This window comes from Vitis vinifera, chromosome 8 (assembly GCF_030704535.1).
Source record: "Vitis vinifera cultivar Pinot Noir 40024 chromosome 8, ASM3070453v1".
Classification (NCBI taxonomy): domain Eukaryota; kingdom Viridiplantae; phylum Streptophyta; class Magnoliopsida; order Vitales; family Vitaceae; genus Vitis; species Vitis vinifera.
Genome location: NC_081812.1, coordinates 10,860,314 through 10,932,402, shown reverse-complemented (window position 1 = coordinate 10,932,402; position 72,089 = coordinate 10,860,314). Strand labels below are relative to the sequence as shown.

At 33.9% G+C, this 72,089-nt stretch overlaps 5 protein-coding genes across 14 annotated transcripts; 2 read left to right on the top strand and 3 right to left on the bottom strand.

Moving 5' to 3' along the window:
- Positions 1–3,432: 3,432 nt before the first annotated feature.
- On the bottom strand, positions 3,433–6,003 carry LOC100241498 (aldose reductase). The gene is made up of 8 exons (XM_002264624.4): positions 5,804–6,003; positions 5,407–5,457; positions 5,105–5,178; positions 4,907–4,994; positions 4,604–4,810; positions 4,433–4,504; positions 3,939–4,181; positions 3,433–3,840 (listed from the first exon to the last, which is right to left on the bottom strand). The coding sequence occupies exons 1-8, from the start codon at positions 5,945–5,947 to the stop codon at positions 3,751–3,753; spliced, it is 969 nt and encodes a 322-aa protein (XP_002264660.1). The 5' UTR covers positions 5,948–6,003; the 3' UTR covers positions 3,433–3,750.
- A 2,467-nt stretch (positions 6,004–8,470) lies between these two features.
- On the bottom strand, positions 8,471–10,894 carry LOC100246625 (patellin-6). 2 transcript variants are annotated; one of them, XM_010655075.3, is made up of 5 exons: positions 10,639–10,894; positions 9,779–10,513; positions 9,554–9,678; positions 9,094–9,235; positions 8,471–8,941 (listed from the first exon to the last, which is right to left on the bottom strand). In XM_010655075.3, exons 2-5 carry the CDS (start codon positions 10,502–10,504, stop codon positions 8,681–8,683), a joined length of 1,254 nt encoding a protein of 417 aa, XP_010653377.1. In that variant the 5' UTR covers positions 10,505–10,513; positions 10,639–10,894; the 3' UTR covers positions 8,471–8,680. The 2 variants fall into 2 exon arrangements, with proteins under 2 accessions (XP_010653377.1, XP_002264479.1); XM_002264443.5 differs by having other exon boundaries at positions 9,779–10,535; positions 10,639–10,893.
- Positions 10,895–32,573: 21,679 nt separating this feature from the next.
- On the top strand, positions 32,574–40,396 carry LOC100267149 (uncharacterized). 8 transcript variants are annotated; one of them, XM_010655078.3, is made up of 12 exons: positions 32,719–32,918; positions 33,678–33,838; positions 34,253–34,434; positions 34,559–34,799; positions 34,926–35,158; positions 35,266–35,337; positions 36,125–36,449; positions 36,534–36,733; positions 38,037–38,113; positions 39,113–39,214; positions 39,769–39,955; positions 40,069–40,396. In XM_010655078.3, coding segments are annotated over exons 1-12 (1,872 nt in total). In that variant the 5' UTR covers positions 32,719–32,916; the 3' UTR covers positions 40,159–40,396. The 8 variants fall into 8 exon arrangements, 7 of the variants coding, with proteins under 7 accessions (XP_002264808.1, XP_010653378.1, XP_010653380.1 ...); XM_059738945.1 differs by lacking the exon at positions 32,719–32,918 and adding an exon at positions 33,019–33,062; XM_002264772.4 differs by lacking the exon at positions 32,719–32,918 and adding an exon at positions 32,574–32,703 and having other exon boundaries at positions 34,559–35,158.
- Positions 40,397–42,452: 2,056 nt separating this feature from the next.
- LOC100249976 (protein SIEL) lies at positions 42,453–50,402 on the bottom strand. 2 transcript variants are annotated; one of them, XM_010655082.3, is made up of 9 exons: positions 49,632–50,402; positions 48,582–48,662; positions 47,620–47,883; positions 47,055–47,246; positions 46,375–46,515; positions 45,927–46,016; positions 44,489–45,003; positions 43,402–43,955; positions 42,453–43,319 (listed from the first exon to the last, which is right to left on the bottom strand). In XM_010655082.3, the coding sequence occupies exons 1-9, from the start codon at positions 50,298–50,300 to the stop codon at positions 43,300–43,302; spliced, it is 2,526 nt and encodes an 841-aa protein (XP_010653384.1). In that variant the 5' UTR covers positions 50,301–50,402; the 3' UTR covers positions 42,453–43,299. The 2 variants fall into 2 exon arrangements, with proteins under 2 accessions (XP_010653384.1, XP_010653383.1); XM_010655081.3 differs by having other exon boundaries at positions 42,453–43,955.
- A 2,460-nt stretch (positions 50,403–52,862) lies between these two features.
- Positions 52,863–64,035, top strand: LOC104880025 (protein FAR1-RELATED SEQUENCE 5-like). Its single transcript, XM_059739351.1, has 2 exons — positions 52,863–54,521; positions 63,763–64,035. The coding sequence occupies exons 1-2, from the start codon at positions 52,863–52,865 to the stop codon at positions 64,033–64,035; spliced, it is 1,932 nt and encodes a 643-aa protein (XP_059595334.1).
- Positions 64,036–72,089: the final 8,054 nt, after the last annotated feature.

Below are 72,089 nucleotides of genomic sequence, written 5' to 3'. Positions count from 1 at the left end.
CCATTGAGTTCTTACCCTCTTCTTTTCATGTGAAGGATCTGCACACGGGGGCAATTCTTTTGCAGGGTCGAACTAAGGATGGTGTGTATGAATGGCCACTCTCCACTACCCAGTCACGTCCTCTAATTGCGTTTTCTAGTGTCAAGACCACTTTGTCCGAGTGGCATCATAGGCTCGGTCATCCTTCTTTGTCAATCTTCAAAAATATCATGTCTTCATTTCATTTAGATGTCTCTCATCCGTCCAATTTCAATTTTAATTGTAATTCGTGTCAATGCAATAAAAGTCATAAATTACCATTTTCTACTTCTACTCTCTCTACCTCTTCCCCTCTTGAAGTTATATTTACTGATATATGGACATCACCAGTCTACTCTACTGATAACTTTAAATACTATGTCATCTTTGTCGACCATTTTACAAAATATATCTGGCTTTATCCCCTCAAACGCAAATCCGACACGCATGATGTCTTTGTGCGCTTTAAGGCCCTAGTCGAAAAATTCTTTAACCGTCCAATTATAACTCTCTACTCTGACAATGGGGGGGAATATCAAGCTCTCTCCTCATTCTTAACAATCAACGGGGTCTCACACCTTACTTCTCCACCTCACACTCCTGAACACAATGGGTACTCTGAACGTCGTCATCGTCACATTGTCGAAACGGGTCTTTCTCTACTTACCCATGCATCCATGCCTCTATCATATTGGCCTTTTGCCTTTTCTACTGCCGTCTACCTCATCAATCGTCTTCCTACACCGACTCTAAACCACCTCTCACCATATTTCAAACTCTTTGGCACATTCCCTAACTACTCCAAACTTCGAAGCTTTGGATGTCTCTGCTATCCTTGGCTTCGCCCATACACATCCCACAAACTCGAGTCTCGCTCCTCCCCTTGCGTCTTTGTTGGGTACTCTCCCACTCAAAGTGCCTATCTATGTCTTGACACATCCACCGCTCGTCTATACACTTCCCGTCATGTCCGCTTTGTTGAGTCAATCTTTCCCTTTGTCACTTCTCATACTTCTCTTCCTCGCGCCACTTCATCCACCATCTCTGAATGGTGCTCTATCACTTTACCAATCGTGGCCACACCATCCGTGAATGTCGGCTCTGCTCCTCCATCAAGTCTGCTCACTCCTACTGCACCAAGCCAATCCCAAGACCCAAGCCAAAATAATACCACCTGTGCCACACCTACACCAGAGCCTGACAGCCATTCCAGTGTGCCCGTACCAGAAACCAAGTGCGACTGTGCCAATAACCCACCCCTCCCGCCTACTCAAAATGACCCTAATCACCCACCCGACCTCTCACCCTCACCTCATGTCATAGTCACTCGCTCCAAACATAACATCCATAAACCAATTCAAAAGCTTAACCTCACAGCCCAACTCCAACAACCTACCCTTGAACCCACCACTGTTACCCAAGCCCTCAAGGACCCTAAGTGGCGACAAGCTATGTCTGCAGAGTTTGATGCTTTACTACGTAATGGGACATGGGACCTAGTGCAATCTCATCCCACTCAAAATTTGGTTGGTTGTAAGTGGATCTTTCGCACTAAATATTTACCTAATGGCTCCATAGACAGGTACAAAGCTCGATTGGTTGCTAAAGGCTTCCACCAACGCCCTGGCATTGACTACTCTGAAACCTTCAGTCCCGTCATCAAACCTACCACTGTCCGCCTTGTTCTCAGCCTTGCGGTCAGCCAGGGTTGGTCACTAAGACAACTTGATGTCAACAATGCCTTTCTTCAGGGCACTCTCACTGAGGATGTGTTTATGTCTCAACCATCGGGCTTCATTGATCGTGATCATCCTCATCATGTCTGCAAGCTACGCAAGGCTATCTATGGCCTCAAACAAGCCCCACGTGCCTGGTATCATGAGTTGCGCCAATTTCTTCTCCAATTTGGCTTCATCAATTCCATTGCTGATACCTCCTTGTTCATCTTCAATAACCATGGCACCATTCTTTATCTGTTAGTCTATGTCGACGATATCATTATCACTGGGAATAATGTTGAAGCAGCGCAGACTTTCATTCAACAACTTTCTCAGCGTTTCTCTCTCAAGGACCTTGGCCCCCTGACATACTTCCTTGGAGTGGAAGTTACCTCCCACACCAATGGTCTTTTCCTCAGTCAACGCAAATACATTGCCGATCTACTTAATAGAACTCACATGACTGAAGCCAAGCCTGCTCCTACACCACTAGCAACTAGTCCAATTCTCACTTTACAATCAGGAACCCCACTATCTGACCCGACCGAGTATCGAACAGTGGTTGGTAGCCTCCAGTATCTCTCCCTCACTCGGCCGGACATTGCCTATACGGTGAACAAACTCTCTCAGTTTATGCATCAACCAACAAGTGACCACTGGAATGCAGTCAAGCGTCTGCTGCGGTATCTCTGTGGCACCTTAGACCACGGCATCACACTTCGTCGGACCTCCCCACTAGCACTTCATGCCTTTTCTGACTCTGATTGGGCAGGTAACAAAGATGATTTCACCTCCACCAGTGCATACATAATCTATTTGGGTCACAACCCTATTTCTTGGAGCTCTAAGAAACAGCGAACTCTGGCTCGCTCTTCCACTGAGGCTGAATACCGATCGGTGGCCTCTACTGCTGCAGAAATTCGTTGGATTTGCTCTCTCCTCACCGAACTCGGTGTCACTCTTCCCCAACAACCAGTTATTTATTGTGATAATGTTGGTGCAACAAATCTCTGTTCCAATCCGGTCTTTCACTCGCGCATGAAACATGTTGCCCTCGACTATCACTTTATCCGAGAACAAGTTCAAAATGGTTTGCTACGAGTGTCCCACATCTCTGCCTCTGATCAACTCGTCGATGCTCTTACCAAACCTCTTGCTCGTCCTCAGTTTGACTCACTCAAGGCCAAGATTGGACTTGCTCCACGGTCGTCCATCTTGCGGGGACATGATAAGGATATACAATCAAGTTGAGAAAATCAAGGAGAAAATCAAGGGATTTCCAAGTTTGAATATTTTGGAATATTTGTAGTTATACCATTTATTTGTATAGTTACTCAATTTATTTTGTTTCCTATTTCTTTGTAATCAGTTTCCTATTTTCGTGCTCATGCAATCTGTATATATACTAACCATATCAATGAGAATCACAAACAATAATTCTTCAATTTCTCTCTTCCAAAAATCCTTTACATAGCACATTGAAATAGACTATCACATAATTCGAGAAAAACTGCAAGTTAAAATGATTAGCCCTTCATATGTACCTACTCACTTTCGGTTGATAGATGTATTTACAAAAGCTTTGGAAAAGGATCAATTTATAATACTACATAACAAGTCTGGACGTCATGATATTCTCTCCAACTTGAGAGAGAGTATTAAGAATATATATATAAAGAACAAGAACAAAAAAATGTTCAGCCAACTCCCTGGTATTCATTACTTAAGCTCACTGTTTATCTTTTACAATACACGACCCATGACCCTACGTCAAAACGTGTTTTGACTCTACATACAGGCCACAGACCACCAGAATTTCCCATGAAGATAAGGAGTTTCCACTGGTCCGTCGCATGGACCAAGCTACGCATTGACAACCTAGAAAATTTTCCATAATTGCTAAAATTTATTATAGAAGGCTGGGTAGACATTATTCTACATACATCCAAGTTCTATGACCAACGATACAAGTTACAAACATAACACAGCTGATTAACAAAGATCCGAAAAGAATCTAGATTTCATTGTCCCATAGCTCTGTCACACTTCTGAAAGGCCCTTCTTCCTTATTCACAAACAGCTCTTCACCGTCCAAAACTCTCCCCTGCGCCAACATCAACAGATGAGCTTTTGATAAGAATTAAAGAAACATAGTACCATAAATGATCGTCAAATAAGAAACATGGTCCCAATAAGAGTTACCTGATCTGGGATGGAGCAGAGAGCGTGGAAATCTTCATCTGGCATATCCCAACCAAAGACCTGTATGTTCTCTTTGATCCTCTCAGGGTTGCTTGATTTGGGAATGACGCTAGTCCCTCTTTTTAGTGCCCACTTCACCAGCACCTGCCCTGGACTCTTGTTCAGTTTTCTTGCTATACTTCCAACTACTGGATCATGGATAAGGTCTCTTCCACCCTCGGATGAACCCAGTGGTGAGTATGCCTTCAAAATTCATCCAAAATGATCATAAACATTAATGCAGGCTAGGAAAATTGAAAGTAGGAAAAATTCCTCGTCAGATCATGTGACCATTCAAGAGGCCACTAACTACCACCATTTTCCACGTATTTTTCTTGAGAAAAACAATTTGCATCATACCCCCCCTTATACTGTGACTGCCTACGTTAACTAAACGGTAGAAATTGACCCACTAAATCACTGAAAGATCAATAAATTGAACGTGCTCATCTTACAGTGACATGAATGCCATTCTTCTTGCAAGCCTCCAACATTTTATCATTCTTCCATCCAGGATGCATCTCCATCTGAAAGCAAAGCGTAAGATGATTGAATATTCCGCTTGCTTTGCATAAGTAATGTGTTCTTCCCAGCCATTTTTCCTAGTATTAATATAGGTGTCTTACCTGACACACAGAGGGCATTGTTTGAGCAAAACCCAACAGCTTATTGAGCTTCTTCAGTGTAAAATTGCAAACACCGATGTCTCTGACGAGGCCTTCCTTGACAAGCTTCTCCATTTCTCTCCAAACTCCTTCCATGTCGAACTCCAAAATATCTGTAGCCTTGGGTGGTCTGCTGGGTCCATCTTTCAGCCGAAATGGCCAGTGGATCTACCCCAGATCAATTGATCACACAACATAGTTATGCTCAGGATATAGAGCATAAACTAATTGTTATGACAGAATACAAGAGCAAGCTTAAATTACCAGATAGAGGTCAAGGTAGTCAAGTTGTAGTTCTTGAAGGGTTTTGCTTAAAGCACTTCGAACTCTTCCTGGCTCCAACTCAGTACACCTACATTCACCCTCACAAATACCTAAAATGAGATTCTGATTCACATTCCAAACTACACCTGTGTCTCGTAAAGACAGTGGCGTCTTCAGGAGCTGTATCTATTACCATACCATAACTTAGATGTAACGAATAGATCCCTTCTCTCCATCCCTGCATGCATAGCCGCCTTAAGAGCCTGTCCTACCTGAAACAGAGTATTGAATTCATTATTTTATGCTAATATATCAAACAGCAGTTGATGTTCCATATCTACTCAACATCAATCAATATCGTGCAAGTTTTGTTGATTGAGCATACTAAGCCCTCAAGATATGCTGCCAATGCAGCATGGTCTACACTCAGAAGATACTGCTTGATGTCTCCCCCTCAAGGACAGGGGAAGACAAAAAAGACAAAAAGAAAGAAAAACAACCTCTGCTTGAACTCCATACTCCCAAGCCGTATCTATATGCCTGTAACCAGCCTGCAGCCAAGGTTGGAAAAAACTGGTCAAAAGCAGTACGGTGGACAAATGCAATGAGATGTTCAAATATAAACACCAGAAGCCAGTATACAAGAAGTTTAATAAAAACGACCTTGAGAGGTTTGTACCATAGCTCGAGGCTAACCAGACAAGCCTATTTAGTATGATTTGCTTTAATTTGGGTTGCCCCAAGTGAGGCAAAATGTAAGGAAAGATGCGCATGACCTCCATGATTTCTATTTTCAAGCATAAACACATACCTTTTAAGTTAATCTTACCCTATCTGGTGGTGGGATGTGACACAGATACACAGGGCCTAAGAGATGAGTGGGAAGTATAAGAGTACCTCAACGATTGCGGTGAAGACAGCGTTGCTGGCCTGGGAACCGGCTCTCCAAGTGCCCAACCCCACCGCAGGTATTGAGTGGCCGCTTATCAGCTTGCAGGATTGGACCTGTTCTCCAGTCTGAGCAAAGGTTGCATGAGCCATGCTGCCGCTCTTCTTCTCCACTTCAACAATCACTATCAAGTTATCACTAATCAACGACGGCTGTATGACAAACCGAAGGCGTCTGTATTTATAGGGTTGGTGAATAGAGATAAGGTCTTGCATGTTTCACACGTTGAAAGCTCTCGAGGCATTCGTGTCACAATCCAAGCCACCCTCTCACACGTCTTCCCACCAATATTTGGAAGATGAAGATTAGTCCTGGCCCGGCTCTTGGATCCATCTAAGAGTTGGGATTGGGCTATGTTTGGATTCAAACTTTGGCCCATAATTTGGTATATTTTAAATAAAATTCCATATAATTAGTTACTAAATTTCCAGCCCAGTCCAAGCCTGAAACCCAAAGTAGCCCAATTCAATCCCAAGACAAGGTGAAAGTGGGACCTGAATATTTAAAAATCAAGTAGGAAACTTTTGTCCTGTTTAAAGTTGTTCTTAATTTTTTTTTTTCATTTAGTTAAAAAATTTTAAATTCAAGAAAATTTAGAATAAAAAAAATAATATATGCACGAAGATTTTTTTAAATTGGTACTTCTTATCAGTATGGTCAGCAACCTCCTCAAAGTCAATTGGACTCCAGCCACCTACCACTAAAAAGACGTGTACTAAAATACACCTCTACCACCTTACGCCAATGTGAAAACTACTAGAAATTTCAAAATTGAGCCTCAAGGGAATCCAAAGCTTCGGATTGGATTTATCGATAGCTTTCAAAAAACCAAAAAAAAAAAAATTCATTCTCTCCGTATATATTCTTATTCTATATATATATATATATATATATATATATATATATATATATATATATATATATATATATATATATATAATTTTTATTTATTTTTAGCTTCTTTTATGTTGGAGTTTGGTGAGTGTCCAAGTCATCTGACCCAATATGATGCAATCAAATAAAAGATAGTAGTCTCTAAGAGTTGGAATTATTAGAAACCACATAAGTAAAAAATAAATAATAATTCTCTCTATCTTTTATTTTTTACTTTTCTTAAAAAAAAAGGTTTTTGAGAAAAGAAAGTAATAAATTTTTATGTTGTGAAACGAAGTGCTTCTTCATTTTAGTATGATTTCATTCAACAAAGAATTAAACAGTAAAACAAATATTTTTTTTCAGATCTTGGATATTTTAGAAAGGTAATATGAAGTTTTCCATTTCATTTCATTTATTTATACTTAATTATATTTATTTGTATAATTACTTTCATATGAAGACTTAAATTTTATAATATTTCTAAAAAAAAAATTTAAAAAAAGAATATTAAAGGAAATTTTTTATATTTTATGCTTTGAATTTTGGTATAAGATCTTGAAAGTGAAAAGTAAAAACAAGTGAGGAAATATGATTTTTAAAATTGTTTTAAAATTTTTAAACAAAGGCAGAACCAAAAATATCATTATCTAAAAAGTTAAGAATTTTCAAAGAAATGGATTTAGAAAAAATGTAAAAGAATTCAACTTTGTTTTTTCTTCTTTTTTTCTCCCTAAAATTTTCAAAATCTAGATAGAGCTTTAGGTTGTATTTGATTCATATAAAGTATTATTGAAAAAATTAAGGAAAATAATTTTCTATGATTTTACTAGGAAAAATATATAAAAAAAATTAAATACAAATAAAAAACATTTGTATATTAAAAAAAAAAAAAGAGTGGTTTAATTTACTTATTACCTTAACTTGGCAAACAGCTTTTGTGTACATTACATTTATGTAGTGTAAACCCTTTATGTTATATTATAACACTGGCTGTGCAAAAGTACAATGCAAGAAAATATAATTGGTGTTATTCATGATGTTGTGTCCCAACTCCCAACTCCCAACTCCCAAAAGCAATTACGAGAGTTCACACTTGAGACAGTTTCCAACCATCCATACTATATGCTTCGTCCGTCACATCCCCCAGTCTTCAAATGGAAGGTGATTCCCTCTGGCAATTCAAATTCGAATGAAGCATGGAGCCAAAAAGGAAGATGTGAAGAAAAGCTGAAATATAAAAAGAAAGGAAGGAAGAAAACAGGTAAATCCAACCAAAGAAATGAATTAATAAAAAGGGGCATGGTATTCGTACAGGGAGGCAGGACTCAGGAGTCAAAGTAATGAAATAAATCACCACAGCTCCTCTTTCACACTCCACACGTAACCGCCCGTGATCCCATCCCACTCTCTCCGCCTTTGCTATTCTCATCCAAAACACCACCCCCCACAATCAAGCTCCAGAGACCAGTCAATTTTTCCTCCCCTTTCTTTCTTCTTCTTTTTCGATTTTCCCAACACCCCCAAAAGAGGCCAAAGCTCACTGCATTATTATGGGCACAAGTGGAAGATGGGCCTCTGTGAAAATCTCTCTCTTCCTTTCACTTTATTTGCTTGAATCTTTTTCTATTTCAAATAAGCAACAAAGAGAATTAATAATGTGCTTAAATGGATAATTTTGCTATTCAGAAAAAATGCATAGGGAGAAATCCAAGTTCCAAAACTAGTGAGAAGGTGAAATATGTACTTGAATTGGCAACGTTGATATGCTTTTTCTTCTATATATTAAGCCATATAATGCCCACCATTTTATACACCACGGTGATACACTACTACAAAGTACAAACTGCTATCAAGATGACACAAGGTTCACAAGCATTGCTCAAACTCCCCAAAAGAACAAAGAAAAAGGGTAATAATCAAAATGCACTTAGATTTATTATGATTTGAAGCTAGACTACGGTGGATTTGCGGACGACGTATCGGTAAGCAGCCACCTTCTTTCTCCGGGAGGCGGTGTTGTCGACCGAGAGCACTAATCTGCCAGCCTCTCGCGACATGAAGGAGTTGTGCACAGCTTCTTCGGAGGGGGCCATCTTCCTCGGCTTCTCCACAGCAATGGTGTAGCTGCCTTCAGCGTTGGGCACGAACTCTGCGCTGTATTCCAAGTCCCACCCTCCCACCACTATGTCCCATGTTATTGTGGCGCCGGCCTAATCCATCCCCCACACAAGAAAGCACAACTCTTTATTAGGTTAATTCAGAACAAATTTTAAAGAAAATCGAAAGATTTAATTGGGATTAAACTGGATAATGGAATAATGGTAAAATAAGAAACAACCCAACATAATAAAACAAAATAAACCTCAATGCCCTCAATTTGAATGTTCACTTTCTCCCCTCCTTTCACGGTAAACTCGGAGGCTGGTTTTGGCGGGCCATTCTGCAAGTCGCTGGGTCTACTCAGCCCGCCGTACTGCACCGGCACATCCTCCGGCCTTATGAACCTGATCAGATACCAAAGCCCACTTCAGAAACCCTCTTAAAACACAAACAGATGCATGAAGGGAAAAAAGAAACCTAACATAAGAAAAACAAGTTGGATCTTCAGAAAATTGATACGATCAGAACAAATTGGGAAAAGTCGACAGAAATCAAAACTCATCTGGAAAACTTTACCCGATTCACACAAAATGTTGAAACATATTTGTTTTGAAAAAGAAAAAAACAAATAAACCCATCACAGATTCTGCGTCAAATTACTAATTAAAAATGGGTATCAAAGCAGGGAGCAGTGTTGAAAACAGAAGCAGGCAGAGACTCACTTGTAAAGGGTTTCTGCAACATTTCCTTCCTTAGAGATCACAAACTTGCTCTTGGTTCGTTGGGTCAGGAATGGACTGAACATTGAATACAAAATGCTGAAGTACCAGGGGACGTTGATGAAAATCTGAACTCCAAAAAAAACAAGATAAAACAAAACAATACCAGTGAGAAACTTGGATTCAAGTAATTATTCAAAAAATGAAGTTTCAGTAGAGTTATTTCACCTTCCGGGCAACCATTTCTGGATAATTATCTTGGAAGAGAGAGAGAATCTGGTTAGAAGCGACCCTGAGCTCTCTTTTGGGCATGTCTTTGAGATCAGTCACCTGAATGATGGAGTTAACACCACCGGGCTTGAAATGCAGAAGTTTGATGCCTCTCTCGAGGACTTGAACTCTCCACCTCAGGAACTTCTTGAGCTTCTCTTCGTCCCCGAAGATTCTCTCGTACATGTCCTTGTCTCTGAAAACCCCATAGGCGTTGTAGCAAACTGGATGTTCTTCTCTGTCGTACCCGTGCATGTAAGCCACGACACCTTCGAGCTCCTTAAACCCCAGGTCCTCCTCAGCGACGTCGTCCGCTCCGAACTCTTTTCTCCAAGCCAAGCACTTCTCCAGCATGTTAAAGGAGTCGGCGACCCTGAAGTCTCTGGCTCGCAGAAACTTCAGTAGTATGACATCGGCTCTCTCGTCTCCACCCAAGAGAGGAATGCCCCACATGGAGTCAGACCCATGAGAGGCCACTAGCTTGTCTTTGAACTCCTGCAGTGCCTTCTTCTCTGAAGACTTGAGGCGGGACACGAAGTAGGTGTCCTCCTTGAAGGAAGGGGAGCGAAGGGTAGCGGCCTCCATCAACGAGGTCACAAATCTTTTCCTGAAAGGCTTGGGGGATGCCTCCGGCTGGTCTTTCTGAGGAGTTTGTTGCATTGAGATGGGTGAGGAAGCTTCCATGAATGGATTCTGAGCAAGACCCAGATGGAATCTATGAGAAGAAGAAGAAATATAAGAAATGCAGATTGCAGAGAAACAGAAAGAGATGAAAAATGTGGTGGTCACTTGTGCGAGTGCAGAAACTATACACTAACCTTATGGGGGAGGAAGCACTGCTTTCTATTCTCTGAAGCAAGCAGAGGTTTCCCCAATTCCACTTCAATGGCAACAGGTAAAAGAGAAAGCAACCGTCACTGAGACCAAACAGGGATAAGATTGACAAACTGTAGAGAAAGACAGAGAGAGAATGAGACCCCCCAAAACCAGATTTGCTCTCATAAATTATTGCCGTCCCACCCTAAATATCATCACTCTCTTCCCCCTCCCCTCTTCGCTTTCAAGTTTCAACTTTTCAAAGCCCCTTTCAAACTGCCCAATGCTTACTTGCTTGCTAGTTGTCAACTACTAAAACTACTGCCTCTTTTTGTTTCCTAAACCCATAAAATAAATTATTTAAAAAATATATTTTTTTTCTTAAAATAAAAAAAAAAATCAAGTAAACAGTTGGGTTCCACAAATAATTTTGAAAAAATCAGATTTCAAAAATGAAATACGCGCAAGTGATGAAACAATCTCTGGCCTACTCCTTCCTATGCAGGAGGAAATTGAAATTCAAATCGATGTGGGGAGTGAGGACACGCGCCCCGACAGATCGTGGGGAAAAGGATAGAGTGAGCCGAGCCATGGGCAGCCGATGGGAGATCGTACGGTGGAGAGGAGAGCGGTGGAGTGAAGAAGAAGGTTATAATAATTGATTCAAGGGGCACGGGCTTGTCTGTGTGCGCCTTTACAGTGGGGCCTCACCTTACGCATGAGTTTCTCCTTTTTCCTCTCTTTAGTGGGTCCCACTTCTGTATTGCACGACTCCCCAGTTTGAAATTTTCCAGTAAGGGCTTGACTCATATACACAGGGCCCCTTCCCCTTACCCCTCCACACTCCACACATTTTGTTTTCTCAGCGTCTGAGCCGGATGGTGTTTTTTTATTAAAGCACTCTGCCCTGAAAATCTAATTGTAAAACCAATTTTTAATATCTTAGTACAAAATTTCAAATTTTGTACAATAAAAAAATATAAATTTAACTTATATTTTTAAAATTTAAGATAATAAATATTTTTTAGTTATTATTATTTTGTAATATTAAAAAACAAAAAACAAAAGATTTATCAAAACCGAGGATATATTGGGAAATTTTCACAAAGGAATTGGGTATATAACATGGTGGGCTTCTTCCCTTATAAAGGCCTGACCCATTCACATATTCAGTGGGTAAAAAAGAAGTCCACTTTTGGTGGCAAGATAATGATCCATCGAGCAGTCATTATTTGTGGTTTTTATCTTTAAAGTGATGGTTAATATATCTTGGGACGTACCATATTTTCATAGTACCGTACCGACAAATTTTTAAAAAGCTGATAGAAAAAAGTTTATCTTATTGATAATTAAAATTTTAATTATGAAATATTTTATCGGTATTACTATTTTGATATGTTATATCAAATAAAATAAAAGAAAAAGTTTTTGATGTTATATAAGTATAAAATCTTTTTAATTTTATAAATGTGTTTTAAAATCATATAATATCTCATATCGGGTAAGGAGATAATTTTTAATTTTATATATGCATAAACTCTTTTTAATTTTATAATTAACTAAAATCATATGGTATTCCACATTGGATACAAAGAGAGCTTCTAATACTATATATGTATGAATTCATTTTAATATTTTAGATGAGATATTACTTTCTAACACTATATAAGCATGAACTCTTATTGATCTTATAAATACATTTTAAAGTCGATTATTTATGTCGATTTATCTTAACATATAGAAGACGCATTTACCATTGGATTCATAAACAATATACTCAAGATGTGTGAGATAGTCTTGGTGGCAAAATTATCTTACGTCTTGTGACTGAAACTTGTATGGGTTTGATTGTTTGTCTAAACATTCATTCATTTCATCCTTTCTTGCTCAAGAATTCCAAGGGACAACGTGGACTATCACTGAATGATTTATGGGTAAAATTCTAATACAATAACTAATAATCACAAATCCAGACAGCCTCCGAAACCTTTGGGCATTTTTTCGGAAATGTCGCCTTTGTTTCAGTTTCCTCATCAATGATGTACTGAATCATCTATTTTCAGCCTCCCTCAACCCACCCATATCCCATGTGTAACAAGTTTTCTAAAATCTTTGATCTCAAGGTTTGAGTTTTTGTACCTATGCCCTTGTAGATAGTGAAGAGACAACCTTTTTAACACACATTTAACATCTTTGCAAGTTTTTGGGTGTGAAAATGTGGACAAGGGGCCGCTAAAAGACCACCTTTCGGCCCCACCTTTGGAGGGATACCCGGAATATTTGCATTGGATGCCAAAAAAGAAAGGAAAGAATTGGAATTGAGGTGTAGAATTTTTGGGGATCTGATTATTTAAAGGAAGCCCCATTAATCCTTTTACCCACCTGACCTAAGTAGCTTTCTACTCTCCAATTCAAAAATTGGGCCTAGCAGTAAGGTGAAGTGTAAGCTTCCTATCTGAAACATCTGCTTTTGTCTCTTTTGGCCCCCTTTGAAAAGGCACATACACATATGTATAGACAAAAATAATTTGAAGAAAAAAATAATCCACTAAAGTACTATGATGATCAGGTGGGTTTAATCCACATAAGCATGGGAATTCGTGAAAAGTGATGGGTTTAATTCAAAACCATCAAAGTAATCCTTTCTTCCTTTACTTTTTAACAACCGTATCACTTTTGACTTGTTCACTAACTTCATTTGATTTCATCCTCTTTAATCATCACTCCTTTTAATGGTAGGATGTGTTTTAATTATACTTGTTAGGCCTGGCAAATGAAGAGTTTGGGGCCTTAAATCTCAGACATGGCTTCCTTGTATATTACAAAAACAAAGCTTTTGTAATGTTATAAAGAGGGATTAGACAATGTCCCTTTCATTTAGGGATTAGACAGGGCACATGCATACTCCTATTTATGTCTTCTTGTTACAAAGAGGTCATAGTTACTCTGCCTAATTAATTATTTTTTTTAAAAAGAAAAAAATGTTTAATTAAAAAAATGTTACTCTGACTAAATGCATTCTTAGCTATCATGAACTTGGTGTAGTTAGAAAAGGGGTCCAATCCTTATCCATGGAGCCTCTGATTTGTTTGATATTTTTCATGTACTGGTAAAGAATCAAAGATGGAGCTACAAGAAGCCAAATCCTATTCCTTTAAAGGAAAAGCCAAAAACAAAAACAAGTGAAGAAAAAGGGAACTGAAAAGAGCCGCAGAGCTATAAAAAAACAGGCCTTAATCAGAGGAGGATTTTAGTGACATCCTATTCGAGATTCTTCCAAGAACACAAGCTTTAGCTCTTCGTGTCCCACCACAAAGACCAGGCCCAAAATATGTAAGGGATACAGCTCATCCAGGATCAGAAATGTCAACATTTTAGACAATAGAAGAGGGAACAAAAGTTCTTTGATGTCAAAACAATGATAAAAGTAAAAAGATTCATCATCTTCTGCCGATTCCATTTGGCTAGATTTAGTTATTTTGATGGGAAAGCACACTGCCAACCCCATACACCACAGAAACTCACATGCTCATCACCCCCTGCTGCTTCAACAGGCCTCAAAATGTTGGCTTAAAACCCACAGTCCCAATTTTTTTTTTCTTTTTTTGGTTTCTGACATGATTCTACAGATTATTTCTCAGGTAATCTAGTGAGTCCATGCATATGACTACTCTGAATCGCCTTACGTACCCATATCCTAATACAGGAGTTGGAGAGATAGGAGAAGCTCACTCATGTTTTTTATTTAATGATTTCAAGCTATATAATGATGAAACATGGTGTTTGGGTTAACTGGGGGGGCAAGTGCAATGAAGATATTAGGACCTGGCATGTGTTAACTGCCTTCTGGTTTCATTACTACTCATGCCATGTGATTTAAAGGTTGGTCAGATGAAAGCTGGTGCATGCATAATTATCTTGAGCCATAAAACTTTGATACTCCATTGCCCTTTTCAATTAGAGGTCCCATCATTTTGCCACCATTTGAGCCATGCCACTGTCATTATCACTTGATTAGCTTGGACTGGATGGACAAAAAAAAGACTGACAATTTCATCTTGTTTTGTTGGGTTGCCTAGAAAATGTCCAGGGGCTCTGAGCGAGCTGTACAAGAACCATGAACCACTTGAAAATTGGTCATGGGGTTTGTCCATTCTGTGTCCCAGAAAATCTCATCTAGCCATAGTAGGACAGGAAATTTAATACAAAAAGGCCTAAATTTGGGTGTATTTAGTTGGATAGGAATGCAAAATAGCAACCCCAAGGATTCAGGAGGAAGAAAAGCCAAGAGCAAGACCCAACCTCACGTGCCAATCATGAATCAGAAACCGGGATGGGTCATGGATCTGCAATTTTGTATGAGGCCAAACCCGCTCTGGTCCTAACTCAAACCCGTGAATGCCACTGAATAATAATAGGGTGAGAACCTCTCAATCCAAGCAATTCAGTGGATTCATGTGTTGGAGGCGCCTCTCGAATCTTCACTTGAAAAACACCCATTGGACCACACATCCAAGTAATGCCCCTAGCCCACTGACCATGCATGCTTTCAATAAGCTAGGTAAATAGTAAATACTATTGGTTTTCTTTAATATTTCGTTGAGATTTTTGCTCCACCAATCTCGGCCAGTCTCTTCTTTGGAGGGGTTTATAACTTTATACTTTATACTTCATATTCACAGCAACCAAAAAACTAAGAAGAGAACAAAATTGACGGTAGAATCCATGCCTGTCATCTACCACAAGATCACGTAATGTATATATATATAGATAAGGGATACCTGTGTACGGAGGAACTAGCAATTAACTACTCAATATTGACTAGTAGAATCGAGTGATGGTATAAATGCTTAGAAGAATTCATTCAATAAGAGAATTGAATCATTTCTTCATGATAAGACTGTCCACTCCAATGGTGTTGGGTCTGAGGTCTCACTCCCACTCTCTCATTTAGTGATCAAGGAGTGTAAGGACAGAGAAATCGATTCGTACCGCCACCGTATCTTTCCAAGAGGTTCTTGGAGAGGAGGAGGTGGGTACCGTGTGTCTGTAAGCATCACTGAAAATTTTGGGCTCCCTCCCCAAACAGTTTCGACACTGAATATGACTCCACTTTCGCAGACATGACAGGATGTAGGACCCTCTCATGTTTTCTTCATCAATGAAGCAATCAAACAAAAGATGTCATGTATGAAACATTTTTTTGAAATATTAAATTAAGATGTTAATAAAATTTAAAAATAAAGTATTTTCTCCATCAAAGGAGTTTGAGAAAGGGAGGCCCAGGAATTTTATCTTATTTTTGAACTAAATGAATGCCATTTTGTTGTGGGTTCATGAATGGATCAGGCCCACAATGGCCGTGGGCCTCAGTGCTTCTGGGAACCCATTTATTTTAAGGCCAAATATCAACATTAAGCCCCCTTGAATTGGGCCAATAAATCTTTTATCTTACCATATGAATTGTTTTTCATCTTCCAAATTTCCAAATTGGGTTTCCTTTCATTTATTTATTTTAATTTTCGGAACCTAAATATATTATATAAAATTTTAATTTCATTAGATTTTTATTTTACAAATTTTCATTTTGCTTTTCTTTTCATTTTGTTTTCTTTCTTTCTATTTTATTTATTTATTTTAAATATGCTTCGACATTACATTTTTTGTTTAATTTTAAAAGTAATGTAATATAAAGGACATCTTAATATTTAAAATAACCGATGACATTGTACCTAGCGTCACAAGCTAGTACTCGAATTATATTCTTGTAATGGCATTCAAAGCATGTTCGGGACACGAGTCAACCCAACAATAAGAATTTGGAGGTGACAGTCATGGCTTAGATGACCTCTGCCATGCAATCATAAAAAATAAATTACCCTCATTATAATATATTTAAATATTTAATGTGAACTGATTTCTCTTATAATCAGGGTGGATGAAGAATCTTTCACCATAATTCATGTGTTATCAATCATGGGATGTGGCCAACATCCTATGCATTAACATTATATTGGCTCCCCCATGTCTTAATACCATAATGGATGTCCTATAAGTTAATCAAGTATTAACAACGTATATATTAATTTGTGGTTCGTATTTTTCACGTGCGTTCCTATTCAAATGACGAGACTCCCTTTTTTATTCAGTGAAAATTTATTTTTAGAAAAAAACTTGCAGTTGCCATTTATTTTTGTTTTATTTTTTTTAAAGAAAAACAAAATACGAAAGAAAATTCTGTGTAACCCCTTATTTGAAAATATATATATATATATATATATATATATATATATATATATATATATATATATATATATATTTGTAAAAATCGAATTTAAATTCAAAGATGAAGTTACTTATTACGAACGTATGGTAGTGAACTGTATCACCCCTTTAAACCCATATATACTTACGAATCAAAATAATTGTAACAATTAATTAATTAATTATGGATACCAAAAACTAAATGATATAAATAAATATGAATGAAAATAATGATGAAATCAAATGACAAGAATAGGCCAAATAAATAAAAAGAGAAAGACATGAATTAATTTATTAAGTTACTTAAAAAAATATTTTATTAATTCAAATGTCATGACACAATTTTAAAAGAATGTATTTACATTAAAAAAAAAAAAAAACAATTTTGAGTCTATGATTTCAATTTGTTTACCTAAAAGAACTTTGAATTTACTTTTGAGTCTATGATTTCAATTTGTTTACCTAAAAGAACTTTGAATTTACTTTCAACATCTTATTTGATTCAATGTTGTTTGTATTCAATTTTCATGAAAGTCATTTACACTTATTGTTTAATAAATAAATAAATAAAATTTTGGTATTCAATGTTGTTTGTATTCAATTTTCATGAAAGTCATTTACACTTATTGTTTAATAAATAAATAAATAAAATTTTGGTTTTACTTATAACAAAAAGAATTTTTATTTGTTTGGTTATAAAAAGGATGAATTTTTATAATCTTATTTACAAAATAATTTCAATTTATTTTCATTTAAGAAAATGTTTTTTTACAAATTATTTTTAAAAGAAAGATTTTTTTTATAACATTATTTACAAAGATATTTCAATTAAGGAAACAAGAATTTTATTTGCAAAATTATTAAAATTCAATCCAATTTTATAAATAAAGAAATATTATAAATAGGAAAATGAATTTTTATAAAATTAATTATGAAAAATGTTTCAAACTTTTTTTATTTTGTTAAAAAAATTAAAATTATTGAAAAAAAAAATCTTATAAAACAGGTTTATTCAATCTAATTAGGAATAAAAATAAATAAATGAAATTGTTCTTGATTCTACAAAAAGAGATTTAAATTTTAGGTTTCTAATTTATAAAAAAAAAAAAGTAAAAATAAAATAAAAATAAAAATAAATAAAAAGAAAGTTTATCTAATTAAAAAAAAAAGATTTTTTCAAGTTTTATTCATAAAAGCAATACAATTTGATTTTTTTGACTTAAAAAATTGTTTTAAGAGATAGTTTTACATTTTCACAATTTTATTTAAAATGAAGGAATTTTATTTGACTTTTACCATATATATATATATAAACAGAATTTTTAGATTTTGTGTTCAAAAGGACAAATTTATTTTTTAAAAAAGTACCGATTACAATTTTATTTATGGAAAAGAAAAAAAGTCTCTTACAATTTTATTCAAAAAGATGATTTTTCAAAATTTTGGTTTAAATAAGGGAATTTGTTTAACTTTTATTAAATAAAATAAAATAAAATTATAAGTTTATATTAAAATAGCATTTAATTTATCTTTTATTTCAAAATAAAGACCTTTTCGCAATTTTATTTACAAAAGAATCCTATTTGAAATAATTTTTAATAATTTTTTTTTTCAAATATTTACAAAATATCTTTTAATCCTTTTTTTTTATTGACAAAAACCAATTTCTATTTGAATTAGAAAATAATAAAGAATATGTTTTAATTTATATTTTACAAAAAAAAACTCTCAAATTTATTTAGAAAAGCTTTGCAATTTATTTTAAAAAGTTATCATCATTTTATTCTAAAATAAATATTTTAAATTAATTATATAGAGAAAAAAAATTAAGAAAGAAAAAAAAAGGTTCAAAATTATTAAAAGAAATGTGATATCTCATTCAAAAAAAGGGATTTATTTAAAAAAAATGAGTTGGGTTAGGCTCAGAATTTATATATACAAACATCAATGTTTTTGCTTGTCTGCTTATAAAAATTGAAATTATATGAGCAATGAAATAAGCAATAGATTCATGAAAATAAAATAAGCAATTCAATTTAAAGGGGACTAAAGAAGTTGCAATCATTACATATTTATGTGCACTTGGAAAGATCTTCTAAGACAAAAATTCAATTTAACCAAATCACTTCAAACCTTGGTGCTACTTGACTCTCCGATCCTTCAAAATCCCGGTAAAGAAGTCTATTTATATGTTGGGTTTTTTTTAGTCTTTCACCAACAACCTCAAGCCCTCAGATTTATCTACTCTCTTACTTCTTGCCAGAGCAAGTAGATGGAGATAACCCCTAAGAATGGATTTAGAAACCAACTCCCTTCCTTGGACATGAACTGTTAACACATTGCAGAAACATTGTAAAATCCATGAATAGTTCATAAAAACCATTGGTCAGTAATGAACATGAAAGAGAACATTAATTTAGAGGAGAGTTATGTGAGCTCAAATCCTACTAGCTTAAGCTTTTGAAAAAGCTAATAACTCAAAACAAATAATTTAAATCCATACTATATACTACAAAAAAGCAAACCAACCTTTGGAACCGTTATTACTATAATGACTTCATCAAAGTCTCTTTAATTTTGTTGATTAGAAACAACAAGGCTTATCCCAACTATTTGATGTCAAAATTATGAAGTACAACCTAATTTAGAGAATATTATAATTGGTTCTCAACTAAAGTCATTTACTAATTGATGCCAAATTCATAAGCGACCAATTAGTGGTGGAAAAAGGACATGCTATATACCTAGGTCCAATCTATTATTTATTTTCTTTAAACTCATGCAACAAATAAGTTACCCTTCAAAATTCCCCATAATTGAAAAACTTAGGTCATAACAACCAAATATATAGATGATGTGGTAAGTTAATCATATGTTCACTATTGACATCGAATGAGGTAATAGGGGTTGTTTGAGGAAATGATACATCAAGGTAATGGATAGCAGAAGCAAAAAAAGTAGTTTAAAATCCTACCAGATCATATATTGAGACAACATTACAGTTTGAAAACCAGCAAACTAAATACACACATACAGATAAACATCAACTTGAGTTGCGTGAAGTTTTTTTTATCAACAGACTAGACCAAAAATCCCTTCTTGGGCTGGATTTGTGATAAAAATATATAATCAAGGTTAGGATACTTTTAATTAAACCTCTTGAAAATATCTATCAAGTGAACATAGTTTTTCAAGGTTTTACATACCACCTTGAGATAACCATCAATTGAGGCAACATGATAGTGTCAACTATTGAAAACCATATATGAATGGAAAACTTATCAAGATAACATGCTAATTTAAAGTCTTATTGCCACATATCAAGAAAAAAATGGAACAATGTCAAGTTAATGCCTAGTTTATGTGTAGTCCTAATGAACATGCAGAAAGTCAGGCAAATACATGTATAGACAAACAACAAAGAGGAAAACAAATAGGCAAAAAGGTTCAAAACCAATATATTTGGGAATCAAAATTCTGATATCATGTCAAACTACCAATTGCTAAAAGTTTGAAGATAGGAAACATGATAACAACGTATATCAAATTATGATGGTTGAAGCATACTTGATGTGTCCTACAAGTGTGAGAATGGATCATAATGGCTCTTTGAGAGGGTGTATAGTATAGCATACCATGGAATGACATGACAAGGCATGCATGGGGACTTTGCCAACATGCACAAAGGCATGGCCAATCCTGGTAAAGACAAAACTCTGGTGCAATATCACGGAAAGACTTAACAAAATCAAGAAAAAGCCATGAGAATAATGTTGTGGATGGAGACAAGCTTGGTCATGGGTGCAATGCTCTGGACTGGAGAAAGCAAGGTCATACTCTAGTCATGCACAACAATTGACATGGATAGAGGTAAATTGGCAATGACAAATTTTTTTTTGAACTCCCTGGTTAGATTGTCAGCAGAAAACAAAACTTACTATATGTTGCATAATTTAGAATGAATTATTTCTAGAAATTTTTTTGCACCTAATCTCCAATAACATGATGCATACACATGGGCAACAAACTATTTTCAACTCTACAAAAGTTCCCTTTAGACATTTTGCAAATGAAGTTGCTACATGCTTGCATAAAAACGGGCATTTTTCCAATGGGAAATAACTGAAAACTTTCAAAAGATCGGAAAAAATAAAAAAAAAACGAAAAATTTTAAAAAGAAAAATGAGCAACTAAACAATAAACTGATAATAAGAAGATGCATCCCTCAATAATAAACTGATTGTGGCACATTGAGCAAGGATAAGCTTTACCTCCATTAATATCACAAACCATAACTGCAACATCACCACCAGCACAAAATGCCATTCCATTTCTTACAGACATACTAAGTAACGTTCAAGCCATTAAAATTTTGGTTTCTATAAAACCAAAAATAGAAGGAAGATTAAAATAGCGGTTATTTGGCAATTACCTGAATTAAAGAGCAGAAAACAAAGTAGAGGTTCAATGTAAAGGTTAGTGCCTGAATAGTCCTTCTCAAATGATCTTTTTTGTTGATCTCTGAGCCATTTAAGCTGAAAGAAAGTTGAAACACGAATTAGAATATATATCAGCCAAAGCAATCAAAACCATTGCTTTGAGATTGTTACTCTGATAAACTCTTCTAAGCACTACTTCCAGCATTATCCCATGCCCTATTCAAAACCTAAAAGACAAAAACATACATTAGAATATATATCAACCAAGTAGTCAAAATTGAAAAAATTAATGTAGACAAAGCAAATGGATTTGGCATCTAGTACTCTATTTTCAAATGACTCCATCATAGTCCACCCAGGTTCCGCTTCCAACTACTTATAATGTGTAGCCTTGATAAGTTCCTTCACTTCATTCTTCGCTTTAGAAATGGTTTCATTAATTTATTCCATTGTTGCATCAGTAATTGTATCACCAATCCCAATACTGAAACCATTATGCAAAATCCAATAATTCACAAGCCATTGTGTATGTCCAAAAAGCTTGCAAGTAGTATCCGAACCAATTATTAGATTCATCTTTCATAACATGTATAAATCTTTAAGACAAACAAAATATCAAGGAGTCTCTACATTTCAAGTCTTGAACTTGATTGTAAAGCAGACGGTTCTCTTCTAAAACCTTCTGATAGGAAGACCCAACTACCTCAAATCATTTAACATGATACATTGAGGCATCAAACAGTCATAAAATAATGAAGCTCCAATCTAAGCTGCAAAATTACTCAAACGAAATTGAAAACTAATTCAGAGGATAACATTTTTCTTAGTTACAATCATGGTAATCAACACCATATAAGACATCCCAAAATACAACATCCAAAATTAAAAGATATCCATAAGCTTAACAACATTGAAAAAAAAAAAATACATTACAAAGAAATTGTTAGCAAAAAAAAAAAAAAGTCTCTAACATCGTCTTAAGTAAAAATCTAAAGCACAATTAAATCATCATTTTCATCCATCATTGTGAGTTGGAGTTGTGAGTCATGAATTCAAGAATCACCTAATAAAAAGAAAGCACAAAAAAAAAAAAAATAGAAAACTTTACTAAATATTTTAATATTGATAATTATGTAAATCGATTACCTTTTTTTTTCCCTTCCATAACCAACTTTGAGCACACATTAAAGCATCCAAAGTATCTGGATGAAGCCTACTACGATGTTTTGATACCACCCTACCATTTGTGCTAAAGGCTGACTCAGATGCAATTGTAGATATTGGAATAACATAGACATCACTAACAATCATCTACAAAGTTGGATACTTTATACCATTTGTCTTCCACCAACTTAAAACATCAAAATTTGAAGTCCTTGGCAAAATAAACTCCTCTAAGTAATAATCTAACTTCGACTTCGTATGAACTTCTCCAATGGTACTATGAACAAATAAGTCAAATTTTGAAAGATGATTTTGTTCATTATAGTTTAACTCTAAAATAGTTGAACTTGATGAAGTACCACAAGATGAAGTTTTTTTGCCCCTACTTAGACTTTAATTGATGCTCAGAAAGCAACTCATAACACATTCCACAGATTTTTTATATCTCATTTGAAGCTTCAGACCTATACATTAGTGGGAAGTAAAACTCTAAAATCTTTATCTTGTATTTTATGTCAAATATAGTTGTTATTGCCATCACAATATGACACACACTCCAATACTTGTTAAACTTTTGCAACATACTTGATGTCATCGTTTTCACAACATCATTTGAGTATATCAACCAATCATACAATGTCTTTTTGATCTCACACACTTTGATGAAGAAAGTATTTGTAGTGGGATAATTTCGTCCTGAAAACAACTCTGTTATGTTGTAAAACAATTTCAATCTTCCACATATTTCCTTTACCATATTCCATGCTTCCTCTGATGGCACAACTATGTAGTATTTTTCACGTTGCTTCAAACGTGGGAACACATCTTTATATGTTATAGCAATTGAAAACATCAAGTATATGGAATTTCATCGTGTCTTACAAACAAGACTTAACTTCTTATTGCATGGAATACGCAATTGGCGAGTTGCATCTTCAAACTTTTCCATTCTTGATGGGATTGCTGACCAATGTGCAACACTCATGAATTTTTTCAATTTCTATTTTAATGACATCCAAACCTTCCTTAACAATTAAGTTCAACACATGTGTCGCATATCGCATGTGAAAATTTTTTCCATTCAATAAGAGTGAATCGCTCAAAGATAATTTCTCTACCAAGATATTGATCATTCCATCATTACTTGAGCAATTATCCACAATGACTGTTGATACTTTTTTTTATCCATATTCCAATCCAACAAGAAATCCATTAATACATCTGAAAGAATTTTTTTTTTTTGTGTGGATGAGGCATATAAACAAATCTACATTAAGAAAAAAAAAATATCATTAACACAAACGATATCATTAAAGGATCAAATAAAAAAACACTTAGGAAGTTAACAAAAAAAAAAAAAAAAAAAAAAACATAACTAACCTTACACTATGATGTTACAGTAACCAAGACTCATCAATGTAATGTACAGTGATAGCCATGTAGCATTTCTTTTGATTTGATATCCACATATTAATTGTGATAACAACTCTACTTTCAAGTTTCTTTAAGTAGCTAATCATCTTATCTTTCTCAACCTCATAAATCTTCATTATATCACCCTTAATTGTATTGCGAGAAACCATCTTAAACAAAGGTTGGAGACTAGTAGCAAAATCCCTAAACCCCACATGGTCAACGATTGAAAGTGAGTACTCATGCAATATAATTGCACACGCAAGCTTTTCTCTTGAGATTTTTTTATCAAAGGTAAAACTACCAATTTGAACTTTTTCACGACATTTTCTCTTTACTGCTAATGATTGTTGCCTAATATTAATATTTCTTCGTTTCATGCACCTATCTACGTGTACATGTAAATGTTTTGTCCTATTATTGCCATCGGCCTTGAGCTTTCCTTTACAATGCTTACAAATAACATAATCTTGTCTATCTTCTATGACTTTATCAAAATCATTCTAAACAATCGAAGTCAACTTTCTTTTTTTAGATCCCAATGTTCCATTAGTAGTTGAAGTATTGCCTGTAATTGGAGTTGAACCTGCACTTAACATGGAAAAGTTTTCTCCTTCTTCTGATGTCATTTTTCTTAATATGAAATAAAGTCTATAAGTAAAAAATTCAAACCCAAATTAATAAGACTTCATTACCACATAAATAGACCACAAAAATGAAAACACCCTAGAAAAATAATGTTTTATTCCCTACTAGTAAATGAGAGCTTCATGAAGAAGACAATACTAACAAGACTAGACAAATAACATGATGCAAATAAATTTTCTACTTCAACTTCTCAAGACTTAATGTAGTAGAAATCAACCTTCTAAACACCTAAAGTGAATATGTGGCTGATTGCACATGATATGCTATGATGTATCAAATTTCTTTATCGTTTAAATATTATAAAAGATGCTTAAGTTGGTAAAATTTTTCAGTTACTGTAATTTTATTTTCAAATACAAAGTTGGACAGGGATGTTGATGAAGAAAAAATAAAGTTGGCTTATAGACGCTTGACCAAATTTTATTATCCAGATGGTATGTTTTTTCATCTTATCCTTATGATTTTCAAAAGATGAAATCTTTTGTGAATAATATCTGCAAAAACTGGCTTATTTAGGATTTTCCTCCTTCATTTTCCTACGTTCCCCTCTATAATATGTTTTTTGGTCAATATATACACATATGCATGGATGCACATACTATTATAGAAAGGATAGTGTGTGTAGGGTTTGTTACATTCTTTGTGTTATTGCCCCTGCAAGTCTCAAGTGGACTAAACTTTCTAACAACAATGTGCAATATCATTTAAATGAGGTAATTGATTCTCCAAAAAATTTCGCCCAAAATTTCTTTATTATCTCCATTTCATTTAATTTATAATTGCCCTCATTTTCTTGCTTCTAAAATCACTACTAAATACTTCTCAACATTTTGATGATGTATAAATAAATCATGTATGGTCTTTAGTCAATGAGAGTTTCAGTATTCTATTTTCACTCCTCTAAAGATATGAGATTAGTTAAATCAGTTTTAATTATATCCTACAGTGTAGAGAGGCATAAGAGTAATCAACATCTTAAAAATATTATTTTTCATTTTTATTTATCTTTTATCTCTTATACCTCAAAGGTATGAGGAGAAATATAATGAGTTCTTCTTCTTACAACAATTTTGGGTCAATAAAACCAATTTAAGAAATTCAATGGTAAGCCATTTTAAAGTTTGTTAACCATTATCCCACTTATACTAACATTATGCATAAATGGTAGGTTATCTTTTGCCTATCAAAAAAAGAAAAAAAAAAAAATTAACCGGTTATATTGTTTCATGGATATGTGAGATTGGAAATTTGGCATATATATCTTGTATGATTACACTGTATGCAGGTTTTGACTAATCCCATTTTCTTTTTTCACTTTAAGGGGGTGCTATTAGCTTTATGACTTATTGGCATGGAACGCATATTAATTGGATGGATTTCAAAGCTCTTTTCCAAGTGTTGCCCAAAAAAAGGAGAAAACAATGAGTTACAAACTTATAGGCATTCGAACTAAGCACCTTGTGTATGCATGTATTTCTTGACTATTGGGGTTTGGGACTTGACAACTAGTAAGTTCCACATGAGCAATATGTTGAAATGAGAAAGAAATTAGCAAAAAGACCACACTTTCTTGCCACCAGATTATAGATCTGCTGTATGTTTGAACTCTCCAAATTTTTTTATTAAGCTACAATTACAATGATCCCAATAAGAAAGACAATTCCAAATTCACCAACAAATCTCTCATCTTTTACCTAGAAACTGACAAAGAAACACCCCAAACCTAACAAATCAACATTCGAAAAAAATACCTAACATTCAAGACACAAAAAACAAAACAAATGAATACAAATCAACAAAGAATCATATCGGTTTGTAAATACGTAAAAATATGATTCCTATAGAGAAAATGATAGTAGTGTAAACTAATGAGATTGCTAGTAGTTGTGAATATGAGATAAACAAGGATGAATCAAGAGGACATGGGGGAAATGAAATTATTGAATAGATTTTTGGATGGATTATCTGATGAAATTTTGCATTGAGTGAGAGAAACAACAATCCTAGTGATAGAGAGGAACAAGAACCCTAAAATGAGATAGGAAGACCAGAAAGGATCAAAGAAAGCAAATATTTATAGGTGAGGGGTACACTTGTAATTTCATATTCGGGTCGGGGTGGGACGGGACATATTATTACTCAACCCAATCCCGCCCCGAACCCGATTTGAGTTTTTTTAAAAAAAACCTGAACTCGTCCCATTCTCGATTTCTATGCTCTCATACCTGTTCTAATAGGGATGGGTTGGGGCGGGTGACCCGAAAAACTCGCGAAATTTCCATTCCTATCTAAGAGTCCATCACAAAGCAATCAAATGTGAAATATATTGGCTAAGTTTGCAGGAATTATCAAAAGTCATTTAGCAACCATGCTGCAAACATGAGTTGTTGATGCACTAGTTATAGGTTGACAATTTTGTTTCATTTTTCACTAGGAAGAATATATCATACTTCTAAGGGTGTTATCCATTCTCAGTCAACTTCAATTATTTTAATGTTTATATAACATGAGATATGTATTTATGTAGAATTATTAAGTTATAATAAATGACTATAAATGATCAACACGATACTTTAGCTATGCTAGGAAAAAAAATAGAAAAACAACTAACTCTTTCATGCATGCTCCACTTGGCTCAATCTCTTTAGGAGGTTATATGTTTTGTATTGAGTGGATTTAGTGGTACAAGTTTCTTAGTTTCTACTCTAGGTTTGCACAACCTAAAGCAAGATATGGTATCATGTTTCCTAGTGTTTTATACACTCTAGAGAAGATCCTACGACTACGACCATCAATTGACTTAACCTAGCACAATGCTCTCATCAAGAAAACATGTTGAATTAAGCTTTTTTCTTTAAAAGTAGCTTCAAAAGTTGAATAGTTGAATGCACAAGTAGCATAAATTATTTCCTTTGTTATGGTAAGGAAAGGATATGGAGTACTAAGCTTCCTTTTCTTTCATTTCTCTATCTTTAGAAAGATGTTGCATAAAACCATAGAATGTTACGTGGATAACTTAACCGTAAAAAAAACCCTAAAAAGGTCAACTACTTAGCAAATTTATGACAAGTATTCTCTTCCTTAGGCAACCTAAAGATCCACATGTTGGAATATATCTCTCCCATATGCTTTGATACCCACATAGGAAAAAGAAAAAAGAGGGTGGGAAGGTATATGAAGTGTATGAAACATAGCAAGAAGTATATGATACTTACCTCAAGAAGTGGCGACAAAACTCTTATTAATTAACATTAGTGAGCTATGCTTACTATACTTCAGAGTTTCCTACCTCATATGGCTCAACAGTTAACTGTTTTGGTGTCCTCTTTTAATTGACCATATCTAACTAAAAGAGATTTCTCATAAATGTAAAATTGTTAAATTGAATAAATGTTCAAATACTAGAAAAGAGTGTTCAAATGTCTTAAAGGACGTTCAAATGTTGCCCTAGGAAATATTCAAATGTTTCTTATATGACATACGAGTGTTTATTATATTTTTCATATTATGTTTTATCTTTTTAAAGATGGTGAAATTAATATTGTAAAAGTTTTCCAAATCAATGTCCTAGTTTTTTTTTTTGTATAAATATTGAATTTTATTAAATTAAATATGATGCACAAGAGATTAGTCATTCTTATAGCCTCTTTTATCTCTCATTCTTTAAAAATCTTTCTTAAAAGAAATATCATGCCAAGCAGAGGTCAAAGATTTGAGTCACTAAAACCTCAATATGACTTTTGAGGTGATCCACTAAGAAGCACAAATGAGTATTACATTGAAGACTAAGAAAAAGTAAAAGTGTTGGCAAAGTGAGACCAAAGTGAGTAAGTACATTTGATTTCTCTTTCAAATTTAGGGCTACATGCCAACAAATAGTGAATAGTGTTCACAAAAAAAATAGGAAGGATTATGGGAGTATATGTTAATAACATACTAGTCAAGTCTAGGTAACTAAATAAACATTAAGAACATTTGGTGCATGTTTTTGTTGTACTATGAAAGCACCCAATAAAGTTAAATATTAGCAAATGTGTTTTCAAAGAATCATCAAACAAATTCCTAGGATTCCTTGTCATGTAGAAGGATATCAAAGCTAACTCATATCAAAATTAAGCAATTAGAAATGTCATCATTGACCATGACCAAGGATTTTCAAAGACTCATAGGGCACCTCATTGCCTTGAAAGATTCATTGCATGAGTGATTAACCATTGTTAGCCCATCCTAGTGTTATTAAAAAAGGAATGCACCTTGGAAGGGTTAATGCTAACCAAACAAACTTCAAAGAACTCAATCATTATGTAACCATACCTTCCATTCTAGTCACACCTAGACCAGGTGACATCCTATTAATGTATTTAGTTATGCCCCCCCCTATGTCCTAGTTGAAGGAAAATCAAAGGGGAACTAGAGATAGGTATATAACTCCAACAAAGCCCTAATAGATGTTGAAACCCAATACAAACCCATTGAACAATTAGCCTTATCACTACACAAATTCGCTAAAAGGTTAAGACCATATTTTCAAGCTCACAATATTAAAGTAGTAACCAAGTGACCGCTACGAATAGTCATCTCCAAACTTGATTTATTAGGATGAATGACAAAATGATTAGTGGAATTAAGTGAATTCGATATATGGTATATGACACTAATTTCTTCAAAAGTATGGGTTGTTTTTGTCGTTATGTTTAACTTCACAAATAAGCAAAGTTCAATTATTGTGGAAAATTCTAGCTTGAATGACAGAGTATGAAGACTATACACAAATAGGTTTTCTACCATAACTTATACTAAAATACGAGTTTATCTCATACTATCTGATAGAGTAAAATTGAAATAGGTCATTTTGTTGAGCTTTAAGGCCATAAACAATGAAGTTGAATATGAAGTATTATTGACTAAGCTTTGACTTACCCAAAACATATGGGTCAAAGAACTAGAGATACAAAACAATTCACTATCGGTAATAAGACATGTAACTAGATCCTGCGAAGCACAATAACCACCCATAAAGAAATATTTGCATAAGATTATGATAGAAATGCATTAGTTCAAAGAAATTACTCTCACCTAAATACCAAGACTGCTTAATTAAGAGTCATATACCCTAGCCACAAGAGCTTTTAGTAAAACCCTTCTAGAAGAAGAAATTCCCTTGAAGTTCATTAAAGCTCCAACATTAGTAAACATCCAAACATCAACATTGTCTACACAAGGGGGCTTAGGGTGAATAGCATTATACATATGATATCTCCAAGACAATGTTGTCTTTGCGAACTAGAAAGAAGCTAAAAAAAAAAAAGGAAGAAGTACAACACTATATACTTTAATCAAATAAGAGTTCTAAAAATGTTCCTACATGGGATCATACCTTCTCTACCTCATCAAACAAAAAACAAAATATGTTCTAATAAAAATACACAAAGGAATTTGTGGATGACACATAGGAGGTAAAAAAATGGCACATTGAGAATTAATACAAAGAATACTACTAATGAACCATGTATAGAGATGCTCAAAAGGATGTCGAAATATGTGACAAATGCCAATGATTCACCTCAATGCCACAATTGGCTTTTGAGAAACTATCTATGCCAGTTACTTCATGGATATTCACCCAATGAGGATTAAATATGATCTAGCCATTGCTAATCATTTCTTGCCAAAAGAAATTTGTACTAACTGCCATAAATTTTATAAAATTTGGAAGCCTATGCCCACATGAAGAGAAATGAGGTGCGCAAATTTTAAGGCAAAACATCATATGCTAATTCAATAATACCCGAACACTAATTATTAATAATAGTATCCAATTTGATTACAAAGAACTTAAGAGTCTATGCAATGATATTAAAACAATCAACATTTACTCTACCTCATAGCATATACCCAAGGAAATGGATGAGCAAAGGCTACCAATAAAATATTATTAAATTTCCTTAAGAAAAATTTGGCAAAGTTGAAAAGAAATTAGATATAAAGAATTGTTGACCACACTTTGGGCATATAGGGCAAACTAGTGAGAAGCCACTAGAGAAAGTGTGTGTGCCCTAACCCGGAGAACTAAAGTCAATACAAGAAAAGTAACATTTAGTAACAAGATTTTTAGTTGCACATTCATTTTTACCATTAATGCTCTAGTTTTAGTGACAAATATATATTGTTGTTATTGAAAGTATTACCATGTTAGCATGCTATAATAACAAAGGAACATATTTACCATTTATACATAATTATGGCTAAAAATACTTCTTTAACAATAATGTAAAATTGTAGTAAAATTGTAGTAAAATTGTAGTATGTGTGAATATATATATATATATATATATATATATATATATATATATATATATATATAGATAGATATAATGGTGATAAATAATTATTACTAAATTTTATCATTTAGTGACAACTTTGTACCTTCTATGACAATTACAATTTGAAATAGTGCCAACAAGTATTATCACTAAAAACACACTTTTACTTATAAAGAAAATCTTGTAGCTAAAATTGTAATAATTAAAAATAAGATTTTAAAGTGGCGGCTACCACATTTAGTGACAACACAATACCATGGCAACCAAAATATTGTCACTAAATCATTTAGCAACAACTTTTAAAATATTATTTGCAACTTTATACTTAACTAAAAGCCTAATTTCTTGTAGTGGATCATCATTCCCATTGAAATTAGTTTGCTAACACTTAGAGACATAGCTACCCTTATTAATTTTGGATTAGAATTAGACTTAAAGAAAGAAAAAAGGTATCCACCTCATGAGCCAATGCTTTTAGAATCAAATTGATCATTGAACTAAAAATAATATTGGTTCACGGTTTAATGGTTGACCCAATTTAATACTGCAGTTATTTTTTTTCTGTGTATAAACAAACAATCCCTTCTTCTATCTCTTTCAAACCATTCAAGAAATTAAGTTCCACTTTTTAGTCATTAAATTATCTTTGGTCTATATATGACTATATAAGTAAGCATACCGACTAATTTTTAAGGTAAAATTTTTCATTGTAGTTATCCTCATCTCTATGTGGTATATATATTCTCCTCAATAAAATAAAATTTTTATCTCTCTTTCTCTTTTATTAAAAATTTCTTCATCAAAATTGTTGTTATCATTTTTTTCGTCATCTCATCATCTAAAGCTTGTTGGTCTTTCACTCTTACAAAAAAATTTGGTTATATTCTTGTTGTTTTGCGATCTTTTCCCTTCCTCTAAATCTCACCAAACAATTAGAGTGTATTGTTGCTTTTTATGCTAAATTATTATCATTTTATGATTTTTTTTTTAAAAAAACTTTTCTAAATCTTACCAAACAATCAAACTGAACTTTGTCTATCACTACTTTTTACGTAAAATTGTTATCATTTTGTGACTTTTTATTAATCTTTCTGTAAATTTCACCAAATAGTTGGAATTTTGGTCTTTCGCTAGCAAAAGCTGATAAAGTTTCTTCCTTTAAATAATTAACTGCTCTTTTTACTTATTTGCTTGAATTGCTTTTATTATCGATCATCGTTTCTAAAAATTTCAAAAAAATAAGGTTACATTTTCACTTCTTGTTATATAATTTTTTTTGTCACTTGATTTAGTGTTTCTAGTAAGTGTTTTCTATCAAAACAAACAAATCCATAAACTTAGCATATCCTAAAAAATTTATGATTTTTTTTTCTCCCTCCTATAGAGAAATTTTGAAAAAATAAAATAAAAAAAATCCGTGCCATCTCTTGAAGCAAGAAATCACAATAGTCCACCCTAAAGTAAAGATAACCTTCAAGTTGAGGGGACCTAAAAGGTAAAATGTTTATCACTTTTTGAGTTGCTTTTGATGCAAGTATATAATTGTGCTTAATTCTTGCCATATATCCACATTATTCAAACTATCAAATTCTTTTAATAAATTGATATTATTTGAAATAAATATATCAATTTGAAAGAGTAAAGCTAAAGATATCAATTTTCATTTTTTTTATTATCAAATGTACATTGAGGTGGGTCTATGGGGAAATTAATTAGAGGAGTGTTTAAAAGGAAGATAAAATAACTCTATCAGAGAGATGCACTGAAACGTACAAGCACATGGCAGCGAGGGAGCCACCAAAACGCGCCCAGCGTGGTCTGTTCCACTCCTTCTCCATTTAGTTTAACTTTTTTCAGTTGATCAGACATAAAAAAACGTCCCATCCTATTTCGCGCTTCTGGACAGTCTGGTTTCAGAGTAACCATTTCTCACCCTTCGCTCTCTATAAGTTTTCCCTCTGTACAACCCTCTGATGCTTTCTCTATAGAACTCTGTAGTCAATCACTCCATCTTCTCTTCACAATAGAAATGTGAACACTCTTATCTGAACCTGATGAACTTGATTTTGCTTGTTAGTCGCGTAGTTGTTCGTTTATTTTTCGTATTTTAGGGCTTTTTTTGGCATTTGATTGTGGGCATAGCGGAATGAGATTGCGTGATTTCTTCTCACTTCTGTATGCAGTTTTTGGTCTTATTCTGGGAAATAATCTCTAATTCAATGTTATTTGTTTCCTGCTTATTCATCGCGTGTGATGATGCTCTGAGTCTTTTTAGTTTGGGTTCATTTTTTTGTGTTGTTGCTTTTGGATATCTGGGTTTTGTGAGTAAGAAAATGCTGGGAATCATTGGTAATTTTTTTTTTTAATTCTTTGTTTATAGGTATATAGGAATTCTTTTTGTATTGAAGTAGTCTGGTATGGGCTAATGTGGTTGACCATTTATTGATGTTCTTCTTTTTCCTAGAAGTGTAATTCAATTAGAAATATGTTTTTCCTTCTACTGTTTGAACTTCTAAAACTATTACTAAAGCTTGATAGTGGATCAGGATCATATTTGATGAATGGAATTTGGAAGAATTTGTTAGAGATTTTCTTGTTATTGTAGGTTCTTTTTTTGTTTTTCTTTTTTTTTTTCAAAGGGAAAATATCATTTATATGCGACTTTTTACAAGAATTAAAATTTTCAAAATGACTTTCATTATGTATATTAACATAAGGCTTTGTTTGTATCTTGGAATTTATGAGGGAAAAAAAAAATTAGGGATCTCATTGTCTTTTGTTTGATTACAGGATGGTCTTAGGGAGGAAAGCTGATGGAAGTTCACCTTTTACTGCAAGCCTATCGAATAGTTCCATAAGCGCTAGAAACTTGAGGAAGGGTCACCTTGGTGGAGTCATATTTGGCTGCAAGAACAGCACCATAAAAGAATGTCTTTTTAAACAACTCTTTGGTCAGTCTACTTTTTCATTTGCATGTTAAGCAACTTGCATATGTCATTTGATCTTTTTCATATTTTGATTGTCACTTTTGCTCTTGTATCATACTAAATGATTGAAGTTAAATTAACAATCTACTCATAAATCATAGTTTAGGAATAATAGTATGCACTAGCATATTGTGCTTTCTTGTAATCCATATAATATTGACTCTATAACTTAAGCATTTTCATCTCCATGTCGGAATTCTTTTGGTTGGCCTAAAAGAAATTTAATCTATTTATATGATTTGAGCTTCTCATTCAATAATGTTTCAACCTATAATCTATATTACTTTGCAAGGAACGTGACGATTACAGTATTTGTTTTTTTGCTTGTTTTGGCTCCAAGAACTCATGTTTGGTTTTTTTTGCCCTGAAAATTTTCAGGTTTACCAGCTCAACATTTTTTATATGTAAAGAATGTTGATCCTGGTTTGCCACTGTTTCTATTCAACTACAGTGATAGGAAATTGCATGGAATATTTGAAGCTGCTAGTCCTGGTCAAATGAACATCAATCCATATGGATGGACAACAGATGGTGCGGAGAGAACACTCTATCCTGCACAGGTATTATATGAAGTTATCTCTGACATGGCCTAATTATTTTTCATTTCTGTGATTATGTTAGAGGCATGCTTGGTTATGTTTAAGAAAGATTCTAGCACTAAACATCTGATGTTTCTTCATGAAGGTTCAGATCCGTGTCCGGCTACAATGCCAACCACTACCTGAAGAGCAATTTAGACCAATTATTGCAGATAACTACTACAGTCAGAGCCATTTCTGGTTTGAGCTGGACCATGCTCAAGCAAGTAAGTTGATCTCCTTATTATCATCTCGAGCAGTTGCTCCAAGTGCTTCTGTGCCACAAAATTCTGCAGCATGGAGGACTCTGTTCCGACCTCTGCCTCTATGCAACAAGAAAGAGGAAGGTGAAGACTCTAAGCCACCTTCAAAGATTGATTCTGCTCATTCTGATCAGTTAGATAGGAAATTGGGTTCTTCAGATGTTGCTCCATGTTTAGATGAAAGCAATTTACCCCTTGAAGCTTCCTCAGATAAACAGGTGGTGGAAAATGATGAGAAGGGCCTTATACTTTTAAAACTTCAGGAATTGGTTCTTAATCGAGAATATAAGGACTCATCTTCATCGAGCTATGTAGAAGATTCTGCTGTTGTGAATGATTCACATTTGGATGACAAAGGTCTTGTAAAGGAACAAATGGTTTTAGAAGACAGGAATGAAGATAGTCCGGTTTCTTCATCTGATTTTCACCCTGTCATTGCACAGGTAGTTGAGAAAGTCACTTGTCCACTGGTCTTTGACTTCCTGGGGCGTTTCTGATAGATTTGTTATATTTCCATCTGTTTTGATATTATTATTCTTTTGTGTTACAGTTGATCAGGGAAGAGCTAAAGGGTTTCAAAGCAGAATATATTCAAAGGATGAGTTACATGGAGCAGAGGCTGGTGCTTGTCATATTATTAATCTTAGAGTTTTCAATTTCCTTAAGTCCTTTTCTTATGCTGTTTGCTGGTCGTTTCAACAAAGTTAAATTGGAACATGCACCAAAATTTCCTTGGATTTTTATTTTTTGCATGGCATTCTTGATGCATTTTGACCTGCATTATACTTCCTTTTATTTAGGAATCATATTTGGCTCCCTAAGGGTGCCATATACCTAAAATACGAATGCATCTTCCTATATTGAAATGGGCCTTCTTCCCGAATCAACTATGAGATATGTATGGGTTTATTTGTTTGGTTTCATGGACTGCATAAATGATAGGTTAGCTTTCTTTCAACTAGTCTTTGCTAAAAAATTTAACTGGTCCCCCTCACACCACCAACCTGCCTCCTAGGAACTTAGCATAGATTCATAGAGGGTTGATGCCAGGTTCATAGCTGGTTGTAAAATAGTATCATACCTTGATTCACAGTACTTTGACCTAAAAAGCCAATTACAAATAGTAGGGATGAGGTATGCTGGTTCCATTTCCATTTCTTATATAGTACCTTCCATCATTAGCAATGCCGTATATTGTACAAATAAGAATCCTTAATATTTTGAAATTTCTAAAATTCTGGCTAAAAAAAAAACTAGAGATGATGATTCTCTTGGACCATGTTTGTAAAACATTGTGGAACTATAGATTGATTGTGGACAGTGATGCATCCCTGGTTTTTTTTTCCCTCTAAATAATATCATTCTTCCTTTCCATGATTTGGATGAAACCTTTTATGTTGGCGTTTCAGGCTGATGCAGAGAAAGAAATTCAACAATTAAAAGAGCATTGTATGATGTTGGAATCTATATGTAGTCCCTCCATGTCACTAGTTGATCAAACTGTGAATGAGTCATTTGATGAAATGAATATGGATCCTGATGATTTGATATTCCTAGTGGGTGGATGTGATGGTGAATCATGGTTATCAACTTTGGATTCTTATTCACCTTCTCAGGATATGAAGAAATCTCTTAGTCCTATGACTATGCCTCGTTCTTATGCCTCAGTTGCAGTGTTAAATGGTGAGCTTTACATATTTGGTGGTGGAAATGGTTCTGAGTGGTATGACACAGGTATCGGTTCTTTCTAATTTCTCATTATTTTCAATTGCTTAAAAATAATTTTGTTCTTGACATTTCTGCTTTACTTTTGTGAAGTTGAAGCATACAACCTTGTTAGTAACGAATGGACTTTACGCGCTCCTTTGAATAAGGAAAAAGGAAGCTTAGCTGGTGCCACTTTAAATGGAAAAATATTTGCTCTTGGTGGTGGAAATGGAATTGAATGCTTTTCAGATGTTGATATGTTTGACTTAGATGTTGGACGTTGGATCCCTACACGGTCTATGTTACAAAAGGTAACTCCTACAAATTGCTTAGATTATTTATGCTGTATCAAATTGAAGAATTTGATGGAGGATTTATTGCATAAGGATAAAAGGTTCAAAGTCATATATTTGAGACAAAATAAAGAATTAATACAAAGAATAAGCAGACTAATGTTTTCATTTACTTTCCAACATGAAGGCTTAGCATGAGGCTTTTTACTTGCCTGAAGCTTGTGGCATAAGTTTCAAGGCGTGATGCTGAGAAAATTGTTGCTTGAGAATTTAGTCAGCTCCAAGGTGCTCCAAGATTTTCATTTATTATATTTGAAGAAAAAAATAAACTACTTGTGTTCTTTCTTCAAAGTTCAGGCAACTTTTGAAAGATCTCAAACCTTCCATTTGCAGCTTCCTTTTGGCTGGGCAGTACAAGTGTGTTATTATTGTTGTCGTTTTTCACTGGTAACTCTGTTGATAATAAACCATATTAAGACATTCTCCAGCATGGGGTTTGGGATACAGAGTGTCAGGATTCAAAACGGTCATCTCTACCCATTACTTCTTCTCTGAGCAGTAATAGGGAACCAATTGGGATCAATTAAAATTGGAAATACACTTTATTTTATGATAGTATATAAAAGAATCATTTTGTTCAACCAAAGAATGAGAAAAGTCTATAATTTGCATATTAAGTTGAAAACATATCATCAAACAAGATATTTTAGCACAAGGTGTGATATGCACTTTAAAATGTATGATGTGTTTGGATATTATGATAATGAATGTTGATACATATAAACTGACATGAACTGAAAAAGGAAGTTATTGATGCAAGTTCCACAAACATGAGGAATAATAGGTAAATAAGTATATGAACTTATAAAAAAAAAGAAGGTAAATAAGCATATGCTTTACTGCCAGTACCAAAAGGCCTAGGCTTTTAGTACATTAAAGATTAGCAATTAAGGATGAGAAATCTGTTAAGGCGCCTTTATTCACATGCACATGATTTGCCTATGAAACTGAATTACTTTAAGGATGTGTTTTAGTAAAGTAGTCGTTCTTTTATTTCTTTTTCTTCTTTCTTTTTTGGGTTTGCCCATTTAATAAGTTTCATTTCGTCTTTTCTTTGTTTATTTTTTTGGAGGCATTTGTCTCCTATTACTTTGTCTATCATTTCCAGTTCTTGGGTTTATACACTTGCAAGTGCTTGATTTGTGCCTTATTTCATTTTTAAAATCATTTACTACTTAGCCAACTGGTATAGTTCTTCTCTCTCTCTCTCTCTCGCTCTTTCTCTCTCTTCCTTTCCTATCTTATTTGCTTTTTCCTGCAGAGATTTGCTCTTGGAGCAGCAGAGCTTAATGGTGTGCTGTATGCGGTTGGGGGATATGATGGAAAAGATTATTTGAAGTAAGATGTCAAGCTAATTTTTTTTGTTTTTTGTTTTTTTTTATAGGCAATTCTGATATCAAGCTAATTTTGTATTTTGTTCATCCTCTACACCATCTGTGCATGTATGTACATATATGTATTTACTCTTGCTTTCATGCATGCATTCATAAATGCATAGGGGCTAAATTGAGAATGTTAGGGGGGTTGAGGGTATGTGCTTTGCTATCTAAGTTCATGATACTAGTGCATCAAGCCCAAGATGGCATCCAATCATTTGGTTACTAATTGCTCTATTCTTCTCAAAGGCTTGCAGCCAAGAACAAGTAGCACATGCACTTAACTAATTAAGGTAAAAATATCTAGGATTTTACTATGAGTAGTAATTGGGTGTAACCAAGTACCAAGTAGCGTATAGAGTTGAGTTAAAATGGAAAAAACAGAGAAAGAAAAATAAACAAACAAAAATCGACTCCTATAACAGTAGAACAGTCACAAAGAAGCAGTTCCCTTTCTTTGAGGAGCAGAGAGCAAAAGGTACAGGATAGGAGTTTTTATTTCTCGTGTTATGATCAAGACTCTAGTTTGCTTGTTTAAGCTTTTTAATTTCAACAAGTTAATAAGGATATCAAATCAGAATTAGAGGATAGAAAATGCCAATAGCATTCCCTTTCTAAGTAATACATGCATATGTGCAACAAAATGAATAGAAAGTCCTTTTACAGCTCATCAACTGCATTCACTCATTAATTATGTAGTGGACAAACTGAGCAGTATCTGGTCCAGTAAGTTCTCTGTCCTATAAATTGATGCAGCACTCCTTTCTTTCACACAGGTTGGGAGGCTCATTTCTTTTTCATGTTCTCCATTCAATATCACAAGCTGAAGTAGTCTAAAAGCAAAAACCTGTAACATAGATGGGGAAATAAAGTTCTCATTCAACATAGGTTCCATTTCACACTATATTCTCTCTGGTAATATTGTTCTGAACAATTGACTAAATGTTTTCTGCTTCCACAGTTCTGTTGAAAGACTTGACCCCAGAGAACATTCTTGGACCAGAATTGGAGGGATGAAAACAAAGAGGGGTTCTCACACGGTGGTGGTTTTGAATGAAAAGTTGTAAGTCAATTTCATTCATTTCATTCAGTCAGCAGTACAGTAGCATTCTGTTGATGACCTTGCCTGTGGGGGTCACAGGAAATGTGATTCTGCACTAAATCTGATATGACACTTTCAGATATTGATATGATCAGCCCACATCCTGACCTTGCTCTGCTCAAAGAAGCTATATTTGGTTAAGAAATGCCATCTTTGAATTGAACTTTACCTCTTTTTTAAAACAAAATACTATTTAAATATGATCAGGTGACATGTACTCGCATGTGGAGTCTTCTGCTGCTGGTACTGAATGCCCCAAATAATTTCCCAAAGAATATGAAAACTCTTTCTAGTTATCACTTTGCAGTTGTGATTGTATTGGGGTAGCTCCCAACATATAGAGGCAACCCATCAATCTGAATCTATTAGAGAAAAAGGGAAAATATTGTTTATCACTGAATAGAAGCATAGAGTAAAATATTCTATTTCAAATAATGACAACAGTTGTCTACGACTGTGCCCACTTATCCAGATATCAGCACTAATATAGATTAAGATGGATAATTCTCTTGCAGATATGCTATGGGTGGTTTTGATGGAAATACAATGGTTCCAAGTGTTGAAATATATGATCCTCGTGTTGATTCATGGATGGATGGGGACTCAATGAACCAGTCAAGGGGATATTCAGCTGCTGCCGTTGTTAACAAGTCTATTTATGTAATCGGAGGGGTGGAAGATGGTGAAAATGTTGTTGGCACTGTAAGTTGCTTTTTTGCCATAGTTTCCTTCATGCATAATTTTTATGTGGGTATATCAATCCTACCAGATGATTTTTGTTTTTAATGTTTTTTTTTTCCCAATTACAATGACAGGTTGAACTTTATGAGGAAGGTGAGGGTTGGCGAGTGATAAAGCAGACAGCCATTGGGAAAAGGTGTTTTGCCTCAGCCATAGTTCCATGAGGGAACAATATTTGATATGGTGGCAAATGGGTAGAGGCTTCATGTCGGGCATTTTTTTGTGAAGTCATGGGATGGAAAGCTACCCATGTTCTGCAATTGAGTGGGAACATGGGAGACTAAAATCTTAAATGGCTCTCACTTTTGCCATTTTTGGTAATCCTTGAATCAGCCTTCCCCATTACGTCGCAGCAATGTAAAAGCATTTTGATTTTGGCCATAAAGTAGTATAGTTCTGTCATTTTCATGTTTTCCTCAACTAGACTCCTTTCGGCGAGAGATCTTCTATGCTTGGTGAGCTTAGTTGTTTTCTTTACCCTTCTCAAGAAAAATCTCAGGAGGTGAATTAGAGATTGAGATAGGAAGTGAGTGCAAATGAAAATTTTAGTTCTTTTTAATCGTCTCAAGAAAGTTTGACAGAGAGATGGGAAGGACGGGGCAGATTATGTGGGCATCAGTGTGATTTTATCCTCTCTCCCATTTTTTGGTTTATTTTTTAGGAAGGGTTGTGAAGAAGTGGGCTTGGCAAAATAGTCGAGTTGCATTGATTTTATGGAGAAGCGAGGATTGACTGTAGGAAGAAGAGGCTGGAAGGTTATCCTTTTAGCTATTAATAATGAACTAACAGAGTTGTTGGGACGTCATTTGTTTTTTATCCGGGCAGGGCCGCGGAGTATATTTGGCTCTGTGCCAGTCAAGGGCATCACAGAGTGGCCTCCTCAGGATTCGAACTCAAGACTAAGGTCTTTTTGGTTGCCCTCCTGGTACCATCTAGGCTACTTAAACGTCGGCCTTTTTTGCTCTAGTGCCCAGCCGTACCACCGAACTGTGTCAGTCAGGGGCGTCACAGCCAGAATGGGCCGGACAGTGCAGAGTCTTATGGGGCCATTTGTTTATTTGGCCCTTGGGGGGTGACGTCCCCTGACTGGCATAGTTCGGTAATACGGTTGGGCACCAGAGCAAAAAAGGCCGACGTTTATGTTGAGACGTCATTTGTTTTTGTCCAGGCAGAGCCGCGGAGTATATTTAGCTCTGTGCCAGTCAAGGGCATCATAGAGTGGCCTCCCCAGGATTCGAACTTGGGTCCTGTAGGCCTTAAGGCTTAGGACGTTGCCCTCCTGATACCATCTGGGCTATTAGCTTAGATGGTATCAGGAGGGCAACCAAAAATACCTTAGTCTTGAGTTCGAATCCTGAGGACGTTACCCTCCAAGGGCCAAATAAACAAATGGCCTCATAAAGACTCTGCGTTGTCTGGCCCATTCCGGCTGTGATGCCCCCGTCTAGCACAGTTCGGTGGTACGGTTGGGCACTAGAGCAAAAAATTTTATCCGGAGCCCAGATGGTACCAGGAGGGCAACCAAAAAGACCTTGGTCTTGAGTTCGAATCCTGGGGACCTCACTCTGTGATGCCCCTGACTGGCACAGAGCCAAATATACTCCGCGGCCCTGTCCGGATAAAAAACAAATGATGTCCCAACAGGAGTATTTCAAACTGACCAACCCTAAACGCTACTCTTTAATTGGTCGCTATTTTTAACTTGCTAAATGGTTGGTGAAACAAACAAATTTTGTCACCAGCCATTTTTTTTTTTCCTTTTTGTCTGCGTTGTGTGGTGTTTAGACCCGGCTCTAACAAATGAAGATGAGAGTCGATGCAAAGGGAGAAAACATTGAAAAAAAAAGCCTCACACTTGTATTATTTCCGCATAAATGATTAATAATTATAAGTACACGATATATGTATGGACAAGCGCTCTGTATTATCGTCCGCTAATAGCCTGACATTACATTTATACATGAACATTTAAAGAGGTTACGTCAACAACAGTCCCCACTTACGGACCATTTGCCTACACTGCAGACTTAGAACTGAGTGAGCTGCCCCTCCCTCTCCCAGGTTTAGGAGAGCCGGTCTCATTATCTTCACCCAAGTTTGGGTGATTATGCCCCTATATTGTCACGTGTTCAACAGTTGCTTCCAAGCCTTTTATTGATGCCACTTGACGAACCCTGTAACTGCCTTCCTCCAGATCATGCCACATGCTTCGTGATGCCTCCTTACTATTTGCCTTTCCCCATAAGAGATGTGTTTAGCTTCTGAAGTTCCTCTCAAAAATCCACTAGCATGCATTCATGCTCGTGTCCCTCTGATCCCTTGCAACTCTTCAGATGTCAACCCACATGTCAAAGAAATCCTTTCTACCTTGTTAAAGGCGAGTCACCTCTGTTTGACTGGTTTCAACATCTATCTGCGCGGTGAATCTTTAACGCATTCCACAGGCCAACAAATGATAGAAAAATCAACTTGATTCACTAGCCCACAAACATCGTTTAGCTAAGATCATTTTCATTTGGGAAAAATAATAGACCCATAAAGGTTTTGCACCGAGCCAATGCAGATGGCTGTACATGTATACGATGTTTATCATTACGCTTCACAAGCCACTCGTACAAACACCAAACCCCAACTAAAAAACCCGCCACATAGAAAAATAAAAAATAAAATAAAAAAAATCAGAACATAGGCAAGCGTATCAAAGCTGAATGTATTTGATATTTTGATTAGAAGTCTCTGGAATCCAGCTGTTTGTTTGAAAAATGGCACTCCGGCCTTCCATTCGAATGCTTCCACAACCCCTCTTTTCTTGAAAAATAACACTCCTGCCACTTCTCCAGAAAAAGAAACAAGTGCACATCTTGTCCAGCATTTTGGTGAATATCGAACCCAGATCCTTCTTCATTGGAATCTACAACTTCCATGTCCATTCAAAAGGATCTCAAATGAAAATGGATTTAACATCTTGATTCATCCTCGACTTTTGGCCAAAAAATCCTTGGATGTAATAAATACTCCTGTAATATCCCAGCAACACAAAAATCACCATGGAATCATGCCAAGATAAACTTCTTTTTCCTGGCAAATATACACCAGCTCCCTTGTTGGGCCACCACAATCAGTGATCAAGTTAACATCCTCAAACAAACATTCCATTCCTATGCATACCCTCAAAGTGAGAGACATTGCTTTTGGGGTTCTGTAAAAGGGTGCCATAAATGTGAATTTCCTGACCTCATCACAGCCTCCAGATTGGTTTAAATCCAAAAAGACAAACTCCATTAATTGTTCATGTACAATCATCCTCAGCCACAACCTATTCTCACTGGAAACATTATATAAAGTGATCTCAAGAGGTATACCAACAGGTAATCCTGAAATGAAAGGAAGTGGTTCAGTGTCATTACCAGGAAGATCTATTTCTGCCTTTATGTGCTTGGGACTTCCGCTCAACCTAAACTGCTTGAGGGAGAAAGATTCAAGTAACCTCTTCAACAGAAATGGCCTACAGGAAGCTCCATCATTATATGTGTCAATTTCACCCAATGATTTCTTGAGTTCTACGACAAAATTGTAAGGTTCAATAGAACCTTCTTTGTGAAGAAACTCTGCATGAGAAATTATCATCGACAACTTCTTCAAGGTAGCATTATGGCAGCAGATTTCAACTTTAGACAGCCTCAGAATGCAGGTCACAAGTATCAGCTCCAAAACATGCAACTCCTCTTCTTTACTCAATCCCCTGAACCTATACCTCATTTCTTTAAGGTTCCTGTCCAGTTTTCCCAATAAAAGGTTCAACTCTCCAATTCTATAAGACTGGGTCTTTCTTGGAGGCAGAAAGTGCTCCCAGACCTTGGCAAGCAGTTTCACAACCCGGAGATATTGAAATGTAAAGGCTAATGTGTCAGCAGATACAAGTGAGTCACTCATATATGTTGCCAATTCTTCCCTGAAACTCCTACATTTGTCAAAAAACCTGAAGTCAATAATATTAAACAAGAGAAAATCTGGTAATAAAGTAAAAGCACAGGCCAAGAAGGGGTGTGCCAAAGCAAGGCCTACGAAAGGCACCTCCAAAATGAAGAATAAAAGAGAAAGTCAATAGAACACTAACCCATCCTAACAGTCACCTATAATTTGGCCCTTTCAATAAATCTATCTATATGTTCATCAACCTTGGAATTATTGGATATGTTATAATTTTGGTCAAACAGTACTCCAGAACAGCAGATGTTCCTCAATCCATAAACCAGTCCTCTCTCCATGAGCAGTATGCACAATGCACAGAGAGGCATAGGGTGCTCATCCAGAGATGAGTTTCCATGAGGTTTCTAATTGATGAATCCTCTATACAAGTTATGAAGTACCAATCTATTACCCTAAGCAGAAGTACTAATTTGAACCTTAAAACAAGGAGGCAATGGGTACAAAAATAAGACTATGGCCTATACAGGCATAAAATATGTCAAGGAAAAAGAAATGCTTTACAACCTCAACATCCTCAGCACTTCAGCCATGCATCCCTTTTGTACCAAGAACCAGATATCATTAATCTTTAAAAGGATAAGCTTTATGGACTTGGCTACTTCACTGTGCACCTCAAGTTGGCAATCTAAAAGTGGAGTTGCTGACTTCCTGGGCTCTAACCTCTTCTGATTTTCATTTTCAGAGGCCCCCTGCTGCAAGGACATGCCAGCAGGACTAATCATATCAATGCAGGAACAATTTGGAATATCACCTTCAATCATGGGAAAAAATGACTCTGAGTTATCAACTATGGTGGATTTACTGCAGTGAGACAAGTAAGCTAAAAGGGTATTTTGGTTCATGACATCCTTCAAAGCATGAGAGATCCTTCCTAGCAGTGTAACCGCATAAGAAAAAATTCTAGATGGAATGCTGCAAACTTTCTGAGCTTCTGAAAGTGGAGCTGAGATGGCCAGCACTAGCAATGCAGCAACTCTCACACTATCAAAGTCCAATCTGCCTTCACATGATGGCTCTATCTATGCAAAGGAAAAGATGGTAAAAAATTAACAACGGTTTGATCTCATAAACACTAGTGTAACAACTAATAACATAATACAAGGGGGAAAGGGTATATTATCAAAAACTTGAAAATTGCAAACCACAACATTGCACAGCATCTATGATCAACCAAATGATGAAGACAAAAAAACTCCACACTACTATTATGCAACTCAACTGAGAGATATATGAAACTAAAGTAATTTACAAATGGTTCCAGGTTTCTTCACAATCTTTTCATAATCAATTAACACAAGGATGGTTTTTAGCAATGCAGCAGACATATTCACCATGGTGTCAGCATGCTATTCAGGTTGCTTTTTTATTGTTTTGAACATCTATTACTTAATATTTAGTTGTCTAATGATTTCAGGTCCAATCATCTAATAACATGCATACAATGAGTTCCCTGAAGAAGCAAAATCTGCAAAGTTTTCAAATCAATTATGCTGGTGCTATTCTCACTGGTTTAAACAGCAGGAGGTATAGCCAGGAAGGATGTGTAACAGGATCCCATGCCCCTTCAATGCAGGGAATGCAATACCCACATGGTATCAAGTTCCACAAATACAAATTTGGATAAGAAACACTATAGTTTAAAGATATGTATGTTGCAAGTTCTTTGAATCAGATAAGTCTAAGACCAAAATTTATGCACAACTCAGACCATGATTAGTTCTTTCATGTAATTAAGTGGGTAATTGTTATCAACTTAAGTTAATCTCTGGCTCAATCAAATCAACAATTTGAAGGATAAATTTTTTAATAGGTGATCCTTCAAGAAAATCAAACAGGCCACAATCAAGAAGAAGTGGTCAAAATATTCATGTTTAGCTAAAAACGAGCAAGAGGAGACAAACAATAAGTGATGCACACATAGCATCTATAAGACTGTGCTAACCTCTTGAGAGAACTTCTTGATGATGCAGACCACAAAGTTACCATGATTCCGTCCAATATCAAATAAAACAGATAATATATCAGCTTCATCCTGGATAGGAAAACAAACCATCGATAATTAAAGGGAAAAAAATAAAAATAATATAGCACATAATGTTAAAATTAGGACACATCCTCCTACCCACCTGTATAGGAAGGATAGCATGTACATAAAGAGATCCAGAAAATAACATTTGAGAAAAATAGACCAGGACAAGACAATAGAAAAACAGAGATTTATAATGGCTGAAGAATAGTTTGTCTTTTCTAGCTAGAAGCCAGGTTGGTTTTATTTAAGATTCTTATAAGATGAATTTTTCAAAGAATTCTCAGAAATTTCCAGGGAAAGGCATGTCACAAGTTAGTAAACTTAGAGTAACAGTAAACAATCAAATAAAGGAGCAACAGACCTGTGGATATACTTCCAAATTTTCCAGAAGGCCATCAATAGATGATTGAAACATCTTTAAATCATGTAGCTTCATCAGTCGAAGAATTTTCCTTGCAGTAGATCTTATGAAGGTACTGTTGTCAACTAGAGTACCAAGGAACTGTAGGCTCAAACAATGGCACACTATTAATATGGTGCATGAAAAAAGCATTTTATAGCTATGTTACAAAAAATTTCTTGGTTTGTTACAATTGTCTGGAAGAATGAAAAAACCAAAGAATAACAATGAATTCAAAAGCAGGGAAATTTTAAAGAATTATTACGATCAATAATCAGGAAATAATATTTTTTTAAAGGATATTTTTTTCTTATTTTAGCATTCAGACAACTGAAGGAATTGCCTCGAAAAAACTCCAAAAGTACTTCATATATTAAATACCAGAGACCAAATGCAACAGCCTCTCATGAAGAAAAGGTAATTTTAGATTCACAGTCCCCCAACAAGATCCAATCATGGGAGTTCAAAATCTCCCAATAGATCAGGCAAAGACATTGAACACATTTGTTAGAAGTTTACCATGTGAATGTGCTTGCAGCCTCACACCAACAAAAAGTACATGCACTGAACCCATCAAACATTCATATATACAGTATAACTTTGGATCCTCTTAAAGAATGTAAGATGGATCAGAAATTTACCATGTGCATGTGTGTTTCTTGAACCTTAAGATGGTCACATGTTGCCATATGATGCATTGTTTCCAGAGCTCGTAAACGGACATTCAGTGAATCGTCATTTAGCACATCCATCAACAGGTTTAAGGCTTCACCAGCAAACTTTGCTGAAAGGATTGTGAGCGTATGCAAGGAATGACAGGCAGACCATCGTACCTTCAGATTATACACAATATTCTCACAATTACAAAACATGCCTAAAGAGAAAATAACATTGAGCTGCACGGAATGAAGATAGCTGAATCCCAAGAATGGGCTGTAGTATAATCTAATAACAGTATGTCATACAGTTGGTGAGTGATAGATATGCTAAAAGTCATATTTTTATGAAAGTGAGCGTGAGAATCTGACCCATCAAATGAAAGCTCATAACCTGTGCTGTGCAGCGTGCATTTGGATATACTATGTTGTCATTTAATTTAACTCTGATATAAAATGCAAGGGGGGACAAGATATGGCAACCCAAAAAATGCATCAATAGTTCTCTACTAGAATAAGATTAAAGTGGAACAAAAGTCCAAGATGTCACCTCATAGAATTCATCCTCAAGCCCATGAACAAAAGCTCCAGCAGCAACACATGCCTGTATGTCAAAATGTTTTGGAATGTACTGACCAAGAGATTTTCTTTTTGCGCTGCACTGACCTAGAGGTTTCTTCTCTTTTGTGATGCCTAGCACCCTCTTAGATAAGGTTTGTAGCAGAATATCCTCTGATACAACTCCTATCTTTCCAAGGGCATCAAAAGCTGCAACCCTGACTTCCATACTCATATCTCTTACCATAGAACAGAGCTGCAAGCATTTGAAATGAATGGGTGTCAGGGAAAGGATTCTATGAAATACTTCATTATTGGAGGGTGGCACCCATATTGAGACAAGATGACAGGAAGAGGAAGTCCTACCATAAGGCTGATATGGGGTTGAGGATGGTGTTTTCCTTGAAGATTCCCCAGACAAAAATGTTCTTTAATCAAATTAGCATAACTATCCAATATTTTAAATGTATGGATAGTCTATAACAAAAAATTAATATCAGAAATAGAAAGGGTACATGCAACATAGCCAAAATCAGTCCAGGACAGGAACTGAACTAGGACAGTCTCAAGCCCTCTACTGGATAGCTATGCGAATTTGTGATAAGCTAATAACAGGAGCACCAACTTCAGTCTCTTCCTGTCTCCCTGTCACAAGTACTAATCCAAGTTTAGCAAATACAATGCTCCAATTCCTCTTATCAAATTAAGTTAGTTATGGTACTGACAGTGGTCAGTACCACAAACAACCGATAGTTACATGAACATTACAAAGGGAAAATTTAGTAAGAAAATTTAGCATGAGCTGCTTTCAGAAGGCAAACTACCACTTTTACAATGATAACAATTAAGGATAGCACCTTAATCAATTCAAGTATTTCAAAATTTGATGAGCAAGCAAGGGTGACACTTGAAAATGAAGTGTTATAATAATATATAAATCGTGTTTGAAAGTACCCGAACAAATACTGCATCTGACCAATATCTTTTATTCATCTCTTGGACGGATGCCACAAGCATTTTCCCCCATTCACTGACCTGGATTCACAATGCAGATGAAGCCCATTAGTAGTGTTCTACTCCACAAATCCCCCATGTGGTAAGGTAGGACACCCTCCCGTGCATCCCACTGAACAGATTGTGTTAACCAAACAGAAATTATAACTAAAGGATAAAGGGGTGGGAAAAAAAAAAAAAAAAAAAAAATTCCTTTTTGACCATATAAGCTTATTTGAGTGCACCACTCTTCTAATTGGTAAGAGAGAAGGGTATTATTAACTTCTTGAACATAGAAGAGTGGTGTTAAAACTGGCATAAGAGACTGATTTATCAAGGATCTCAATATAACTGAATAAATAAAGGATTCTTTGGTTTGATGTGATAATTTTTATTTTTTATTTTTTTTTATGAGTATTGATGTGAAATTTGTTACTGCAATGGGTTAAATTGTAAAAAAATATTAAAATTTTTTTGATAGGTAAAATATATATATATATATTTACAATTTAACCCATAGCAATAACAAATTTCACATCATGAAAAATTTAATATTAAATGAATCATCATGAAAAAAAGGGAAGCAAACTGCATCATTAACCTACATTCAGGCAGATAAAACTATTAACGAACCTTCTAAAGTCCTTGGAAATTGATCAAGGCTATAAGGTTTCACATGGAATTCACAACAAGAACATCGAGTATCTATTTCACCTGGATGAGCCAATTTGTTTTCAATCAACAATTGTGCAATTGTTTACAACATAAGGAATTCGTAATTCCTATCATTTCCAACCCCCCACCCCTAGTGGCAATGTGTGGGCACTGCAGTTGATGGTTAAAATACTATTACCTAAACGTGATGGAATAACAGATTAAACTTTCATACTAATTCAATTTTTGTTGTATTTCAACAGGCCCTTCGAAAATGAACACAAGAAAATAATGTTCAACAAAAAGATTAGAAGACAGAAATTAAAGAAAAGAAGATTCAGGCAATCAGTATCTTACAGCATGAACTGCGGCACACCTTACGGAATCCTCCGCATCACCTAGAAGCTCAACAGCACGACAATAGCATCCCTCAATCACGCCACAATCCTCAATAACACTGGACTTGCTCAAACCAACCAAGCCATCCAAAGCAACTCTCCTCACATAAGGATACGGATCCTTCGTAAACCCTAGCATCACTGTAAGCAACACATACGGCCGAATTGGAAACCGGAATGCATTGGAGAGAAACCAGGACCGCACGGACACAGACGGACCGAAGCAAAGCGATACAAAGAACCGGTCATCGAGCTCATCCATCGCGGAAGCCAAGGAACGATCATGCTCGGCAATTGAGGAGAGTACGGCAAGGGATTCGGCGGAGAGGCGAGTGGAGTCGGAGCGGAGTAAGTAAGAGCGGACCGAGTGGAATACGAGGCCAGAGAGACGGCTATGGTGGAAGGCGATGTCGGAGAGAAGTTTGAGAGTGTGGTGAAGAGCGCGAGGTTCGGTGGTGAGTTGCAGAAAACGAGTTAGGGTTTCGAACAGTGCCGAGATTGTAGAATCAGAGGTTGAAGAGTTTATGATGAGAGACCTTGCAGAAGCTAGGGCTCGAAGATTCAGACGCTTATCGTTTGTGGAGAGACTGAGAATGCATTCACAGACGCTCCCTAAGTGCTGTTCCATTGCAAGTTTTGCAACCAATGCAGCCCCTTTGCTTTGCCACCTTCTTCGTTGTACACCAGGCGTAGCAAGCAAGCAAAAAAGCCCGCTCAAGAGTCGAGTCAACCCTGGTCCACCCAAACGCACCGTTTGAAAATAACTTTTATATATAATATTTTATTTTTAATTATAGTTTATATTTGTATAATTATTTTTCAAAATGAGTTCAAAAAATAAATAAAAATATTTTCTAAACAACTTTTACTAGTTTTTTTTGTTCCAAATGATTGAACAAAAACCGTTTTTAATAACAAATTTTGAAAACTATAACAAAAATCTATTTAAAAACATTATTTTACTATTTTTGATTTTTTTTAAATACATTTTTAAAAAAACTAGTGCTTTAGTTTTAATCATTTTTTCACGTTTGTATAATTATTTTTTAAACAACCCTTAAAAAAATAAATAAAAATAATTAAAAGATTTTTCTAGAAAATACTATATTTTTTATTTTTAAAAACAAAATTTTGATATTTATCTTCTAGTTATAAAAAATGTTTTCTTATTTTTTTGTTTTGAAAAATAAAAAACTATTTTAAAAAACACTTACAAAAACCAACCTAACCGTTTGAATCAACTAGATTAGTTTGACTAAATTCTAATGTCCAAAAGCTAAGCCATCCAATCATGCACAATCTATAAAATCATGAGGGAAGACCAAAAAAAAAAAAAAAAAAGGAAGGTAAAATACAACAATTTTTTATACATATGATAACATGCATGTTAAAATTATTTTTTGAAGATAATATAATTAGATGAATGGTAATAATTTGAAATTAGTTCTTCTTTATTAATTTTTAGAAGAAAAAAAATTGAAAAGCACAATAATATGAGAAATTAATATTTTAATTTTCATATTATCATGATTGAAAACTGTGGAGATATGAAAAAGAGAAGCCCTTCAATGCCATGATATGCCCATATGCCATACCATATGGAACGAAGTAGTAGACCAATCTTGAGGTACTAAATGCATGAAGTAAGACCCCACTTGAAGTGGACAAAGAAATAAAAGGAGATAACTTACAGAGTTAGCCTCAGCATGTGAGTGGCCAACACTCAAGAGCCTGCTAACCTTCTTTTTTTTTTTTTTTTTTTTGACCCTTTTATACAGGCACAATTCATTAATGTTATTGTAGACCCCCTTTCAAGAGCCGGGGGACTTTTAGTTTTTTTTAAGGGTTGTTCTATGGTACCCACTCTTCGTTTTGGGGTACCTACCCACATTTGACCCCAATAAAAATATGATATGTGTAAAGTACATATCATTAAAAAATTTATAAAAACTTATCAAACCGGTAAAGATGACTTGTTGGTGAGAAATAATCACATGCATTTCATATATATCTAAATATTACAATTTTTTATAATTTATTATTAAATATCAAATATAATTTGTTATTTAATGCATTACCTAACTTTATCTAAAAAAAGAAAATCTTACCTACTACTCTTATACTCTCATTATTCATATATAAAAAAAAGGATAGTAATTTAATATGAAAATTAAATAATTTCAACTACCAAATTACAAAATATATAAGATGTATTTTGATGAATCAAATTTCAAGATCAAGTTCAAAACTTTTTGAGAGAGAAAATTTAAAATTTGTATTATATGAAGAAGATGAAGGATTTCAAGTGATTACAAGTGTCAAAGGTAATATTTGATATTTTTTATCCAAATATAATTGTTGTAGGAAGAAATGTGATGTTAAATAACGATTTTAGAATTTTTTATGAGTTTATTATAAAATTTTGTTATCAAATTGTTATTAATATTTTTATATAATTTTTTTTTTGTTCATAGATTAAATTTGAAGATGAAGCTTTATATGTCTTGAAGGATGTCAAGTGATTACAAGTGTTAAAAGGTAACATTTGATTTTTTTTTTCCATTTACATATAACTATTGTAGGTAGAAATGTCATGTTAAATGACATTTAAATATGTAATGATTTATAATATCTAGATTTTTTAAATTTTTTTCTGAGAAATTATCATCAATATTTTGTAAGAGAGGGTACGAACTTTCTAAGGGAGGGTACGAACTTTTTAAGGGAGGATACGGACTTTCTAAGGGTGGGTACGGACTTTCTAAGGGAGTGTACGGACTTTCTAAAGGAGGGTACGAACTTTCTAAGGGTGGGTACGAACTTTCTAAGGGTGGGTACGAACTTTCTAAGGGAAAGTACGAACTTTCTAAGGGTGAGTACGAACTTTCTAAGGGTGGGTACGAACTTTCTAAGGGAGGGTATGAACTTTCTAAGGGACGAACTTTCTAAGGGAAGGTACGAACTTTCTAAGGGAGGGTACGAACTTTCTAAGGGAGAGTACAAACTTTCTAAGGGTGGGTACGAACTTTCTAAGGGTGGGTACGAACTTTCTAAGGGAGGGTACGAACTTTCTAAGGGTGGGTACGAACTTTCTAAAGGAGGGTACGAACTTTCTAAGAGAGGGTACGAACTAGATAATGTAATTTTCTAACTACTCTATCTTTTATATTTCAGTTTCTTCATAGATACAATGGACAAAGGCAAAGGAAAGGAATTTATCATTGATTTGAATGATGAAAACTTTGATTACCAATATGATAGCATTGTTAAAACTGAGTCTGATGAAGAGACCATTCTAGTTTCGGACAAGATTTTTAATGATTTAACTGTTGAAGATGTATGGAAGATGGAGTTTAGCTCAGTAGAGGAGGCAAAAGAATTTTATAATTTATTTGCTAAAGTTACCGGATTCAGTGTTAGAAAGGATGATGTGAAACGAAATAAAAATCAAAATATAGTATCTCGTAAGTGGGTTTGTTCGAAAGAAGGATATCGACATAGAGTGTGTTTAGAGAACGAATATCGAAAACGAGAACCTAAGGCAGTAACTCGAGTTGGTTGTGAGGCAACATTTCAGATTGGGTTTAACAAACAAATAAACAAGTGGGTTGTGAAAGAGTTTATGGTTGATCATAATCATCCTTTGGTGGAACAAAAAAATGTCCAATTCCTTCGATCCCATAGGGTCATTAAAAATGTAGATAAAGCTCAATTGAATGCAATGCGAGGTGTTGGAATGGGAACTAACCAAATTATGGATTACATGGTGCAACAATCAGGTGGATATAACAATGTTGGCTTCACAAAAAAAGATCTATATAACCATGTTGATGCTGATCGTAGAGTTCATCTAAGAGATGGTGATGCAGAGGGTGCTTTGGCTTATTTGTGTGGAAAGTCTGAAATGGATCCATCATTTTATTACAAGTACAATGTTGATGAAGACAACCATCTAGCAAACCTGTTTTGGGCAGATTCTACTAGTAAATTGGATTACAGTTGTTTTGGAGATGTGTTAGCATTTGATACAACTTATTGGACTAATGCTTATAAAAAACCGTTGGTCATACTAGTTGGCATTAACCATCACCATCAAACTATAGTGTTTGGATGTGCATTATTGGTAGATGAGAGTGTTAGCACTTATACTTGGGTCTTGGAGACTTTTTTGGACGCAATGAATAACAAGAAGCCTCTTTCTATTATTACTGATGGGGATAAAGCAATGCGTAAAGCCATCAAGAGGATATTTCCAAACTCTTGTCATCGATTATGTGCTTGGCATATTCAACGCAATGCATTCACTAATGTCCATGTCAAAGATTTTACTAATCATTTTTCTAAGTGCATGTTCATGGAAGGCATCGTTGAAGAATTTGAATGTGCATGGAATGACATGTTGGAAATGTTTAATCTTCATGGACATAAGTGGGTGACTGATATATATGCTAAGCGTTCTAGATGGGCAGAGGCTTATTTAAGGGGGCATTTCTTTGCTGGAATGAAAAGCACACAAAGGTGTGAGAGCATGAATGCATACTTGAATTGTTTCCTTAAAACTCGTTTGAAGTTGTTTGAGTTTGTCAAGCATTTTGATAGAGCACTCTCACGTATTCGTCATAATGAGGCAAAGGCAGAGTTTGAGACACACCATTCTTCAGCTGTTCTAACAACCAAACTCTATGCACTTGAGAAATATGCAGGGACTGTTTTCACAAGGCAATCTTTTCTAAAATTTAGGGATGAGATGAAGAATGCAGAATTGTTTTTCCCTGTCAGTATAGAAAATTATGGAGGTTATCGTGTCCATACATTGACCAAGTTTAGAAGCCCTGACAAGATTTGGAAAGTATGTTATGGTAATAGTGATCGGTCTATGAAATGTACTTGTATGATGTTTGAGTCAGTTGGTTTTCCATGTCCCCACATGATTGTTGTAATGAAGATAGAACACCTTGAAGAAATACCTGAGACTTGTATTATGAAAAGGTGGTCTAAGTTAGCAAAGGAAACGGTCCAAGTTCATCATGACAATGAAAGTCAAGGTGATGCGACTAACATCATACGATATGGTGCACTTAGCTCTATGTGCTCACGGATGTCTTATTTCGCATCTCAATTTGAAAAAGCTTTTAAAGAGGCTAGATGTGAAATACAAAGACTCACTTGTCAAATGGAAGAACTTTGTAAAAATTCAGTGGAAGAAAGTGAACGAGAAGATTTGAAAGCTACGAAACACCATGTTCGAGATCCTATCATTGTGAAGACGAAAGGTAATCCGGGTAACTTAAAAGACAAATTTAAGAAACCAAGGCATTGTGGGAAATGTAAGAAAGTAGGACACACTGTTCGAAAATGCCCAGAGTTCGTCAACACTCACAATGCATTTATCAACATTGAAGATTCAATTGAAGATATAGTATGTTCAAACACACATTCACTAAATTCATTAATTATTCACTTTATAGTTATTTTTATTTGGTTAAATTGGTTGAAATAAAAAATTGAATTCTTTATATTAATATAGGGGGACATGCCTTCATTACTAAATCACAACATGGAAGATGGATCAAGACACGGGACAAATGAATTTTCTCAAAATGTAAGTTTAACATTTTTTAAGTAATTTTTATTATGATGTGAAAAATATTACTTATTAGAGTAATTGAAAAATTAAATCATATTACATACAACACTTGGCACATTTCAGAATGGTCCAGAAACAAGCTTAAATGATTCATGGCTCGGGTTACATCCACCAAATTACTTCACAAACCAAGTAAGAGTCATAGAATAAATTATTTACACCACATATCATATATCTATATATTGACAGAAGTTCCTTAGCATTTAGTATTTAATCATATGAATTTTCTTTCAAAATATTATGTATAACTGTAAATATTTTCAATGTAGGTCACCATGAACCACTTTACATCTGGAATTTTAGGAGCAAGTTCTACATATCATAACCAATGAGTTGTACTACAATGCAAAAAATTATGTACAAAAAAAAAAATCAACTCTTGATTGTATTCTATACTCTTCTTCTCTTTATTTTTGCATGATTCTGAACTTTATCTAATATTATAGCTTTCTCACTATTTTCATCATCAAGAAGTAATTTGATTGCCAATTTGTGTCTTATAGCTGTAGAGTCCCAATGGGAAGGGGTTGAACTTGAGTCCATGAAATCGGATCTTCGCATATGATTAATGACATGGACTCCACAATCCCACCTAACAAATAAAATGAGTAAACATTTATCTAGTTAGTACATAGAAATATTATCTTGAACACATTATATTTGAAGAAACAATTATGCTTGCTTACCCATTGGCTTGCACATCTACCCATGTAGGTCTTTCAATGGGAACACTTGATAAATTCTTTAGATGCCCATTGAGATTAAAAAAATGTGCACACTCTTCAACCTAATATTCATATCGTTATATCTTTTAGCAAAATAAAACATGCTATTTAACAACTAACATTAAAAAGTAATAAAATTCATTAAAATATAAGACATACCATAGTTCTCACAGATGACGTTCGCATGTCATCCCTTTCTATTGATGGTAATGAATCCAATATATGAATATTATGTTGATGAAGATTTATAACACACAAATACCAATGATCCAGACATGTATTGTGCATTAGGATGTATATCTAAACAAAACACACATTTTAGCATTGATAATTATTTACAACTATGCTATGAATCCAACTTCAAATATGTACCTTATTGCAATCATTCATTTCATCCATGTGTTTGATAATATGTGTGAACATCTTGGTAACAGTTGCCAATTTTCTACCACCATGTAAGATTATTTGCTATGCAAAAAAAAAAAAAACATATATATATCACAATATTTATTAGGTTTATTTTTTTTTCTTTAATAAGAAATATAATGGATGAACATACCGCAAATGTGGTGGGTAAGTAGCATCTAGTAGGCCATATTCCTTTGAATTTGTTCTCAAAACTATTAAGTTTGCATGCAAACACATTTATGATCTAAAAATGAAACACAAAAAAGTTAACAATGTTAATTATGTAATAGAATTAATAAGAATTGGGTTTATCCTTGTATTACTCACCACATCGAGTAATTCTTGTCTAGGCCCTAAAGTCAAGAAGTCTGCTTGACTTGCATGCTCATATTGAAAATTAACAAGAAGTTCATTGCAAAATATAAGATATTTAATAAGTATAACTTTTAAAACATGACATACATAAAGTATAGTCAAAATAATTGGTTTACACACCTTTTGTCCAATGAAACATCAAACACATAAGCAATAACTAGAGACTCAAGTGTACTCAAGGAATGTGAATCCTCCACGTTCGGCAAAATGGACATGGGGATTATCTATATTGAAAACATCTCTAACAAACATTAGTTATCGTTCACTATATTATTAAGTATTTAAAAAATACTACATCAATGAAGTAACATATTACCTCTAATACCTTTTGTGATCCAACAACTATGCTTGGAAATCTCTTAGGCTTTGACATCTTATTGGATTGATGAATGTAGGGTGACACCTTGAATTTACTAGGCTTGCGTTCCATTGTTGATCGTGTTTTCTTCAATTGACGTGGGAGCACCACCAATGAACTTAGTTGTTCTTCTTGTTTTTCAACATATGGAACATCAACATTAACCTATCATGTATTTGAACATTAGTATATATATATATATAGAACTTTGTAAAAAACTAGGTCTTCATAATATGCAAATACCTTTTCATCGTGACATTGATTGTTGACAATGGGAGAAACATGTAACTCCATGTCACCACATGAGTCATTCTCACTCAATCTCTCTTCTACGACAACATTGCTCATAGGAAAAAACAAACGTTTCAATTCCATATATTTTTCTTCAAATTCTCTAAAAGTTGATTTTTTACAACTTTTATCCATATTAGAAACATTTGTTTGTAGCACAAATTTTTTCAACTTCTCAAAAGCTTCCTCCATACCCATCAAACTTTTTTCTTCAACCTAGTAACAAATAAAAATTTCCAATATCATGAAAAAAAAAGTTCAAGATGAATAAACTAATGTAAATAAATATAGTATGAAAAAGTACCTTATCACCATCTTCTACATTTCTCATATCATTATCTTTATGATCACTTGTTCTCTCATCTTTCTCAACCACCTTCATTTTTTCATCATTTTCATTTTCCGCACCATTAGTTTGCTCTATATCCACACTTTGCCCAATTTTTATAATCCATATCGTGACCTATAATTTATCCATAAACTTTATTATAATTGCAACATCACATAAACAAATAAGTTTTTCAGTTAGTAAATGTATCTTACCTTTGGATCATCATAACCTCCAAGTGTTTTGATTTTACGTTTCATCCTAGAAACCTCATCATCTCCCCATTCATTTATACGAGGGCTATATGCATTAAAACGTAAGTTCATACCCTTCTTTGAGGAAATGTGGTCTAGGTAGAAAATCTGCAAGAAATAAATTCCAAAATAATTATAGAGTTGAATATATCACAAATCTATTATTGTTAAAAATATCATAATATATCAACTTTGTTAAAAGTGTATTACCATTAGAAAAAATAAACATCCAGAAATCCCACTGCTTCGTTTCTTGGATTTAAAGTCGTTTATGCCTCGTACAAGGAAGAAGAATACTATTTGAGCCCAATTTATCTTCTTTATTGATGCGGTGTCTTGAAGGAGATGGAGGAAGGAAGGCTTGACACTAACTTTCATTGTTGGACATAACAAGGCACCCAAAACAAATAATACAAAACGAATTTTAAATTCATCCCCACATTTCTTTTCTTGCCGTATTTGGTTTTCTAACATCAACAATGACAATTTTCCCTTCCCATCGCAATACATGTTGTATAAATCATTCCGTTTACTTGTGCATCTCTCTATATCTACCTCCACTCCCTTAGCCTTCAAGCCCAAAATTAACTCAACATCCATTGGGGATAATTTAATGGAAGTGTTATGCACACTTAATGTGCATGAAAGAGTGTCAAAATTCTCTACCAACCAATGACATAAACTATGATCAAGTTTAGTACATCGCAATCCTAAAATACTTCCAAACCCTATTTCTTGTATGACAGCCTTTTGATTAGGTTGCAAGTGTTGAAGTAGTTTATACACCCGATCAGGCGAACAACGCGTGTGAAGATATGACTGGAAGTCATAAATATACATAAGCATATATATTTTAAATTGAAAGAAAATATTATCATAATTTAAAAACATAAATTTCAAATTTCTTACCTTTGATGCATTTTTTGAGTTTTGACCCTTTTGTTTTATATATTCATGAGGGCATTTTTTAGACTTCTCTAAGAACTCTTTTTTTTTCTCCATTTGAAAGGGATTGCCACTTTTTCCCAATCTCTTTTCGCAACTGTAATATTAAATTAGTTAGTTATCATATAGAGTATAAAAGTTGACTAAAAAACATAATATGCAAATATTCATTTCTTTTCTTACATCATTATTTATTATCAATTCCTTGTTATCTTTTTTTCTTGCGAGTACTTGTTCTTGACTGCAAAAAACATCACATAAAAATGATTATATTTTCAACATATGAATAAATATCCAAAATGAATTAACTATATATGTATATATATTCTTACAAATAATAAAGCCATAAACCCATAGGAAGTTTTGGGTTTGAAGGGGGATCATTCTCTTCAAATGATTGTTTGCTCCTATTTAAAACACAACATTATGAATGTAATTTACAACTAATTAAAACTATGTACTATATTCAAATAATTAAGTGACAAATATAAAATCTTACATATTTGGCTTTCTAAGTCAAGATGCAGTAAGACTGCTCAAAATAAGATAAACTCCTCTTATATTAAGCAACTGTCTAGTCTGCAACATAGTGAGCATACCGATAAGAATTAAGTTTTGAATTTGACAACAATGAGTTTGAAAATATTTGTAACAAAATGGAGTTTTTTCTAAAAATATTAATCATTATTTAATCATTAGATCGATGAGTTAAACTAATTAAAATAAATTTAAATTATCAAATAAAAATAATTTATTTACTTTAAATCTTTTTTTTTTTATCTTATCTTTTTTACATAGCATAGCAAAAAGGCATTTTTTAAAATTATATCAGTTAATTTATAATTTTTTAAATATAATAATGTCCAAATGTTTTAAGCTCTTTTATCATTCTTTTCATCTCCTTAGGATCTTGTTTCATTGTATGGTTTAGTCGCATTTTGTAATTTCCAAATTTCATTACAAGTCCTCTAAGCTTCGTAGCTGAAAGTCCACCATACTTTTCTTTTAACGCTTCCCACATTTCATGAGAAGTTTGATATACCTCATACTCAATCATAAGATCATCTTGCATACAACTTAACAACGTTATGCGAGCTAAAGAATTTTTTTGTGAGAGATGCCACATCAACAAGATAAATATACATGTCATGTCTGACATATCAAATTATTTACATGTTATGTACAAAACATAAAAAAAATGTAATAAATAGAAGGAAAACTAATTTTCTCCCTTGAAACTAAAAGAAACAATGTTAGGATTATACACAGTGTCTTCTATAACTCTAGAAGTTGTTTTCAATAACCATAACCCTCTAAGATTTTTATGCCTACTAGAATTTGAAAATCTTGCATTTCGCAAGTTAGGAGAAATAGAAAGCACTGTTGTTCGTCTGATGGCATTCTTCACGAAGCATGTTTCCTAGTGTTCCTTGAAAATAGCTACTAGGTCATCAAAAGACCTATTTGTGAAACCATGAGGCCCTTCTTGAATGGATTCTCATATATTTTCAAGAACTTTTTTCTCAGGTTCTGTTAATGACATTTGTAGAATATGCATTTTACAGTTTGACTCTAAGATATATTCCTCTTCGAAACGTTTGAACATATTAGCCACATGATCCACATGTTCATTTGTAGAATGGCTAGGGTCCCTCTTGTAGTTCAAGATTATATCCAAACGCGGCCAAGGTCCACTACCCCTTAGTACTTTCCTAGTTCTCCTCAATCGTACCATTTTGCACCTGACCAAAAGAATTTAATTTAATTTTAATGAGTAACATATACTCATACTTTAATTAAATATTTGAACAAATGAAATTTTAATTAGAAACACACAATTATAAAAACAAAATGTCTTTTATTGTCCCTCAAATTTTTATTATTATTTTATACACAAGTCAACATTCATAATTTCAAATAAACAATATAACACTAATAAATGGTATTTTATATCATATCAAGGTACTTTATTTGAGATTTAGGTTCGAATCCATGTTGCATTATTATTTCTAACACTAAAAAGTTCAAAAGTCTAAAATTTTATTACATTTTAAATGAAAAATAAAATTAATTTATATAAAATATTTTATTTGAGATTTAGGTTCAAATCCATGTTGCATTATTATTTCTAACACTAAAAGGTTCAAAAGTCTAGAATTTTATTACATTTTAAATGAAAAATAAAATTAATTTATATAAAATATTTTATTTGAGATTTAGGTTCAAATCCATGTTGCATTATTATTTCTAACACTCAAAAGTCTAAAATTTTATTATATTTTAAATGAAAAATAAAATTAATTTATATAAAATATTTTATTTATATTTAATTTCTAAAATTTTATTAAAAATATGTGATAACAATTTTTTCTATTAACATTAATGTATTTAAATAATTAAAATTATTAATAATTTATCTTATCAAATTAATTTTAATTCATAAAATATCGGTAATAAAATTCGAAAGTTCAATTTATATAAAATATTTTATTTGAGATTTAGGTTCAAATCCATGTTGTATTATTATTTCTAACACTCAAAAATCTAGAATTTTATTATATTTTAAATGAAAAATAAAATTAATTTATATAAAATATTTTATTTGATATTTAATTTCTAAAATTTTATTAAAAATATGTGATAACAATTTTTTCTATTAACATTAATGTATTTAAATAATTAAAATTATTAATAATTTATCTTATCAAACTATTTTTAATTCATAAAATATCAGTAATAAAATTCGAAAGTTCAATGGTAAAGATTTAATCAAAATATAAATGGATAATTACTATTGGTAATGATTTAAACAAAATATAAATGGATAATTACTAATGGTAGTGATTTAATCAAAATATAAATGGATAATTATTAATTATTTATATATAAAGACAAATTCCTAAAATGCCCTATTTTAACTGCCTCTCACACTCGGGGCTAGGGGCGTCAAAGAAGGCCTTTTCTCCCTCTCGAGAATCCCTAAAAAGCCTCAGCCTCCAGACCAAGAATCCCTAAAAAGAGGCTCCAGCTCCGACCACTCTCAATCCTCGCAGGTACTAATCTAATCATGTTATCATTTTTTTTTTCAATACCCATTTGATTCTCAACAAAATCCATCCCCCATTTTTGGATCTGTTTGAAGGGTCTTTTTGCTTTTGTGCCATTCGATTTAAATTTCATGAACCCTAAATCCACGATTTTTTAGCCAGGTTGAAAAACACAACCTTTGCCTGTAAATCATGACCAGATTACTAAATAGTATCTTTTGTTTTTTTCAAAAAAAATGGACAGATTTTGTATCCTTGTGCGCAGCCTGGACTTGTAGGAAATATAGGGAAATTTCCAAAAAAAAAATCGATAAAAATACCAACATTTTACTGATATTTTTGAATTGGTCAAAATATCATGTTTGTGCGTGGCCTGGACTGGTAGGAAATATCGGGAAATATTCCAAAAACTTGGTAAAAATATAGTCTTTCTCAAAAATATTACTGGAAATTTTTGACATTTCAATCACTACCATATAACATAAGATGAGTGAAGTACCTGTTCTGGAAGAGTAGGTAGAGTTGCCTGCAGGGGGAGATTGGTTTCGGATCCGCCAAAGCCCGCCTGATTCTTTTCTTGCTGATTTCTCCTTCAAAATCCCCACTCAACTCACTCTCTCTGTAAATATTCATTTCACCCGAAAATTCCATCTCCACACCCTCAAATTTCTGAAGCTTAACTCTCTAAAATCCGGGAAAGTTGTAATGCCCATCAAACTAATAGCTCATCTCTCCGAAAATAGGCGTCAAGTGTAATACCCATCAGATAAATTTTTGTCTTTAGACAAGATTAAGCAAGATAGAAGCGGGAAATCAGGTGACCGGCAACATGTTGTTATTTTTTTATATATTTTTAAATTTTTTTAAAATACATAAACCAATTGGACGGTCCAGATTGAACCATTTTCATCCAATGGTCAAAATTGTTTTTTGGGTAGGTACCGAAGTGGTACTGTAGAATTTTCCTTTTTTTAAAAAGGTTTTTATAACATTGGAAGGGTGTCTTCTCATCACTAACAGCTGGCAGCACCCTAGACAAGTGGGGGGACCCTTTCTCGACTATGAGGCAACCGCATTGGACAAGTAGCAGCAAGAGGGAGTTGGCGGCGATGCTGGTGGTCAGAGACACCATGCCTGCTAACGGGTGAACAGGAGAGCGAAGGAGTGGCTTGCTAAAGAAGAGAGGAACAGAGGAGAGGGAGATGGAGGAATCCAGAGAAAGGGGGGAATGTTTACAAGCAAGGAGAGGTGGTAGGGGGCTGGTCACAAAGTGGTAGAGAGGAGCATGTTCTTGGGTTGTCGGGTTTTAGGCTGAGGAGTTCTTGGAGAGCTGAGGAAGAATGAGAAGCTGGCTGGGGAGTTTTGGAGTAAAGATTAGAGCTTGAAGATGGTGGGAGAGGAGCAACTCTTGGCTTGAGGAGAGCTTCCCAGGTACAACTCCTACAGTTTGTTAGTTTCTCATTTTTTGTTATATGGTTGGATTTCCATTTTTAGTTGTCTTTGTGAGCATCAGTTTGTCATTTTGGTGTGGATTGGGGGATCCATTTGTTTTTCTGGGTTTAATGACACCTGATTTCAAGAAAATTTGAATGAAAACTTGAGGAGCGGTAGAAAAACGGGCAGAGAAAACTTTTCGAGGATGGTCTGAAACAGAGAAGAAATGAGAAATGAGTTTTTCTGGCGCTTAAGAGGATTCTGAAAATTTTTCGAAGCTGGCTGGTGCTGGCTGCTGGCTAGTGCTGGTTAGTGCTAGCTGGCGTCGCCGCTACTGCCGCGAGGAGGTGGTGATCGTGCTGAAGCCAGGCGCGGAGGGAGAGGCAAGCTGGAAGAAAAGGGAAGTCTTGGGCTTGGGCTTGAGTTGGGGCATTAGGCCCAATCCTATATTGGCTTTGGTTTTGGGTTTAAGTTGGAGCCCAAGCCCAGGGTTGCTGATGGAAGGCCCAATTGCTCCTTATGCTAGCCACTCTCATGGCCCAAGTCTATGATGAGTGAGCCCATTTAGTTACTTCATATCCTAACAAGTTTTAAGTCTTTAATTTTAATAAATTATTAGCTTATTCATGCATTGTCATTTTACTTATTTTATTTTATTTTTTATCTTCACCAATTTAGTTAGCTCAAGCTTAAAGACAAATTATTAATTGTATTTTATTTCGAAATTTATACTATTCGATTTCACTAGCTTAAACATTATGATTATTAATTATTATTATTATTTCGTATGAATCTATTTATCACCTTCTAAAAATCTCATTCGCTAAAACTTAATTCTAATCCTTCAAACACTCCATATTTTTTTTAATTTAATTTTTCAATCCTAATTTAATCTTTCACTAATTCATTTAAATCTTATTTTCATCAATTAGAATTATTATCACATATTTATCTAGTTATTTAAAGTTTAATCCTGCAAAAATTCCATGTTTTAATTTAATCTTTCAAATCCTAAAAACTCTACAATTCAACTCAATCTTATTTTCATCACTTAGAGTTACAATCCCGTATTTATTTAGTTATTTAAAGTCTAATCCTTCGAACATTTCATATTTTAATTTAATTTTCCAATCCTAAGAATCCCACAATTCGTTTAAATTTCCTTTTTATCAATTAGAACCATCATCCCATATTTATTTAAAGTCTGATATTTCAAAAGCCTCAATTTAACTTTCAACCTTAGAAATTCTATTAATCGCCTAAATGTTATTTTCATTAACTAGAATCCTTATCCCCTGTGTTTTTTTTATTATTCATTTAAGGTCCAACTCTTCAAAAACCTAATATCCTGACTTAATTCTTAAACCCCTAAAAATTCCAAATTCCTTTTATTCGGTTTAAATGATTATTTGCGTTAATTAGTATTATCATCCTATATTAGTTTATTTATCCAAAATCCGCCCCTTTAAAAAGATCCAATGTCATAATTTAATTCTCAATCCTAAAATCCCACTATTTGTTTAAATGTTATTTTCGTTAATTAGAATTAGTATCCTATATTCATTTACTTATTCAAAGTCATATTCTTTAAAAATCCAACGCCCTAATTCAAATTCTTAATTAGAAAAATTTCACTATTCTTTTTTTATTCGTTTAAACATTATTTTTGTTAATAAATATCATTATTCCATATTTGTTTATTTATTTATTTCAATCATTAAAATTCAACTCTTCAAAATCGGATTTCCAAATTTAACCTTTAGACTAAAAAAATTCCACCATTCACTTTTATTCATTTAAATATCATCTTTGTTATCGTTATCATAAATTCTACGTTTACTTATTTCTTTCTTCTAAAAATTCCAATAATTAGAGTTCAATTATTCAGAGGTCCGACTTTCAAACCTAATTCTCAAAATCCCACTATTCACTATTCATCCGTCCAAATATCGTTTTGATTAATTAGTAACATTACTCCATACTTACCCATTTATTTCTTTTAAAAATCTCAATCATTAAAGTCTAATTCTACAAAATTCCGATTTCTAAATTTAGCTATTTGAAATTCCAATTGTCCTATCTCCGAACTTAATTTTCAGTTTCCCATGCTCCAATTCCCGTATTTATCCCGCTACTTATTATTATCATTATCACTATCATCTTATTCATTATTTCTATAAATTCTACCTTCGAATGATTTCCAAGACCTCCAATTTTTATACATCAACTTTCATAATTTCTACTTCTCAAATAACTTACGATTCTGATCCCTTTCAAAATTTAACTCCCATAATCCCAATTTTTGTAATTTAGTTTTTCTTAAAAATCCCGAACTTTCAAATAATTATTCAAAATCCCAATTTTCTTTCAAATTTAATTTCTAAAAGTTATCATTCTTACATCTAATTCCCAAGAATTCAATTTTCAAATAATCTCTAAGATTCCGATTCTCAAATGAATTTCAAAAACCCAGTTTTCCTTCGAACAATTTTAATCCCTGTTTAGTGATGCATATGATATGTTTTGTGCTCTATATGGTGTACTAACTCTCTCTATTGATAGCGCATGGTGACTCGTTGCCCAGGTATGTACCCATTTTCCCTCTAATCGTTGTCTATGCATGTCTTGATTTTTATGTGTGCATGATCGTTCAGGATATTCATTTATTTACTCATCAATTGCCACGTCAGCTTTATTTTATTAGTAGAGACCTGATTTTAGGGACTTAGAGGGGTGCTACGGTTTTTACTGTACCTTCCCGATAAGTAACCTGACCCTCGAACCCGATCCGATTTTTTGCAAACCACCTTTTCCAAAACAAGGAGTCACACTTAGGGTTTTTCTTTCTTATTTTGTTTACCCTTTAAAAATAAAACAAAAATAAGTGGCGACTCCAAGTCATCTTTCTTAATCAAGAAATATCATTTTTCGAAAACAAAAATCGAGCTCGCCATCGAGTGGAAAACGCATGAAACGAAATATGGGGTCCACAGTTATATTTTTAGGTATTCACATTTAAGGTGTACTTAATATTTTTTTAAAAGTTTTTTTTGGTAAGCCCCTAAATTAAGTATGTCGGCTATATAATAATAATAATAATAATATATATATATATATATTGTTGATTTTGACAATGACTAAGACTTAGTGTCTAATATAAATTCTTCAAATTATAATCAAATTATGCATGTTGATTTGTTCAAAACATAATTAGACTAAAAAAAAAAGGGTATAAAGTAAATATATATATATATATATATATATATATATATAAAAGAAGATAGAAGGGTCTTTACAATTAATTTTTTTATTTGCTTATATGTTTAATTAAAATATGAGTATATGTTACTCATTAAAAATTAAATTAATTATAATCCTATTTTTTTTCTCGGGTCTAAAATGGTACGAGTGAAGAGAACTAGAAAACTACAAAAAGAACCCTAATCATACTATAAATCAACATGCGGATCATGTCATTAATATGATTGAAAGATAAAACGCGAAATACATTTTTTCACCAAACTATAAGAAGTGGATTTTGCAAATGTCATTAATTGAACCTATGGTTAAAATTTTAGAACATATATGGGAAATCATTTAAACATGACCTTAAGGGTTTGACAAATAAGTCGATCTTTTGATGACTTAGTAGACATTTTTAAGGAACATTGGCAAATATGCTTTGTAAAGAATGTTATTAAACAAACAATAGTGCTCTCTGTTTCTCCTAACTTATGAAGTGCGAGAAATCTAAATTCAATCAAGTATAAAAATATTAGACGGTTATGATTATTGAAAATAACATTTAGAATTATAAAAGACTTTGCGTTTAATAAGATATTGTTCCTTTTAGCTTCAAGGAAGAAGATTAGGTATTCTTCTCTATGGTACATTCTCATGCTTTGTATATGGGAGAATTTATATTGTATTCATATTATATTTTAGTATATTTATCATGCACTTTAAATATAAGAAATTACTATTGTTATGACATTTGTAGAGATACTCTACCTAAGTCAAATATTAACAAAAAGAAAAAAGATAAAACTTTCTTTTATTATAATATATTATCAAATATTATTATTATTATTGTTATTATTTGTCTTTTTAAGAAATTTAGCATATTAAAAATAGACAAAGAAAACTTTCTTTAAACAAATTGTTATATTGAATGATTTTGTCAAAATTTTCAATTATTTCCTTTCAAAATTTTAGCTATATTAGAAGAAATGTAGAAAAAACTTTCTTTATTAAATTATTTTATAGAGAGATTTAATAGTTTTTCAATAGCAAAGTTGTTTTACTTCTTTCATTATTATTATTATTGTTATTATTATTATTTTATCTCCTTCATATTGTTCAAGGCAATACATAGGTTCTCTTTGAAGTATTATGTTGAAAGAACAATAAGGTATTTAAATTAGATTACTTTAGTTTTTTTTCTTATGATGAAAAATTTTATATTTGTTACTTAAAAAAAATACAATTTTTTTTTTTAAGATTTGATAGTTTTGAGTTTTTTTTTAAATATATAAATGAATAACAATTAATATTAATTACACTTTATTTTTCTTAAATTTTAATATTATAATACATTAAAATTAATCTTTTACTTCAAATATATTAATTTTATATAATCATGAATAAATATTTTATGCGGTATTTTTTGTACTAGTAATTTGATTGTTCTTTATTCGTTTTCTTGCAACGTAGAGACATGTGGATATTAAGCAAGTGAAAAGTTTATAAATAATGATAATGTATTTTTTTTTCCAGTTGTAATCCCTCTAGACAATTCAACATAGTGATGCATAAACAATTATTTAAGTGGATTATATGAGTTGATTGTGAAAATGTAAATTTTTTAATTATTTTTTAATGGTGAAATTTTATATTCCCATTCATCTATAATAAAATTCTTAAAAAGTGTTATTGATATATATATACACACACAAAAGTTTTGCTGATAACAAATAATTATGGTTAGATTCATTTAATGACATTGTAAAGCTAAATACACATTATTGATGATAACATATTTTAAAAACAAAAAGGACATATTACTAATGATACATAATTGCGGTTAAAAATACATCTTTAATAACAATATAAAATTGTAGCAAAAAGTGTAGATTTATTACCATATACAATTTCTAATAACACACATATATATAGTGGTGATAAATAATTGTCACTAAAACATTTTTTTTAATTGCAATATATAACTTGCCACTAAAAACATAATTTTAGTGATAAAATATTATTGTGGCTAAAAGTTTGCATTAATGACAATAAATAATTGTCACTAAATTTTATTATTTAGTGGCAACTTTATACTTTTTTGTGAATTATAATTTGAAATAGTGGTCATAACTATTGTCATTAAAAACAAAATTTTACCGATAAAAAATATATTATGGCTAAAGTTATAATAATTAGTGGCAATATTTTAAATGGTGGCTACAACATTTAGTGATAGTACTTATAGCAATAGACTTGTGGCAACCAAAATATTGTCACTAAATCTTTTAGTGACAATTTTTAAACTATTAGCTGCAATTTTAGTCGTGCCTAAAAAGCTTAATTTCTTGTAGTGTTTATAGGTTCCCCCTATTGAACTTAAGTGACTTAAGCCAATCAAGGCTTGGATCACTTAATCTAGTCAAAATAAGTCCTAATTGATTAATTAATCACATAAAGTCATCTAACTAATCAATTAGCCCAATCCAGAGACCTTATTCACTATCCCCTATGCAACCTTACATAATTTCCATAAACACCTTTTTTCACAAGAATAAACCTAGAATCAATCAAACTCTCATAAACCATATTATCATGGTATATGATTTCAAAGTGAGGATTATTGGGATCCATAAGAGTACTGACTTCCTCATAATCCAATTTTGAAGTTGATTTAACATTTCACTAAAAAGAGTCTACTACACTCTAGTATCCTATGTAAATAACAATAAGATGAAGTTCGTATTCATGACCTACTATTCATTGCATGGAGACTCCCCAGGAATCAACGTTTGTAATCTAACAAGGTAGTGTTATCACTTATCAAGATTATCTTTTCAATCCTTGAGTTACATATCCCACTTATAATATAATTAATTATCAATGTTTGGATGATTTTATGGTTCTTGACAATGATAATTATGTGTTGTCTAATACTTCTAATAGTTATTATTTGTTGATGACTACTTCTAGAAATACATATGATAATGTAATCATATGGCATGCTAGACTTGGGCATATTGGACAAGAAATAATTAATAGACTAGTTAAAGAATATCTTCTAAGCCAATTCACTAAAATTGATATATCAACATGTGAATATTGTTTAGTTGGTAAAATAATAAGAAAACCATTCGAAAAAGGAACTAGAGTAGAAACAACATTGCAGTTAATTCATTTTGGCATTTGTGGTCTTATGAGTGTTAGAGCAAGGCATCACACCTTGTACTTTATCACATTGCAGTTATCCCATATCTTTATAGGACATATTGGACAAGCGATTAATTTGAAACTAAAAGGCATGAACTCAAAAGGAGGATTTTTTTTAGGTTACATTGATAAAAATGTGTTCATAATTGATTAATTATATTGTTTTGTAGCTGAAATAATTCTGAATACATTTATAATATTGTATAATATACAGCTTCAAGGGATTAAGTATATACAATGATTCAATCTTAATGAGTGGTTACTAGTTGGAGTCTTCATGAGTAACTCTCTTGTTGCAACCTTGATGAAGTTAGGATGATGCTAGCTTTTATCCCATTGAGTGTCATGGCAATCTAATGAAGCAATAATAAAGGATGAAGTCAACAAATTTCTTAAACACTTTATCTTGTAAACTTATTTTTACACTAGGCAATTGGGATTCATTTTAGAGGGTATTATGTAAACATGCATTATTTACAAAATATGAATAAAGAGAAAACCCAAAAAAGTTGTTTTCACTTGAAGTGCATTTTAGAGAAAATAATTCTCATTTCATGTTCTAGAATAATATCTACCTCACATTACTTAAAAATGTCCTTACATGTGTTTTAGTCGTAAAATAGCATTGTTGTTTGATAGGTCCCAAACTCAGAGTATAAGGCTAAGATACTTTGTTTTCTCTTCGGGTGAGAAACGAACCACAATTTGATTGCAAAGAAAAATACTCTCCTTTAACGAAATCATTGGCTGCTTTAAATAAGCAAAGCCACGTACAAACGAGCATAACAAACAGAAATAAAATGACGGAAAACTCTCACTACGAATGACCCATTTCCTTCTGCACGTAGGACTCTCAACTGCCACAACCCAGTCCAAGTCCAACGGTTCTTCACGTTCCCACTCATCCCAAATATTTGGGATTTGGTTTATGGCCCCTCTCAGATCGTCGTGGCCTATCAATACCCCCCTCCCATTAAGTGGACACTTGTCCCCAAGGTCCATAGGAGGAAAACGTTCCAGCAAAGACTGGTTAGTCTCCCATGTGGCGTCCTCGACTGGTAGATGCTTCCACTGGATCAGATTTTCTTCTTCAAATTTATTCCCTCGTTTGACCCAGCGAGTGTCCAGTATATGCTGAGGTTCGAGTATAACAGCCCCTTCCTCATTAACTGGCGGCAGCTCCTGTGAAGGTTCTGCAAGTTCTCCCATGAAATTTTTTAAGAGTGATACGTGGAAGACAGGATGAATGCGGGCTCCTTCCGACAGTTGAAGTTTGTATGCGACGGCCCCAATCTTTTGTATCACTGGATATGGTCCGTAGAAGCGACTAGCTAGCTTCTGGTGGGCTCGTTTGAAGGCTGTCTGTTGTCTGTAGGGGTGCAATTTAAGAAACACCAGATCACCAACTTCGAAGGAAACATCCCGACGTTTTTGATCCGCAATCTGCTTCATGTGATTAATGGAAGTCTCCAGATTAATTTTGAGTTGACGCAGCAGTTCATCTCTAGCCTCTAGACTTTGGTCTACTTCATGCACTGGAGACATCCCATTATGGTAAATGGGAATTTGAGGAGGTAGACGTCCATATAGTGCCTGAAAAGGGGTCATTCCTGTGGACGCATGATACGTTGTATTGTACCAGAGCTCAGCCCATGGAAGGTAGTTGCTCCACTTGCGTGGCCACTGATGAACCATACTCCGGAGGTATTGCTCAACACAGCGATTGACAACTTCTGTTTGTCCGTCCGTCTGTGGGTGGTAGGCAGAGCTGAGTTGTAGCTTGGTTCCCGACATTTGAAAGAACTCCTGCCAGAATTTGCTGATAAAGATGGGGTCCCGATCGCTGATGATAGACTTGGGTAGTCCATGCAATTTAATAACTCCTTCTACAAACCTTTCAACCACGATTTTAGCAGTAAAAGGATGAGTTAAGGCTAGAAAATGTGCAGACTTACTCAAACGGTCGACAACTACTAAGATCGTGTCCTTCCCGTGGGATGTCGGTAGTCCTTCAATGAAGTCTAAGGTGATGTCGTCCCACACTTGACATGGAATGGGTAACGACTGTAGGAGCCCAGCTGGAGGCATTGTTTCAGACTTAACCTTCTGGCAAGTTTCACATTTCTTGATATACTCTTGCACCGCCTGGTACATT

Bases quoted from the DNA above. Each gene is read 5' to 3' on its own strand.
- LOC100246625 (XM_010655075.3), bottom strand. From the start codon at position 10,504: ATGGAAGCTTCCTCACCCATCTCAATGCAACAAACTCCTCAGAAAGAC. The intron at 9,236-9,553 runs GTGAGTCTCTGC...GTATCTGATCAG, and splicing joins GTTGCAGAAACCCTTTACAA to GTTCATAAGGCCGGAGGATG. The intron at 8,942-9,093 runs GTTTATTTTGTT...GGGATGGATTAG, and splicing joins TTCAAATTGAGGGCATTGAG to GCCGGCGCCACAATAACATG.
- LOC104880025 (XM_059739351.1), top strand. From the start codon at position 52,863: ATGGACAAAGGCAAAGGAAAGGAATTTATCATTGATTTGAATGATGAA. The intron at 54,522-63,762 runs GTATGTTATGGT...AATTTTTCGAAG, and splicing joins GCCCTGACAAGATTTGGAAA to CTGGCTGGTGCTGGCTGCTG.
- LOC100249976 (XM_010655081.3), bottom strand. From the start codon at position 50,300: ATGGAACAGCACTTAGGGAGCGTCTGTGAATGCATTCTCAGTCTCTCC. The intron at 48,663-49,631 runs GTAAGATACTGA...TTGTGAATCCAG, and splicing joins GGTGTGCCGCAGTTCATGCT to GTCAGTGAATGGGGGAAAAT. The intron at 43,956-44,488 runs GTTGTAAAGCAT...TGACAAATGTAG, and splicing joins GAAGTGCTGAGGATGTTGAG to GAGTTTCAGGGAAGAATTGG.
- LOC100241498 (XM_002264624.4), bottom strand. From the start codon at position 5,947: ATGGCTCATGCAACCTTTGCTCAGACTGGAGAACAGGTCCAATCCTGC. The intron at 4,811-4,906 runs GTAATTTAAGCT...GATCTGGGGTAG, and splicing joins ACTACCTTGACCTCTATCTG to ATCCACTGGCCATTTCGGCT. The intron at 3,841-3,938 runs GTAACTCTTATT...ATGTTGGCGCAG, and splicing joins TCTGCTCCATCCCAGATCAG to GGGAGAGTTTTGGACGGTGA.
- LOC100267149 (XM_059738944.1), top strand. From the start codon at position 33,034: ATGAGATTGCGTGATTTCTTCTCACTTCT. The intron at 38,114-39,112 runs GTAAGATGTCAA...CTGCTTCCACAG, and splicing joins GATGGAAAAGATTATTTGAA to TTCTGTTGAAAGACTTGACC. The intron at 39,956-40,068 runs GTAAGTTGCTTT...TTACAATGACAG, and splicing joins GTGAAAATGTTGTTGGCACT to GTTGAACTTTATGAGGAAGG.